Source organism: Dama dama, chromosome 11, assembly GCF_033118175.1.
Source record: "Dama dama isolate Ldn47 chromosome 11, ASM3311817v1, whole genome shotgun sequence".
Lineage (NCBI taxonomy): Eukaryota > Metazoa > Chordata > Mammalia > Artiodactyla > Cervidae > Dama > Dama dama.
Window position 1 is genome coordinate 102,801,114 of NC_083691.1, and position 72,089 is coordinate 102,873,202.

Consider the following 72,089-nt stretch of genomic DNA (forward strand, 5'->3'; position numbering starts at 1 on the left):
TTTGTAGGTGACTGGGCTACGGAGAACATTCTGGGAACAGACAGCTGCGTAGATCTGTCTCTCTCCTCTTGAGTCCCCCCTTTTCTCCTCCTGTTCATCTCTATCTCCCTCCTCCCTCTCCTCTTCTTCATGTGACTCTGTGAACCTCTCTGGGTGTCCCTAACGGGGGAGAATCTTTTAGCCATTAACCTAGAAGTTTTCTTATCAGGGCTGTATAGTTGGAGAAGTCCTGAGACTACAGGAAGAATAAAACTGAAATCCAGAGGCAGGAGACTTAAGCCCAAAACCTGAGAACACCAGAAAACTCCTGACTACAAGGAACTTTAAGTAATAAGTGACTGTCCAAAAGCCTCCATACCTACACTGAAACCAACCACCACACAAGAGTCAATAAGTTTTAGAGCAAGACATACCACGCAAATTCTCCAGCAACGCAGGAACATAGCCCTGAACATCAACATACAGGCTGCCCAAGGTCACACCTAACACATAGACCCATCTCAAAACTCATTACTGGGCACTCCATTGCTCTCCAAAGAGAAGAAATCAAGTTCCACGCACCAGAACACTGACGCAAGCCTCCCTAACCAGGAAATCTCGACAAGCCAATCGTCTAACCCCACCCACTGGGTTAATCCTCCACAACAAAAAGGAACCACAGACCTCCAGAATACAGAAAGCCCACTCCAGATACAGCAATCTAAACAAGATGAAAAGGCAAAGAAATACCCAACAGGTAAAGGAACATGAAAAATGCCCACCAAGTCAAACAAAAGAGGAGGAGATAGGGAATCTACCTGAAAAAGAATTTAGAATAATGATAATAAAAATGATCCAAAATCTTGAAAACAAAATGGAGTTACAGATAAATAGCCTGGAAACAAAGATTGAAAAGATTCAAGACTGTTTAATAAAGACCTAGAAGAAATAAAAAAGAGTCAATTACAAATGAATAATGCAATGAATGAGATCAAAAACACTTTGGAGGGAACCAAGAGTAGAATAACGGAGGCAGAAGATAGGATAAGTGAGGTAGAAGATAAAATGGTGGAAATAAATGAAGCAGAGAGGAAAAAAGAAAAAAGGATCAAAAGAAATGAGGACAACCTCAGGGACCTCTGGGACACTGTGAAACGCCCCAACATTCGAATCATAGGAGTTCCAGAAGAAGAAGACAAAAAGAAAGGCCATGAGAAAATACTCGAGGAGATAATAGCTGAAAACTTCCCTAAAATGGGGAAGGAAATAACCACCCAAATCCAAGAAACCCAGAGAGTCCCAAACAGGATAAACCCAAGGCGAAACACCCCAAGACACATATTAATCAAATTAACAAAGATCAAACACAAAGAACAAATATTAAAAGCAGCAAGGGAGAAACAACAAATAACACACAAAGGGATGCCCATAAGGATAACAGCTGATCTATCAATAGAAACCCTCCAGGCCAGAAGGGAATGGCAGGACGTACTGAAAGTAATGAAAGACAATAACCTACAACCTAGATTACTGTATCCAGCAAGGATCTCATTCAGATATGAAGGAGAATTCAAAAGCTTTACAGACAAGCAAAACCTGAGAGAATTCAGCACCACCAAACCAGCTCTTCAACAAATGCTAAAGGATCTTCTCTAGACAGGAAATGCAGAAAGGTTGTATAAACGTGAACCCAAAACAACAAAGTAAATGGCAACGGGACCACACCTATCAATAATTACCCTAAATGTAAATGGGTTGAATGCCCCAACCAAAAGACAAAGATTGGCTGAATGGATACAAAAACAAGACCCCTATATATTGCTGTCTACAAGAGACCCACCTCAAAACAAGAGACACATACAGACTAAAAGTGAAGGGCTGGAAAAAAATATTTCATGCAAACGGAGACCAAAAGAAAGCAGGAGTCGCAATACTCATATCAGATAAAATAGACTTTCAAATAAAGGAAGTGAAAAGAGACAAAGAAGGACACTACATAATGATCAAAGGATCAATCAAAAAAGAAGATATAACAATTATAAATATATATGCACCCAACATAGGAGCACCGCAATATGTACGGCAAACGCTAACGAGTATGAAAGAGGAAATTAATAGTAACACAGTAATAGTGGGCGACTTTAATACCCCACTCACAACTATGGATAGGTCAACTAAACAGAAAATTAACAAGGAAACACAAACCTTAAATGACACAATGGACCAGCTAGACCTAATTGATATCTATAGGACATTTCACCCCAAAACAATCAACTTCACCTTTTTCTCAAGTGCACACGGAACATTCTCCAGAATAGATCACATCCTGGGCCATAAATCTGGTCTTGGAAAATTCAAAAAAATTGAAATCATTCCAGTCATCTTTTCTGACCACAGTGCAGTAAGATTAGATCTCAATTACAGGGAAAAAATTGTTAAAACTTCAAACATATGGAGGCTAAATAACACGCTTCTGAATAACCAACAAATCATAGAAGAAATCAAAAAAGAAATCAAAATATGTATAGAAATGAATGAAAATGAAAACACAACAACCCAAAACCTATGGGACACTGTAAAAGCAGTGCTAAGGGGAAGGTTCATAGCATTACAGGCTTACATCAAGAAACAGGAAAAAAACCAATTAAATAACCTAACTCTACACCTAAAGCAACTAGAGAAGGAAGAAATGAAGAACCCCAGAGTTAGCAGAAGGAAAGAAATCTTAAGAATCAGGGCGGAAATAAATGCAAAAGAAACTAAAGAGACTATAGCAAAAATCAACAAAGCTAAAAGCTGGTTTTTTGAAAAAATAAACAAAATTGACAAACCATTAGCAAGACTCCTTAAGAAACAAAGAGAGAAAAACCAAATTAACAAAATTAGAAATGAAAATGGAGAGATCACAACAGACAACACTGAAATACAAAGGATCATAAGAGACTACTACCAGCAGCTCTATGCCAATAAAATGGACAACTTGGATGAAATGGACAAATTCTTAGAAAAGTATAACTTTCCAAAACTGAACCAGGAAGAAATAGAAGATCTTAACAGACCCATCACAAGCAAGGAAATCAAAACTGTCATCAAAAATCTTCCAGCAAACAAAAGCCCAGGACCAGATGGCTTCACAGCTGAATTCTACCAAAAATTTAGAGAAGAGCTGACACCTATCTTACTCAAACTCTTCCAGAAAATTGCAGAAGAAGGTAAGCTTCCAAACTCATTCTATGAGGCCACCATCACCCTAATTCCAAAACCAGACAAAGATGCCACAAAAAAAGAAAACTACAGGCCAATATCACTGATGAACATAGATGCAAAAATCCTTAACAAAATTCTAGCAAACAGAATCCAACAACATATTAAAAAAATCATACACCATGACCAAGTGGGCTTTATCCCAGGAATGCAAGGATTCTTTAATATCCACAAATCAATCAATGTAATACACCACATTAACAAATTGAAAGATAAAAACCATATGATTATCTCAATAGATGCAGAGAAAGCCTTTGACAAAATTCAACACTCATTTATGATTAAAACTCTCCAAAAAGCAGGAATAGAAGGAACATACCTCAACATAATAAAAGCTATATATGACAAACCCACAGCAAGCATCACCCTCAATGGTGAAAAATTGAAGGCATTTCCCCTGAAATCAGGAACAAGACAAGGGTGCCCACTCTCACCACTACTATTCAACATAGTGTTGGAAGTTCTGGCCACAGCAATCAGAGCAGAAAAAGAAGTAAAAGGAATCCAGATAGGAAAAGAAGAAGTAAAACTCTCACTGTTTGCAGATGACATGATCCTCTACATAGAAAACCCTAAAGACTCTACCAGAAAATTACTAGAGCTAATCAATGAATATAGTAAAGTTGCAGGATATAAAATTAACACACAGAAATCCCTTGCATTCCTATATACTAACAATGAAAAAACAGACAGAGAAATTAAGGAAACAATACCATTCACCATTGCAACAAAAAGAATAAAATACTTAGGAGTGTACCTACCTAAAGAAACAAAGGACCTATACATAGAAAACTATAAAACACTGATGAAAGAAATCAAAGAGGACACAAACAGATGGAGAAACATACCGTGTTCATGGATTGGAAGAATTAATATTGTCAAAATGGCTATTCTACCCAAAGCAGTCTATAGATTCAATGCAATCCCTATCAAGCTACCAACGGTATTTTTCACAGAACTAGACCAAAGAATTTCACAATTTGTATGGAAATACAAAAAACCTCGAATAGCCAAAGTAATCTTGAGAAAGAAGAATGGAGCTGGAGGAATCAACCTGCCTGACTTCAGACTCTACTACAAAGCCACAGTCATCAAGACAGTATGGTACTGGCACAAAGACAGAAATATAGATCAATGGAACAGAATAGAAAGCCCAGAGATAAATCCACGAACCTATGGACACCTTATCTTTGACAAAGGAGGCAAGGATATACAATGGAAAAAAGACAACCTCTTTAACAAGTGGTGCTGGGAAAACTGGTCAACCACTTGTAAAAGAATGAAACTAGAACACTTTCTAACACCATACACAAAAATAAACTCAAAATGGATTAAAGATCTAAATGTTAAGACCAGAAACTATAAAACTCCTAGAGGAGAACATAGGCAAAACACTCTCCGACATAAATCAAAGCAAGATCCTCTATGACCCACCTCCCAGAATATTGGAAATAAAAGCAAAACTAAACAAATGGGACCTAATGAAACTTAAAAGCTTTTGCACTACAAAGGAAACTATAAGTAAGGTGAAAAGACAGCCCTCAGATTGGGAGAAAATAATAGCAAACAAAGCAACAGACAAAGGATTAATCTCAAAAATATACAAGGAACTCCTGCAGCTCAATTCCAGAAAAATAAATGACCCAATCAAAAAATGGGCCAAAGAACTAAACAGACATTTCTCCAAAGAAGACATACAGATGGCTAACAAACACATGAAAAGATGCTCAACATCACTCATTATTAGAGAAATGCAAATCAAAACCACAATGAGGTACCATTACACGCCAGTCAGAGTGGCTGCTATCCAAAAGTCTACAAGCAATAAATGCTGGAGAGGGTGTGGAGAAAAGGGAACCCTCTTACACTGTTGGTGGGAATGCAAACTAGTACAGCCGCTATGGAAAACAGTGTGGAGATTCCTTAAAAAACTGGAAATAGAACTGCCATATGACCCAGCAATCCCACTTCTGGGCATACACACTGAGGAAACCAGATCTGAAAGAGACACGTGCACCCCAATGTTCATCACAGCACTGTTTATAATAGCCAGGACATGGAAGCAACCTAGATGCCCATCAGCAGATGAATGGATAAGGAAGCTGTGGTACATATACACCATGGAATATTACTCAGCCATTAAAAAGAATTCATTTGAACCAGTCCTAATGAGATGGATGAAGCTGGAGCCCCTTATACAGAGTGAAGTAAGCCAGAAAGATAAAGAACATTACAGCATACTGACACATGTATATGGAATTTAGAAAGGTGATAACGATAACCCTATATGCAGAACAGAAAAAGAGACACAGAAATACAGAACAGACTTTTGAACTTTGTGGGAGAATGTGAGGGTGGGATATTTCAAAAGAACAGCATGTATACTCTCTATGGTGAAACAGATCACCAGCCCAGGTGGGATGCACGAGACAAGTGCTCCGGCCTGGTGCACTGGGAAGACCCAGAGGAATCGGGTGGAGAGGGAGGTGGGAGGGGGGATCGGGATTGGGAATACATGTAAATCCATGGCTGATTCATATCAATGTATGACAAAACCCACTGGGGGAAAAAAAAAAAAACCATCCTGAAAAAAAAATAAAAAAAAAAAATAAATAAATACACAGACCTAATTTTGTACTATTTTTGTGAGATACAGGGATGATAACAAAAAGCACTGGGAACATATCAGGCATTCTATTTCTTAAAATGAAATGATACTTAGAATTTCCATAGTTTCTTATTTAGGTGAATCACTTTTGAATTTGGATGCTAACTGCAAAGGTATAATTGGATGGATATTGTATCACAGGAAATTAAAAGAATCATGCAATGTTTTCAGTTTCGGTTTGACTACAAGTACTTTGAGTGACAGAGGATGAGATGGTTGGATGACATCACCGAATCAATGGACAGACATGCCTGCTTGTGTGCATGCCAAGTCGCTTCAGTTGTGTCCAGATGTTTGCTATCCTATGGACTATAGCCTGCCAGGCTCTTCTGTCCATGGGATTCTCCAGTCAAGAGTACTGAAGTGGGTTACCATTTCCTTCTCCAGGGGATCTTCCAGACCCAAGGATTGAACCCACATCTCTCTCTCTCTCTCTTTTTTTTCACTTTGATGTTTATTTATTTACTTATTTTTTCCATTTATTTTTATCAGTTGGAGGCTAATTACTTTACAATATTGTAGTGGTTTTTGCCATACACTGACATCAGTCAGCCATGGATTTACATGCATTTCCCATCCCGATCCCCGCCCCCAACCTCCCTCTCCATCCGATCCCTCTGGGTCTTCCCAGTGCACCAGCCCCGAGCACTTGTCTCATGTGCCAGGGTCCAGCCTCGGCAGGATCCAGGGGATACCCTCAGGATGAAAGGCGTCTGCGAGAGAGAGAGAGAGAGAGAGAGAGAGAGAGAGAGAGAGAGAGAGAGAGAGAGAGGACATGTGAGACCAGCCTTGATAGGGCCAAGTCTGCGAGGGGGAGAGAGAGAGAGAGAGAGAGAGAGAGAGAGAGAGAGAATGACCAGACAGGGGTGTTTGCAGGGTCTGGCAGAGTCTGGCAATGCTTTATTTTTTACCATGGCTTTTATACCCTAAATTAGTACATTTCTAAGAGGGAGATAGTTTAACATTACATCAGTTTGTTCTTCACGAAACCAGGGTGTTTTCTGCATACTTCTTTGTTTATGAGGGTCTTGTACATTATCTTCTGGCCTTGGGGCCTATTGACATTTTATGACCTAGGTGAATGCAAAGCTGTTTTCCGTAATCTATTCTTTAATGAACACAAAGTTCAGTCCTTTTGCAGAAGTTATCAGTTAAATTTATCTAAAAGGTTTACCACACAAAGACTCTGCAGCTCCAGTGAGGCAGCCCCTGTTTAGCATTCCTGGTTAAAATTAACAATTTTATTTTATTTTATTTTTTTTAAATTTCCATTGCTGGATCATCCTCTGTGGACACAGCCGAAGCCGCCTCGCCGTCTTTTCTCTTCGGCCTCCGAGCCCGCAGCGGCCGGGCACGAGCGCGCGCGCGCGCGGTCGTCACGTGACCCAAAATTAACAATTTTAAACTCTTATTTTTCTAAATCTTTAACTATAACCACTTTTAGAATAATATTTTTATGTTTTCTAATAGGGCTTCCTCACCCCCGAAGGGCTCTGTGCCTATTAGGGCCTTAATGTGATCAGGTTCTTTATGCTGTTTTATGATTAGGGTATGATAAGCAATCATGCATATTAGTACCAAGGGCATAAACACATTTGCCAAACAAACTAAAATACCAGCAAAGGAGTTTAAGTTAAAACACTCCTTTCATCCTGGATAATCTCATAAAATACCACCACCCAGGAAACTTATTGGTTAACGTTCTAAATTGATTCTTATTTGGAAAGAGATCGGGGAAGGCCTTCTGCCTGTGTCACAGAAATTAGGGAGTAGTCTATTGAAGCAAGCATCAGAAAGACAGATATCATCTTTAAGGTGAGCGCCGGGGGGCAGCTTTTTGGAATCCCTGAAAACCTGATCCGCCTTGCCCGTCAGGTTTTCTCCCTCATGACCTTGTCATGGGTGGGATCTCGTGTGCTGGCTCCTGGCACTCATGAATCCAACCTGGGGTGGTGATCTGTTTCACTCTTGATAATATACATGTTTCGATGCTGTTCTCTTGAAACGTCCCACCCTCGCCTTCTCCCACAGAGTCCAAAAGTCTGTTCTGTACATCTGTGTCTCTTTTTCTGTTTTGCATATAGGGTTATCGTTACCATCTTTCTGAATTCCATATATATGTGTTAGTATACTGTATTGGTCTTTATCTTTCTGGCTTACTTCACTCTGTATAATGGGCTCCAGTTTCATCCATCTCATTAGAACTGATTCAAATGAATTCTTTTTAATGGCTGAGTAATATTCCATGGTGTATATGTACCACAGCTTCTTTACCATTTGTCTGCTGATGGGCATCTAGGTTGCTTCCATGTCCTGGCTATTATAAACAGTGCTGCAATGAACATAGGGAACCCACGTCTCTTATGTCTCCTGCATTGGCAAGCAAGTTCTTTACCACTAGTGACCCCTGGGAAGGCCCAGTGGACATGAGTTTGAACAAACTCTGGGAGATAGTAAAGGACAGGGAAGCCCGGTGTGCTGCAGTCCAGAGGGTCACAAAGAGTTGGACACGACTTAGTGACGGAACAACTTTGAGCCACATAAAACCTTCTAAGTATTTTTTCATGTTTAACTTCTGTATAACCTATTCCATTAACTTACTTCACATTTCCAACAAGCTATTAGCTTGTTTTGTTTTCTTTTATAACTGCTACCTTCATTCATTCATTCCTGGAATCCAAATCGTCTTAAACCCTTGTATAGTGGTGTGTGTATTTGTGTGTGTTCATGCTGGTGTTATGGAGGTGTAGATAAAATTGGTTTTATGAGGGAATCACAAAATTTCCATTCATACACACACACACACACATACACACACACACACACACTCACATGTATCTCCTTCCTCAAGCATGACATGTAAACACTGAACTTTGTAATTTCCTAGAAATTAAAATAAATGAGAACAAAAAAACTCATTTCATTTTATTAATTTATTTCAAAATAAACTTTACAAGGGGATAGGGGTTAGAACTGATAGATCTGGAGGACTAGCCACAACTCTAGGACCAAATGAGATTGTCACTACAGTAGTGATTACTGCAGTGTTTGTGTAATGATCTTCTGGTTGATGAACTCATGGAGGTGCTGGGATCATTGCACCCGGAAAGGGCATAGAAGTTCCACACCTTCTCTCTACACCATCCCTAAATATCTCTTTTATCTGGCACTTCTAGACTTCCATATACTATACTTCTATCAATCAAATTTATTTGAGGAGAGCTGCCCAGATGGGAGTAAAGGGATCCTCAAAAATTCACCTCCTCTCACAAAAACATCAAAATCATAAGTAATTGCAGAGCAAACTGGAACCTATCATATATCACATCTCAGCAACAAGACCTGGCCCCACCCAACAGCCAATAGCCTCCATTGCTGGGACACCCCAGGCCGAAAAACAAACTGAGTGTAAGACACAGCAGACAAGCTGTCTAAAGACTTTATGAGCCCACAGCCACCTCTAGACTTTCTCTCTAGACATAGTCCTGCCCATCAGAGGTCCAAGTCCTACTTTGACCCACCAGTCATCAAACACCTGCTCCTCCCACCAGGAAACCTGCAGAAGCGTCTAGACCAGACTCAAGCAGTCTGGTGTAACAGTCCAACAGTCCCGAGACCACTGGCTTCTAGCCATTGGGAGTGAGATGAGAGTCCACTGCTGGGACACAGAGGACATCTTCTACAGAGGACATCTCCTCCAAGGTTAAGAATCCTCACTAGCCTACTACTTACATAAAAATATAAACAGAAATTTAGACAAGATGAGGTGATGGAAGAATATGTTTCCGACAAAAGCATAAGGTAAAACCTCAGAAGAACAACAAAGTGATGTGGAAATAGGAAACCCACCGATGAAAGAGATCAGGGTAATGACAGTAAAGATAAAGAACTTGGGAGGAAAACAAATGTACAGAGTGAGAAATCATAAATTTTTAACAAACAATGATAAAATATAAAGACCAGTCAAGCAGAATTAAAGAATGCTATAAAGGAAATGAAAAATACACTAGAAGCATAAAGACTAGACTGAATGAGACAAAAGAATGAATCAGTGGGTCAGAAGAAAGAGAGGTAGAAATCACTGCAGCCAAACAGAAAACAAACAAGCAAAAAAGAATGAAAAGAGATGAGGAGAGTTTAAGAGTCCTCTGAGACAATATCAAGCATGCTAATATTCATATTATAGGGGTCCCAGGAGAAGAAGAGTGAGAGAAATGGCCTGAGAAAATATCTGTCATCAAAATGTTCTTTTTATTGAAATCACAACTCTTACTGATGGCTTTTTGAGTCTAAGTTTGTGATATGAACAATGGAGAATGATACTTAATATTCAAAGAAAATTTATAAATAATGTAGTACTTGTCATTTACCTTTAGAGGTTAAATGACTTATTGTTTTTCATTTTAAAGTAGTTTCTTACCATAGTGTTATTGTCAGTTACCACCTTATCACCAACAATGTGTACAAATTTGTAGAGTATTTAATTAAAAAAAATAGAATTTAGTTATGTGTAATGAACACATATGGACTTCTCAGGTGGCTCAGTGGTAAAGAATCTGCTTACCAATGCAAGAGATGTTGGTTCATCCCTGGGTGGGGAAGATACCTTGGAGAAGGAAATGGCAATCCACTCCAGTATTCTTGCCTGGAAAATCCCATGGACAGTGGAGCCTGGTGGGCTACAGTTCATGGGGTTGCAAGAGTCAGACATGACTTAGCGACTAAACCACCACCATGCATAATAAAATAGTGTGTGCATATCTATCTATCTATCTATACTATTGTATATATAACTAATGTATATATGCCAATTTATCTTAAAATAGCATATATGTGTATATAGACAGAAAGATGGATATATAGTCACTCACAGTCCCTGTCTCAATAAATGGTAACTGGTATAATTATTCCACCTTTCTATCATCATTGCCTGGCCATAGATTACAGCAGTTAAGAACATGATCTGGAAACAAACAAACAAACATGGCCTGAGAGGTCAGTTAGATTCCAGTTACAGGTTTTTCATTATATTTCTGTTTTGGAACATAGTCCTTTCTATTTGCTTACACACCTGTAAAATGGGGATGATAGCAGTGTCTACCTCTTTATATTGTTATAGAGATTACAGCTGAATATTAATATAATATTTTTATTGTGATGAAAGCTTATGAATCCATATACAATAATGAAGCCAGTAAAACTAGAATCCAGTTTGGCAGAACTTTCCAAATATGCAAACATTAGTCCCAGGTTAGGTTTGTTTCTCCTTACCTAAAACCATTTCTTATCTTCACCTTGCAGAATGTTTGATTTGTAGGTTTTTGTTTTTGTTTTTTCTTAAATCTCATAGGTATTCTTAGCCTAAGTTGCAAACAATATCCTTTTGATCCTTGCATCAGATGAATGGATGTTGGGTTTCTCACACATCATTTTTTTTCTTTACTATTTGTGTTTAGATTTTTATTTTTTTTTATTTTTTATTTTTTTATATATCAATAATTACTTTATTATTTTTTTTCAGTGGGTTTTGTCATACATTGATATGAATCGGCCATAGATTTACACGTATTCCCGATCCCGATTCCCCCTCCCACCTCCCTCTCCACCTGATTCCTCTGGGTCTTCCCAGTGCACCAGGCCCGAGTACTTGTTTCATGCGTCCCACCTGGGCTGGTGATCTGTTTCACCATAGAGAGTATACATGCTGTTCTTTTGAAATATCCCACCCTCACCTTCTCCCACAGAGTTCAAAAGTCTGTTCTGTATTTCTGTGTCTCTTTTTCTGTTTTGCATATAGGGTTATCGTTACCATCTTTCTAAATTCCATATATATGTGTTAGTATGCTGTAATGTTCTTTATCTTTCTGGCTTACTTCACTCTGTATAAGGGGCTCCAGTTTCATCCATCTCATTAGGACTGGTTCAAATGAATTCTTTTTAACGGCTGAGTAATATTCCATGGTGTATATGTACCACAGCTTCCTTATCCATTCATCTGCTGATGGGCATCTAGGTTGCTTCCATGTCCTGGCTATTATAAACAGTGCTGCGATGAACATTGGGGTGCACATGTCTCTTTCAGGTCTGGTTTCCTCAGTGTGTATGCCCAGAGGTGGGATTGCTGGGTCATATGGCAGTTCTATTTCCAGTTTTTTAAGAAATCTCCACACTGTTTTCCATAGCGGCTGTACTAGTTTGCATTCCCACCAACAGTGTAAGAGGGTTCCCTTTTCTCCACACCCTCTCCAGGATTTATTGCTTGTAGACTTTTGGATAGCAGCCATCCTGACTGGCGTGTAATGGTACCTCATTGTGGTTTTGATTTGCATTTCTCTGATAATGAGTGATGTTGAACATCTTTTCATGTGTTTGTTAGCCATCTGTATGTCTTCTTTGGAGAAATGTCTGTTTAATTCTTTGGCCCATTTTTTGATTGGGTCATTTATTTTTCTGGAATTGAGCTGCAGGAGTTGCTTGTATATTTTTGAGATTAATCCTTTGTCTGTTTCTTCATTTGCTATTATTTTCTCCCAATCTGAGGGCTGTGTTTTCACCTTACTTATAGTTTCCTTTGTAGTGCAAAAACTTTTAAGTTTCATTAGGTCCCATTTGTTTAGTTTTGCTTTTATTTCCAATATTCTGGGAGGTGGGTCATAGAGGATCTTGCTGTGATTTATGTCGGACAGTGTTTTGCCTATGTTCTCCTCTAGGAGTTTTATAGTTTCTGGTCTTACATTTAGATCTTTAATCCATTTTGAGTTTATTTTTGTGTATGGTGTTAGAAAGTGTTCTAGTTTCATTCTTTCACAAGTGGTTGACCAGCTTTCCCAGCACCACTTGTTAAAGAGGTTGTCTGTTTTCCATTGTATATCCTTGCCTCCTTTGTCAAAGATAAGGTGTCCATAGGTTCGTGGATTTATCTCTGGGCTTTCTATTCTGTTCCATTGATCTATATTTCTGTCTTTGTGCCAGTACCATACTGTCTTGATGACTGTGGCTTTGTAGTAGAGTCTGAAGTCAGGCAGGTGGATTCCTCCAGTTCCATTCTTCTTTCTCAAGATTACTTTGGCTATTCGAGGTTTTTTGTATTTCCATACAAATTGTGAAATTCTTTGGTCTAGTTCTGTGAAAAATACCGTTGGTAGCTTGATAGGGATTGCATTGAATCTATAGATTGCTTTGGGTAGAATAGCCATTTTGACAATATTGATTCTTCCAATCCATGAACACGGTATGTTTCTCCATCTGTTTGTGTCCTCTTTGATTTCTTTCATCAGTGTTTTATAGTTTTCTATGTATAGGTCTTTTGTTTCTTTAGGTAGATATACTCCTAAGTATTTTATTCTTTTTGTTGCAATTGTGAATGGTATTGTTTCCTTAATTTCTCTTTCTGTTTTTTCATTGTTAGTATATAGGAATGCAAGGGATTTCTGTGTGTTAATTTTATATCCTACAACTTTACTATATTCATTGATTAGCTCTAGTAATTTTCTGGAAGAGTCTTTAGGGTTTTCTATGTAGAGGATCATGTCATCTGCAAACAGTGAGAGTTTCACTTCTTCTTTTCCTATCTGGATTCCTTTTACTTCTTTTTCTGCTCTGATTGCTGTGGCCAAAACTTCCAACACTATGTTGAATAGTAGTGGTGAGAGTGGGCATCCTTGTCTTGTTCCTGATTTCAGGGGAAATGTTTTCAATTTTTCACCATTGAGGGTGATGCTTGCTGTGGGTTTGTCATATATAGCTTTTATTATGTTGAGGTATGTTCCTTCTATTCCTGCTTTTTGGAGAGTTTTAATCATAAATGAATGTGGATTTTGTCAAAGGCTTTCTCTGCATCTATTGAGATAATCATATGGTTTTTATCTTTCAATTTGTTAATGTGGTATATTACATTGATTGATTTGCAGATATTAAAGAATCCTTGCATTCCTGGGATAAAGCCCACTTGGTCATGGTGTATGATTTTTTTAATATGTTGTTGGATTCTGTTTGCTAGAATTTTGTTAAGGATTTTTGCATCTATGTTCATCAGTGATATTGGCCTGTAGATTTCTTTTTTTGTGGCATCTTTGTCTGGTTTTGGAATTAGGGTGATGGTGGCCTCACAGAATGAGTTTGGAAGCTTACCTTCATCTTCAATTTTCTGGAAGAGTTTGAGTAAGATAGGTGTTAGCTCTTCTCTAAATTTTTGGTAGAATTCAGCTGTGAAGCCATCTGGTCCTGGGCTTTTGTTTGCTGGACGATTTTTGATTACAGTTTCGATTTCCTTGCTTGTGATGGGTCTGTTAAGATCTTCTATTTCTTCCTGGTTCAGTTTTGGGAAGTTATACTTTTCTAAGAATTTGTCCATTTCATCCAAGTTGTCCGTTTTATTGGCATAGAGCTGCTGGTAGTAGTCTCTTATGATCCTTTGTATTTCAGTGTTGTCTGTTGTGATCTCTCCATTTTCATTTCTAATTTTGTTAATTTGGTTCTTCTCTCTGTTTCTTAATGAGTCTTGCTAATGGTTTGTCAATTTTGTTTATTTTTTCAAAAAACCAGCTTTTAGATTTGTTGATTTTTGCTATGGTCTCTTTAGTTTTTTTTGCATTTATTTCTGCCCTGATTTTTAAGATTTCTTTCCTTCTGCTAACCCTGGGGTTCTTCATTTCTTCCTTCTCTCATTGCTTTAGGTGTATAGAATTAGGTTATTTATTTGGTTTTTTTCTTGTTTCTTGATGTAAGCCTGTAATGCTATGAACCTTCCCCTTAGCACTGCTTTTACAGTGTCCCATAGGTTTTGGGTTGCTCTGTTTTCATTTTCATTCATTTCTACACATATTTTGATTTCTTTTTTGATTTCCTCTATGATTTCTTGGTTATTCAGAAGCGTGTTATTTAGCCTCCATATGTTTGAATTTTTAATAATTTTTTTCCTGTAATTGAGATCTAATCTTACTGCACTGTGGTCAGAAAAGATGACTGGAATGATTTCAATTTTTTTGCATTTTCCAAGACCAGATTTATGGCCCAGGATGTATTCTATTCTGGAGAAGGTTCCGTGTGCACTTGAGAAAAAGGTGAAGTTGATTGTTTTGGGGTGAAATGTCCTATAGATATCAATTAGGTCTAGCTGGTCCATTGTGTCATTTAAGGTTTGTGTTTCCTTGTTAATTTTCTGTTTAGTTGATCTATCTATAGTTGTGAGTGGGGTATTAAAGTCTCCCACTATTATTGTGTTACTATTAATTTCCTCTTTCATACTCGTTAGTGTTTGCCGTACATATTGCGGTGCTCCTATGTTGGGTGCATATATATTTATAATTGTTATATCTTCTTTTTTGATTGATCCTTTGTTCATTATGTAGTGTCCTTCTTTGTCTCTTTTCACAGCCTTTATTTGAAAGTCTATTTTATCTGATATGAGTATTGCAACTCCTGTTTTCTTTTGGTCTCCGTTTGCGTGAAATATTTTTTTCCAGCCCTTCACTTTTAGTCTGTATGTGTCTCTTGTTTTGAGGTGGGTCTCTTGTAGACAGCATATATAGGGGTCTTGTTTTTGTATCCATTCAGCCAATCTTTGTCTTTTGGTTGGGGGATTCAACCCATTTACATTTAGGGTAATTATTGATAGGTGTGGTCCCGTTGCCATTTACTTTGTTTTGGGTTCACGTTTATACAACCTTTCTGTGTTTCCTGTCTAGAGAAGATCCTTTAGCATTTGTTGAAGAGCTGGTTTGGTGGTGCTGAATTCTCTCAGCTTTTGCTTATCTGTAAAGCTTTTGAATTCTCCTTCATATCTGAATGAGATCCTTGCTGGATACAGTAATCTAGGTTTTAGGTTATTCTCTTTCATTACTTTCAGTACGTCCTGCCATTCCCTTCTGGCCTGGAGGGTTTCTATTGATAGATCAGCTGTTATCCTTATGGGAATCCCTTTGTGTGTTATTTGTTGTTTTTCCCTTGCTGCTTTTAATATTTGTTCTTTGTGTTTGATCTTTGTTAATTTGATTAATATGTGTCTTGGTGTGTTTTGCCTTGGGTTTATCCTGTTTGGGACTCTCTGGGTTTCTTGGACTTGGGTGGCTATTTCCTTCCCCATTTTAGGGAAGTTTTCAGCTATTATCTCCTCGAGTATTTTCTCATGGCCTTTCTTTTTGTCTTCTTCTTCTGGAACTCCTATGATTCGAATGTTGGGTTGTTTCACATTGTCCCAGAGGTCCCTGTGGTTGTCCTCATTTCTTTTGATCCTTTTTTCTTTTTTCCTCTCTGCTTCATTTATTTCCACCATTTTATCTTCTACTTCACTTATCCTATCTTCTGCCTCCGTTATTCTACTCTTGGTTCCCTCCAAAGTGTTTTTGATCTCATTCATTGCATTATTCACTTTTAATTGACTCTTTTTTATTTCTTCTAGGTCTTTATTAAACATTTCTTGCATCTTTTCAATCTTTGTCTCCAGGCTATTTATCTGTAACTCCATTTTGTTTTCAAGATTTTGGATCATTTTTATTATCATTATTCTAAATTCTTTTTCAGGTAGATTCCCTATCTCCTCCTCTTTTGTTTGCCTTGGTGGGCATTTTTCATGTTCCTTTACCTATTGGGTCTTTCTTTGCCTTTTCATCTTGTTTAGATTGCTGTGTCTGGAGTGGGCTTTCTGCATACTGGAGGTCTGTGGTTCCTTTTTATTGTGGAGGATTTACCCAGTGGGTGGGGTTAGACGATTGGCTTGTCAAGGTTTCCTGGTTAGGGAAGCTTGCGTCAGTGTTATGGTGTGTGGAACTTGATTTCTTCTGTTTGGAGAGCAATGGAGTGCCCAGTAATAAGTTTTGAGATGGGTCTATATGTTAGGTGTGACCTTGGGCAGCCTGTATGTTGACGTTCAGGGCTATGTTCCTGCATTGCTGGAGAACTTGCGTGGTGTGCCTTGCTCTAAAACTTATTGGCTCTTGGGTGGTGGTTGGTTTCAGTGTAGGTATGGAGGCTTTTGGACGGTCACTTATTACTTAAAGTTCCATGTAGTCAGGAGTTTTCTGGTGTTCTCAGGTTTTGGGTGTAAGTCTCCTACCTCTGGATTTCAGTTTTATTCTTCCTGTAGTCTCAGGACTTCTCCAACTATACAGCCCTGATAAGAAAACTTCTAGGTTAATGGCAAAAAGATACTCCCCCGTTAGGGACACCCAGAGAGTTTCACAGAGTTACATGAAGAAGAGCAGAGGGAGGAGGGAGATAGAGATGAGCAGGAGGAGAAAAAAGGGGACTCAAGAGGAGAGAGACAGATCTACGCAGCTGTCTGTTCCCAGCGTGTTCTCCGTAGCACAGTCACCTACAAAGATTCACAGAATTGGATTGGGAAGAGAAGGGGAAAGGAGGAAATAGAGGTGTTCTGAGGTAGAAAACAGAGAGTCAAGATTGGGAGAGAATAATCTTCGGTTTAAAAATAGGGCTTCTCTTTTTTTTTTTTTGTAAGGTTATAGTGTATTGAAAATTAAAATTAAGGAGTAGTAGAGGAGTACTAGAGGACTTTAAAAGAAATAAGAGAAAAAGAAAAATAGAAAATAGAAGAGAAAAAGGAAAGAAAAAAAGAAAAAAGAAAAAAAAAGAAAAAGAAAAAAAAAAGAAAGAAAGAAAAAAAAAATTTTTTTTCCCCTAATTAAAAAAATTGTAAAAATCTATGGAAATGAAAGTTAAGGAGTAATGGGGGAGTAATAGGGGATTTTAAAGGAAAATAAAAGAGAAAGAATAAAAAATAAAAAAGAAAAAAAGAAAAAAAAGAAAAAAAAAAGAGAAAAAAGTAAAATTATATCTATGAGATTCTCTGGAGCTGTTGCAGTCAGTGTGGGTTTGGCTCAGTTTCAGATAGCTCCTCGTTCCAGTTTACACTTCTCGATATCTACAGGACCCTTCTGGTGTAGTCAATGTTTCCTAGAGGGATTTTAATCTGTTGCACCAGTCTCTTCTGAAGCGGTTCCCTTTGTTTATTTGGCTTCTGTTTGGCGGTCTCTTCAGAGCCTCATTTCCGCCCTGACACAGGCGGGCGGAGGTGGACTCTTATTCAGGTAGCTAGTTCCGTCGCTCCGCGGGGCGGGGCCGGCGCCGCGGGGAGAGGCTGGCGCTGCGGGGAGGGGCTGACGCTGCTCTCCCCGTTTGCGCTGCTCAGGCTCCCGGCTGCTCTATATGGAGCGCGCCCCGCGCTGCGCGAGGTTCCAGCCCTCGGGTGTTCCACAAAAGCGCGGAAGGAAAAGCTGCGCCTGCTCTCTGTGCCTTCCCCGTCAGAGCGGTCCAGGCAGCCAGGGGCTTGGTGGGCGCTCTCTCCCCAGGTGTGGCGCGCCCCCTCCCTTCCGTGGACCCAGTCTCAGTTTCCGCTGGCGCCAGTCGGGTGCGCGCGCCTTCTGCCCTCCGCGTCCCCAGCCCCAGTCCCCGCCCGCGCCGGTCGGGTGCCTGCGCCCTGTGTCTCGCCGCGACCTTCCCCTCCCCCCTGCCTCCTGCCTCCGGCGGGGCTGGGCCGGTCCGCGGCCTGCGAGCTCTTCTCTGGATTTTCTCGGTCTCTTTGTTCTGCGAACGGCCGGCAGTGTGTTCGGGCCGGTTAATTTACTCTCTCTCTTTTGGTCTCCCACAGTTCAAGTTGGCAACTCACAGAAGCTCCCTCCGATTGTCCTCAGGGCACTCAGGCCCGGACCCTACCCCAAACAATGCCGCCTAAGACTCCCTTCCCAGACGGATCTCCGTCCTTAGCTCTTTTGTCTCACTTTTTATCTTTTATATTTTGTCCTACCTCCTTTCGAAGACAATGGGCTGCTTTTCTGGGCGCCTGATGACCTCAGCTAGCGATCAGAAGTTGTTTTGCGAAGTTTGCTCTGCGTTCAGGTATTCTTTTGATGAATTTGTAGGAGAGAAAGTGGTCTGCCCGTCCTACTCCTCCGCCATCTTGGCTCCTCCCCTTCTCACACATCTTATTGATCACCTGAAATCACTTTCCTACTACACAATTTCCTAATGGCATTTTTCATCTGGTCATTTCTCAAAGTATAGATTAAGGGACTTAAAATGGGCATCAACATAGTGTAGAATACTGCTTTATCAATAGATAAGCTAGTTTCTGGTCTCAGGTACTCAAATATGCAGGGTAAAAAGAAAAATATGACTGCTGTGATATGGGAGACACAGGTGGAGAGAGCTTTTTGCCAAGTTTCCACACTCTGGGTTTTTGAGGAGTGCAGAATGACTGCATAGGAGCCAGTCAAGAGAAGAAAGTTTAGCAGGCAGATGAAACCACTGTTGGCAGCAACAAAGAGTCCTAGAGTGGCTATCAGTGCAGGCAAGATCAAGCAAAGGGTTCAGATCACACATAAAGTGGTCTATGACATTAGGGCCACAGAAGGGTAATTTGATGATGAGAATCTGTATGGTTGCATGAAGAAAGCCTCCCACCCATGACACTCCTACTAAAAGGCCACAAACCTTCCAGTTCATGATAGTAGTATAATTCAAGGGCTTACAGATGGCCACATAGCAGTCATATGCCATTGCAGTAAGCAGAATGATGTCAGCACCTGCAAATAAACGTTCCCCAAAGATCTGCATCATGCATTCATAGAAAGGACTCATTTTCTTCTCATAGAGTGAATCTATGATCACTTTAGGGGTATTGACACAGGAATAGCAGGCATCGATGAACCAGAGATGAGCCAGGAAACAGTACATGGGGGACTCCAATAATGAACTGGTTTTGTTGGTGACCATAGTGAGCACATTCCCACAATAGAGACAATGTAGACAATCAAAAACACAACAAATAATGATTTTCTGTATCTTTGGATTCTGTGAGAGCCCCAATAGAACAAACTCTGTCACATTGCTTCTATTCTCCATGTATCTCAGATTAAGATTAATTCATGTTACTTGAAAAAGTCACATTTCATTAGCTCAACCTTGAATTCATTGTCTGTCAATGTTATAAATAGTAAATGCCTAAATTCTATGGAGTTCTGAATGCTTATGATTTTCTTTTTTTTTTAGATAGAAAAACTGGTCTGATCTCTTGAAGATTACTCAAAGTCTCTCCTGGGCAATGGGATTTTTATAGTATAGACATAAAGATCTTGATGCGGAGGCAGGAGTTGATCTGTGGACACTTAATTATGCAAGATGACTCTGAGCATAACGTGAAACAGTAGATCTTATACATAGTGGGAAACTAAAAAGAGGGGTAGAAAATATGTGTAAGGCTATGCATGCAAAGCTAAGGAATTTTCCATTTATTTTTAGGAAAGGGGAAATCAGAAATGGTAATTGATAATATGACTATAAAACCAAAGAGGGACTGAAAAAGTGGAAATCACCAATATAACTCTAGAGAAGATGTTCATGTGACTGAATGAAGTGGGCTGAGATTCTGTTTGGAGACAGAAACCAGAGAAAGCAATCCTAGTATCATACTCTTTATGTGTTGACATAAAGTGTAATAGGTTATTGCTGTGTGTATGTGTGTGTGCTTAGATGCTTCAGTTGTCCGGATCTTTGTGACCCTATGGACCATAGCCTGCCAGGCTCCTCTGTCCATGGGATTCTCCAGGCAAGAATACTGGAGAGGATTGCCATGTCCTCCTCCAGCGAATTTTCCTGACCCAGGGATTGAACCTATGTTTCCTGCATAGCAGGTGGATTCTTGACCACTGAACCACTGGAGAAGTCAGGGTATTGCTGATGGGAAAGTAATGAGAGGATACAGGAGCTACTGCAATAGATTTGATGAAGTATTTTGCCTAAACCCAACAAGTTTGTAAGAGCTAATATAATTTTAATGATAGATTGTTATATTCATAGCATGGCAGAAACCTGTATGGGTGATATTGAAAGGGTAACAGGCAGGAAGGCCAGGGGTCTCCAAACGGAGGAAATAGGCTGCAAGTGCCAGACATTTTTATCTCTCTTAAGCAGCAGGAGGAAAGAAACCAGCGATATTTTTTTTTCTTCTCTATACATATTTAAAAGGAGGTTTCTCTTAAAATGCTGTGTTGCCATGACACCTGGTTTCACCTGAAGCTAACTATTCTCAAACCTTGAGTTAATCAATACATTTCTTTTTCTTATGGAAATGTTTGTCTTAAACTATGTTAATGTGCTATGCATTTACCCCAGACTCTAAGTTCCTTGCCAAATGGCCTAACCTACTTACTCAGATATTGTTCCCCTAATCTATGTAAACGAAACTATTTGTTGGTAATCTGCCCTTCTACAAGATTCAAGTCAATCATTTTATGGCCAGGGATGAATTATCTGGTGCCATTCTAAATTCTAAGACATTCCTTTCTTTTCATTAACAGACTGTGAGTGACTATATAACATACAGCTAAAGACTAGAAGGGGGGTATTCTTTCTGCCCCCTTCTGATGCCTATATCAGAAACTTTCTCTATCTCCTTTATACTTTAATAAAACTTTATTACACAAAAGCTCTGAACGATCCAGCCTCATCTCTGGCCCCGGATTGAATTCGTCTCCTCCGGAGGCCAAGACTCCTGGTGTCTTATCATTCAGCAACAACCTTTCAATATTATTTCACAGTTTTGCAAATGAGAAGCAATCTGAGACAATCATGATGATAATAATAATAATTGAAACTTACTGAGCAGTTACTGTGTTTTCAGTTTTTGAAGATGTTGAGTGTTTAATTCTTATAACAAACTTCTTAGACAGTTACTACTCTCATTTTATGCTCATTTTACACATTAAGAAATAGAAGCATAGAGAACTTAAGGATCTTGCCCAAGATCAAGCAAATAATAAAGATTTAACCATGATTAGATCTTTTTCCCCCCCACATTCTTAACCCATGTTCTGTATTATTATGTCATAATAAACAAGATTTAACTAGTGAACTAAATTTTATATGACCATATTGACTAATTGCTTTAATAAAATTTCAGGGGCAAGTATCTAGGAAGCAAATTCATCAACAGAGTCACAAATACTCATACACATGCACACACACAGCATAATATTTAGCCTCAACTGTTAATAACCATGCAGTGTTGCTTTTGTGGTAGGTCCATTTTATTTCTGTATTCCTTCACCTCATTTATTCTATCTCCAGTTCCCCTCCAAAGCATGATCCTACAAACTTTTCTGCAAAATATGAAGAATGACAATCTCAGTGCTGAAGTGTGTTGTTTTGTGAATCACAAAGGCCAGATGAGAATCTTGCTTTTACCCACTTTCAACTTCTTGTATCTAAGATGTGTTTCTTGGCACTTTACATCCTTGTTTTGTCTAAAATAAAGTGAGCACGGTATCCACCTCACTGGCTATAATGAGAACTGACTGAGGAAACATATCTCCCACACTGGTGAGGGCAGACAAAGGAACTTCACTTATTTTTATGACTATTTATTCACTCAGGAATAATTGACATTCTGATCAATAATACAGAGAAACATCTAACTATGCAAGAAACTAAGGAAAAATCATCTTCAATTTTACTTTTCACCTAGCTGTGTCCAACAGTTTGTGACCCTGTGGACAGTAGCCCACAAGGCTCTGTAGGATTCTCCAGGCAGAATACTGGAGTGAGTGGATTGCTATGCCCCCTTCCAGGGGATCTTCCCAACCCAGGGATCAAATCCAGGTCTGCCACATTGCAGGCAGATCCTTTACCTTCTGAGCCACCAGGGAAGCCCCAAAGAAGCCACAGAGATGCATATTGTTTACAGCAGTTGATCTCAAGAAAAGTTCTTCATGTTTGGGTTTCGAATAAACAGGTTATGATTTCTGTCATTTAGTATTCACATTATATATTTTTGTGTGTGAAAATATTTTTTGTATTTACATGCTTTTGATTCTGCTAATTGGTTTCAGTTACTAAAGGAAGTATCTTATGATGAAAGAAAGGTATATGGTGTTAGGGAGCTGGATTTTATAAATTTCTTCATCTCTATGAGCCCCAACATTTTCATTTGTCAAATTAGTTTATGTACATTTACCAACAATTTCTTGAAGGTAAAATGCTCTATTAGTATATTTGAGAAGTGTGGAAACGTAATGCTAACTCTGTATGAAAACTGACAATCTTTTGTAGTCATCAATACTATTGAAAATCTTACCTTTTAGTGGTAGAACTTATGGATAATTGTGAGTGCTCAAATATAATCCCATCTTCAAGCTGACCTCCTCTTGAGACAAGTAACTTGCAGTATTTAGACAGTTCAGTTCAGTTGCTTAGTTGTGTCTGACTCTTTGCAACCCCATGGACTGCAGCACACCAGGCTTCCCAGTCCATCACCAATGCCTGGAGTCATCTAAAGATATTTAGATAATCTCATATCAAATCAACATTTGAAAAATGTCTTTTTGTGGGTTTAAATATTTTCTTCTAGCCCAAAGCCTCAAAAATTTTTTACAGAAAACCCTGGACTTGCATTTAGAATGGGCTTATTTGGAACACTGAGGAGAAATGATCTTCCATAGATGACTCTGGACCCATGGGCAGGAGGTAGTATGTGTGGTGAAAACACCTTCAAATGGATCACTCCATCTGTGATGAATCTCTCTCTATAGATGTAAACAGTCAAACAAACAAACAAACAAAAAACAAAAAAACATTTTAACCTGCAATGCATAGATATTTAAAGAAATTCCATTAAGGTTCAAGAACCTTGTCTTGTAGCTTCTATTTTCCCTCCCAGGAATAAATTATATCCTTTGATGCAATGGCTTTGTCTTAGAAGCTAGTATTCTGGAGAGACATACTTGAAAAACATTCATTCTTGAGTGGGGAATTGTATTCCCTGCACTTGCAACCAAAATGTGTGAGTCCCCTTTCTCTATCTGAACCAGGCTTTCCAAGAAGGCTGAATGTTATGTGAAAAGTAATTATGGCATAATTACAGCATGGGGACCTGTGATATAGTTAAACTGTGCACTCATGTCAGAGAGATAACTTCTGTCTTATCCATATTAGAGACTAGTATCTACTACCTGACAGCCATAGCAGTGAGGGCATAAAATTAATGGCATTGGTTTTGTTTCTTTAATTTACTTTTAATTGGAGTAGTTGCTTTACAACATCATGTTACTTTCTGCTATACAGTAAAGTGAATTGGGTATGCATATACATATATCCCCTCTTTATTTATTTATTTGTTTTTAAATTTCCTTTCCACTTAATATAGATATGTCAGTCTGAATTTCCCAATTCATCCCACCATCCCCTCCCCCCTTGGTATCTATATGTTTGTTTTCCATGTCTGTATGTCAATTTCAGCTTTGCAAATAAGTTCATCTGTATTATTTTCCTAGATTACACTCATAAGCAATATTATATGATATTAGTGTTTCTCTTTCTGACATACTTCATCCTATGTGACAGTTTCTAGTCCCGTCCATGTCTCTGAAAATGGCACAAGTTTATTCCTTTTTATGGCTGAATAATATTCCATTGTAGATATGTACCACATCTTGTTTTTCATTCTTCTTTTGATGGGCTTCCATGTCCTGAGTATTGTAAATAGTGCTGCAAGAACATTGGAGTGTGTGTCTTTCAGAATTACGGTTTTCTCTGGGTATAGGCCCAAGAGTACGATTACTATGGTAGTCCTATTTTCAGATTTTTATGGAACCAGTACACTATTCTTCATGGTGGCTGCATCAGTTTACATTCCCACCACATCCTCTCCAACACTTATTTTTTGTAGATTTTTAGGTGATGGCCATTCTGACTAGTATGAGGTGAGAACTCATTGTAGTTTTGATTTGCATTTCTCTAATAATTAGTGCCGTTGAGCAACCTCTCATGTGTGTGTTGGCCATTTGTATGTCTTCTTGGGAAAAATATATATTTAATTTTTCTGCCCATTTTTTTGATAGAGTTGTTTGTTTCTTTGATATTGAGTTGCATGAGATCTTTGTGTATTTTGGAGATTAATCCTTTGACAGGTGCTTCATTTGCAAACATTTTCTCCCATTTTGAGAGATTTTATCCTTTCATCTTATTTATGATTTCCATTGTTGTGCAAAAACTGAAGTTTAATTAGATTGCATTTTTTTGTTTGTTTGTTTGCTTTGTTTTCATTTCCATTAATCTTGGCGGGGGGGGGGGGGGGAGGGTGTCAAAAAATATCTTGCTGTGATTTTTGTCAAACAATGTTTTGCCTATATTTTCCTCAGAGAGTTTTATAGTGTTTAGCTTTACATTTAGGTATTTGATCTACTTTGAGTTTATCTTTGTGTATGGTGTTAAGAAGTGTTCTGATTTCATTCTTTTACATGAAGTTCCTCAGTTTTAGCACCACTTAATGAAGAGATTCTCTTTTCTCTGTTGTGCATATTCTTGCCTGCTTTTATCGTAGAGTGACTGTGGTTGTGTGGGTTTAACTCTCTATAGATCTATATTTCTTCCTTGTACCGGTACATGCTGTCTTGATTACTGTAGCTTTGTAGTGTAGTCTGAAGTCAGGCAGCATGATTCTTCTAGCTCTGCTTTTCTTTCTCAGGTTTGCTTTGGTTGCTCAAGGCATTTTGTGTTTCCAGACACATTGAAAATTTATTTTTTTTCTAATTCTGTGAAAAATGACATTGGTAATTTGATAGAGATTGCATTGAATCTGAAAATTCCTTTGGGTGGTATAGCTATTTTCACAATACTAATTCTTCCAATCCAAGAACATGGTGTATCTCCCCATCTGTTTGTGAATCTTGATTGCTTTTATCAATATATTATACTTTACTGAGTATAGTTTTTTGCCTCCTTAGGTATTTTTATTCCTAGCTATTTCATTCATTTTGTTGCAGTAGTAAGTGGGATTGTTTCCTTAATTTCCCTTTCTGATCTTTTGTTGTTACTGTATAAGGATGCAAGAGACTTCTGTGAATTAATTTTGTACCCTTCAACTTTACCAAATGTATTGATTAGTTCTAATAGTTTTCTCTTGGCATCTTGTAGATTTTCTATGTACAGTGTCAAATCATCTGCAAACAGTCATGGTTTTTCTTTTTTTTTCCATTTGGATATCTTTTATTCCTTTTCTCTTTGATTGTCATGGCTAGGACTACCAAAACTATGTTGAATAATAGTGTGAGAGTGGACATCCTTGTCTTGTTAATGATCTGAGAAGAAATGTTTTCAGTTTTTCATCACTGAGAATGCTGTTTACTGTGTTTTGTTTGTTTGTTTTTTGTATAAGGCCTTCATTATGTTGAGGTATATTCACTCTATGACCATTTTCAGGAGATTTTTTTAATTGTAAATGATTGTTGAATTTTGTCCAAAGGTCTTTTCCTGCATTTTTGGAGATGACCATATGTTTTTTATTCTTCAATTACTTTATATGCTATATCACATTGATTGATTTCCATACATTGAAGAATTCTTGCATTCCTCAGATAAATCCCACTTGATCATGATATATAATCCTTTTAATGTGTTTTTGGATTTAATTAATGAGTATTTTGTTGAGGCTTTATTTAAAATTTAACAACTGGAATATAGAGTACAATGCAAAAGAGAATTTAGAGGGGGAGACTTGTCTTATTTCCAGTCTTAGAATTAACTTTTAACTATAATGATGGCCTTAGGTTTTAAACAGATGCTCTTTATCAGACTGAGTAATTTTCCCTTTCCCCACTTGGTATGGTTTTTTTTTTTTTTATTCATAAATCTAAATAGAACTACAGTAACTAGTAAATATCTATTGAAATTATCTTGCTATTCTTCTTCTTTATTTTACTAGTTTAGTGAATATAAAGTGGTAAAGAATCCACCTACTAATGTGGGAGATACAAGAGAGGCGGGTTCAATCCCTGGGTCAGGAAGATCCCCTGAAGAAGGAGATGGCAACTCACTCCAGTATTCTTGCCTGGAAAGCTCAGTGGACAAAGGAGCCTGGAGGGCTAGAGTCCAAGGGATCTCAAAGAGTTGGACACCACTGAGCACACATGCACACACACACAGAGTGAATATATTTGATTATTTTTTTCTTTTTATTTTCAGCAATGGTTTATTTTTGGTATAACCTATTTGGCTTCCCTGGTGGTTCATATGGTAAAGAATCTGCCTGCAATGCAGGACACTCAAGTTTAATCCCTGCATCAGGAAGATTCCCTGGAGAAAGGCATGGCAATCCACTCCAGTAGTCTTGCCTGGAGAGTTCCATGGACAGAGGAGCCTATAGTTCATGGGGTTGCAAAGATTTGGACATGATTGAGTGACTAACACTTTCAATTACTTTTCACACATGGTCATGGTGAATTATTATTAAATAAATTAACAAATTTCATTTAACATGTTTAATATAGTTGTGCCTATGTTCATAAGAGATAATTGTCATTTTCTTTCTTTTAATGTGATCTGACATTTAGGCAATGTTGCTGCATGAAATGATGTGCTTACTATTTCCTATTTTCAAAACAATTTATGTAGAATTTATATTTTTTATTTAAAAAAATTTTGTGAATGCAGAATTTGTATTTTTGGGCCTAGAATTATTTTTTAGAAGAATTTTAAGTACAAATTTAATTTCTTCAGCTAGTATAAGACTATTTATTTTTATTTTATTATATATAATATATATATTATATATATTCATAAATATATATATATATATATATTTATGACAGAATGCCACTGATGTATGGCAGAGGCCACCACAACATTGTAAAGCAATTATTCTCCAGTAAAAAAAGAGCTTGCCTTAACAAAACATAATTTGGAGTAATTAAAAAAAGAAAATGTTGGCTATATTCCTCGTGTTGTACAATTCTTCATTAAATCTATTTTACACCCAATAGTTTGTACAATCCACACCCTCACTTCTATACCCCCCCCCCCCCCACTGATAACCACTAGCTTGTTTCCTGCAAGTCTGCTGCTTTTTCGCTATTATATTCATTAGTTTGTTTTATTTCTTAGATTCCACATCTGTGTTATCATGCATCATTTATCATTCTCTGTCTGAAATTCACTGAGTGTAGTCTTCCAAATACATCCATCTTCTTACAAATGGCAATTTTTTTTCCTTATTTAGAGCTGACCCATACTCTGTTGTGTGTGTGTATTTATATAAATATAAACATATATTTATGTATGTGTGTATGTATTTGTGTGTGTGTGTGTGTGTGTGTGTATGGACACTTAAGCTCTTTTACATCTTGACAATTATATATAATGCTGTTTTGAACATTTGGATTTGGAGTGCTTGTATCATTTCATTTTAGTGTTTTGTTCTTTTCAAGTTCATGTACCTAGGGACAGAATTGCTAGGCCACGTGGTAGTTCCATTTTGAGTTTTTTGAGAAATCTCTCTAATATTTCTAGGTGGCTGAATGAAATTACATTCTCACCAACAGTGTACAAGTGTTGGGCAATTCAGTTTTTTTTTTTTAATTCCTTCTTTAATTGGATTCTACAGTATTTTTGCAATGAGTTGGTTTGTAAATTGTTAAATCTCCTGGCTCAGATATGTTCATGATATTTCTTATTATCTGATTAATGTCTATAGAATCTGAATCTCTACTGCCATATGTGTTTTCTTTCTTGATATGGAAAATGTGTCTCTTCTCTTTTGGTTTCTCTCTTCTTTTATTCCTCCTACTCTCACTTCCCTTTATTTTTCTTGCTAAGGCTGTATCAGATTTATCGATGTTTTGAGACAACTTTTTTTTTTCATTTTCATTTTCTCTTATTATTTTCTCATTGTTTTCTGTCTTTGACTTAATTTCAGTTTAATTTTCCTATTTAATTTTTCTCTATAAGTCGAAACCTTTGATAATTGATTTTGGACTTTATTTTCTACCATACATGTGTACTAGATGAATATATCACATGCAATATGTATTATGTACTGAATATTATATATATCAGATAACATTTTTCATATGTATGAGATATGTGTGTGTATATATCTGTATGTGTGCTCACTCAGTCACTCAGTCATGTTCAATTCTTTGCGACCCCATGGACTGTTTTTTGCCAGGCTCCTCTGCCTGTGGGATGATCCCAGCAGGAAAACCAGAGTGGGTTGCCATATCCTACTCCAAGGGATCCTCCTGAGCCAGGGATAGAATCTGTGTCTTGAGTCTCCTGTATTGGCAGGAGGATTTTTTACTGCCGAGCCACCTGGGAAGCCCCATATATATATATGTATATATATAATTTTTTCCTGCATGGATTATACTGATTTCCAGAACTTCAGATATGTTATTCTTTTATGCTAAAATTTTTATTTGTTATTTTTTTAAATAAGGTATAACTCATATAACATAAAATTCTTCATTGAAATCATTTAAAAATGTACAATGCATTGACTTTTGATACATTAACAATGTTGTGTAAACATTATAACTTTCTAATTGCTGAATATTTTTGTCAACTTGTCAATTAATTGTAGAATATTTTTGTCACCTCTTGTCAATCAATTACTGCATTACCATTTCTTTCTCACCCCAGGAACCAGAAACAACTAATCAGTTTTCCATTTCTTTGAATTTGCTTATTCTGGACATTTCATATACACAAAACCAAACAATGTACATTGTTCTTTCAGTTAGCATGTTGTCAAACTTTATGTTAGAACATGTATTAGTACTTCATTTTTTAAAAATAATTGAATGATAGTCTATTATATTGGTATACAACATTTTCATTATTTATTCATCAATTATTAGAAATGTGGATTGTTATGGCCATTATAAATAGTGCTACTATGAACATTTCCACACATTTATTTGGAATGATCTTTGTAATTCTCTTGAGTATTTATCTAGGTGAGGAATTGCTGGATCATGTGGCAATTCTATATTTTACTTTTGAGAAATATCAACTGTGTCCTCGCTACTTATCAGTATTTTATATTCCCACCATCAATATTTTCCACTTTCCTGATTGTGTTCTTTGATGCACAAGAATTTTTAATTTTGATGGGATTTGATTCTTCTATTTAAGTTTTGCTGCTTGTGGTCTTGTTACCATTTTTAAGAAACCACTGATTAATCCAACACCATGAAGATTTCTCCCTAAGTTTTCCACTAAGAGTTTTTAGTTGTACATTTGGTCCCTGATATATTTTTAGTGAATTAACACATATGGTGTAAAGTACAGTGCTGAGTTCTTTTTTTTTTTTTTTTTTTGTATTTGGATACCAGTTTCTCAGCACTACTTGTTGAAGAGACTGTTCAATTCCCATTGAGTGGTACTGGCAACCTTGTGAAATCACAGTTGACAGTCGATGTACGTGTTTACTCCTGGGCCTTGAATTCTTTTTATTTCTGTCTTCTCATTCTAGTACTGTTTTAACTGTAGCAGTTAATAATTTCAGATAGAGAAGTCTGAGTCCTCTCATTTTTTTCCTTTATTTTTCAAGACTGCTTAGCTCTATGGGGTTCCTTGGAGTGTCTTACAAATTTTAAGACTGGCTTTTTCTTTCTGCCAAAAAATACTATTAGTGTCTTGATAGGAATTGCACTGAACCTGCAATTCATTTACTGGAGTATTGTCATCTTAGTTATACTAATTGTTTAATCCATGCATCTGAGATATGTTTCTATTTATAGGTCTTTTTTAATTTCCTTAAAATAATCTTTTATAACTCTCAGTATAAAGGGCAAATTTTGAGAGATAAAGGGAGAGGTAGTTGTTGGTGATTTTTCTCTCTGAAAGTATTTATAGCTTTGCCTGGAACTCTTCGCTTGGGAGCAAGCATATTCCCTAACTTCACATTTTTCTTAGAAGGAAGGAAGAAATTTTTTCTGTTTGCCTTGCCTCCTGTGCTGGCTCTTTTTTCACTGAATGTTCTCGAGTTCTGCCTGTTATGCCTTCCTTCATATGACCAAGTTCTTTCTGATTGAATTCCCAAGTAACATTACCATTTTATGCTCCCTAATTTCTTTATTCCTGATTTTTTTTTTTAATTCTCAACAATTTTGTGTAGTTCTGAACTTCCCCCTCCAGAAGATAATTTATATGATAAGTTTGTGAGATAGCATGTATAATGGTTCAGCTTTTCCATTGCTGCTGCTGCTAAGTCACTTCAGTCGTGTCTGACTCTGTGCAACCCTATAGACGGCAGTCCACCAGGCTCCCCCGTCCCTGGGATTCTCCAGGCAAGAACACTGGAGTGGGTTGCCATTTCCTTCTCCAATGCATGAAAGTGAAAAGTGAGAGTTAAGTTGCTCAGTCGTGTCCGACTCTTCGCGACCCCATGGACTGCAGCCCACCAGGCTCCTCCATCCATGGGATTTTCCAGGCAAGAGCACTGGAGTGGGTTGCCATTGCCTTCTCCTCAGCTTTTCCACAGTCACTCCTAAATCCTAAGTATGGGCAGAACACAATATATTTTACTTAAAGTTGTTTTCTTCCAACTGCAAATAATTTGTTACTGTATTCAGACTTTCCTGAAAGTGCCTTCTTTTCTTACAAGTAGCTCTTTTTAAAGCTACTTCTTATTCCCCATGCATAAATGCTTTCTTCAGGTTCTCCCTCCAATTCTTCCATGTAAACGTATAATTTAATTAAATTTAGAATCCATCTTGAAAGGTTTCACTACAAAATCCTTGGGCCCATTGCAAATAGGCTTCTGGCATATTCTTTGTTTGTTTTTTGCTTTGGTTGTTGTTCTGTCACTAAATTGTGTCTGAATCTTTGTGACCCCATGGACTACAACACCCCAGGCTTCCCTGTCCTTCACTACCTCCTGGAGTTTGCTCAATCTCATATCCAGTATCTAACCATCTCATTCTCTGTCAACCCCTTCTTTTCCTGCTCTCAATCTTTCCCATCATCAGGGTCTTTTCCAATAGGTTAGCTCTTCAGATCAGGTGGCCAAAGTATTGGCCAACTTCAGCATCAGAACTTTCAGTGAGTATTCAGGGTTGATTTCCTTTAGGATTGACTGGTTTGATCACCTTGCAGTCCATAGGACTCTTGAGATTCTTCTCCAGCACCACAGTTTGAAAGCATCAGTACTTTGACACTCAGCCTTCTTTATGGTGCAATTCTCACATTCTTATGTGACTAGTAGAAAAACCATAGCTTTGACTATACAGAACTTTGTTGGCAAAGTATTGTCTCTGGTACATTGTACTCCGTTAATTCCTGATCTGTTCATTTTCCTGAGATTATTTCTCATCAAAGTGTTACACATGTCCCATCTAAGGAGTTATAAATGACTGGATTTTGACAAAGAGTTTCTGGGTTTTGACCAAATTTGTTTTCACTAACCTCTCAACTATGTTCCTTCCAGGTCCCTAAGCATCCAGACAAATATTTGGTCAAAACCCATGATTCAGTGTGCATTACACATCTGAATGTACCTACTTTCAAGCAAAGTGAGCAACTAGGTGAACTGCCTGAACCTGTACCTGTTGGGAGGATTACCATCCTTCCTGACCTTCAGGGACTTTTCATAATGAGGCTGTAGTCCGACAGCTCCCTGCTTTTAGGTTATGCCTGCTTAGCACTGCAGGATTCTCCATATACAAGTCCTGAGGCTTCTTTATCAATTAATCATAGTTAATGAATCCATAAGTCCAGGCAGGGAGAGAGAAGCCAGAGCAATGAGAGTGGGGACTATGAACATTTTGTACTTTTCCATGGAAATTTCCTTCAGGTGCTACTTGGACCAGATCCATGTGTAGAACTCCCATGTGAGGATGGAGTACTGCTGTGTACACCCAGTATCATGGCTTTGATGGGTCAGATACCAGCAAGTTAATGATGGACAGCTCAGCTTGCCTAGTACTTAGTGGGTTTTGGTTAAATGTTCAATTCCTAGTAAGGTCCACTAGCAGGTCAAGAGTTATCTCTCAAAAGGAGAGTAGTTATCTAAAAAGAATGGCAACATTTTGCTGCAAAATCCTAAGTGCCTGCACTGCAGTTCACATGTGGAGGCCTGCCAAAGACTCCAACATCCCCTGCTGCCACTGACACATCAAGCACCATGGATCTACTGGATCATTTGTCCAGAATGGCAGAGAAGCTTACAGATGGCATGACCCTATTGTAAAGCCTTTTCTTTTTCTGGGCCCCACTCAAAGCTGGCAGTTTTGTGAGTCAGCTGATGAATGCACCAAAGAAAATTACTGAAATGAAAAATATACTGTCTCCAAATCCCAATGAGGCCCATTGGATATTGTGTGACTTCTTTGGTTATTATTTATTTATTTTTTTTTACTTCTTTGGTTATAAGAGGGGACAGACATAAGATGTATTTTTCACCCTAAAAGGGATAGTTTCACCTGCCCTGTACAACTGTGTTGTAATTTTCTACTCTGAGTGTCTCTCAGTGGATCAATTCAGTTCAGTTCAGTCACTCAGTCATGTCCAACCATTTGCGATCCCCTGGACTGTGGCACGCCAGGTCTCCCTGTCCATCACCAATTCCCAGAGTTTACTCAACACATGTCCATTGAATCAGTGATGCCATCCAACCATCTCATCCTCTGTCATCCCCCTCTCCTCCTGCCTTCAACCTTTCCCAGCATAAGGATCTTTTTCAATGAGTCAGTTCTTCACATCAGGTGGCCAAATTATTGGAGTTTCAGCTTTAGCTCAGTCCTTCCAATGAACACCCAGGACTGATCTCTTTTAGGATGAACTGGGTGGATCTCCTTGCAGTCCAAGGGACACTCAAGAGTTTTCTCCAACACCCAGTTCAAAAGCATTAATTCTTCCGTGCTCAGCTTTCTTTAGAGTCCAACTGTCACATCCATACATGACTACTGGAAAAACCTGACTACACAGAAATTTTTTGGCAAGGTAATGTCTTGGCTTTTTAATATACTATCTAGTTTGGTCATAAATTTTCTTCCAAAGAAAGTCTTTTAATTTCATGGCTGCTGTCACCGTCTGCAGTGATTTTGGAGCCCAAGAAAATAAAGTCTGTTACTGTTTCTCCATGTATTTGCCAGGAAGTGATGGGACCACATGCCATGATCTTAGTTTTCTGAATGTTGAGCTTTAAGCCAACTTTTTCACTCTCCTTTTTCACTTTCATCAAGAGATTCTTTAGTTTTTCTTCTCTTTCTGCCATACGGGTGGTGTCATCTGCATGTCTGAGCTGACTGCTATTTCTCCTGGCAATCTTGACTACAGCTTGTTTTTCATCCAGCCCAGCATTTTTCATGATGTATCCTGTGTGTAAGTTAAACAGGCAGGTTGACAATACACAGCCTTGACGTACTCCTTTTCCTATTTGAAACCAGTCTGTTGTTCCATGCCCAGTTCTAACTGTTGTTTCCTGACCTGCATAGAGATTTCTCAAGAGGCAGTTTAGGTAGTCACATATCCCCACCTCTTTAAGGATTCTCCACATTTTGTGGTGATCCACACAGTCAAAGGCTTTGGCATAGTCAATAAAGGAGAAATAGATGTTTTTTTCCTGCAACTCTTTTGCTTTTTCAATGATCCAGCAGATGTTCCTCTGCCTTTTCTAAATCCAGTTTGAACATCTAGAAGTTTATGGTTCACGTACTGTTGAAGCCTGGCTTGGAGAACTTTGAGCATTAGTTTACTAGCGTGTGAGATGAGTGCAATTGCACAGTAGTTTGAGCATTCTTTGACATCGCCTTTCTTTGGGATTGGAATGAAAACTGACCTTTTCCAGTCCCGTGGCCACTGCTGAGTTTTCCAAATTTACTGGCATATTGAGTGCAGCACTTTCACAGCATCAACTTTTAGGATTTGAAATAGCTCAACTGGAATTCCATCACCTCCACTTGCTTTGTTCATAGTGTTGATTCTTAAGGCCCACTTGCCTTTGCATTCCAGGAATTTCTGGCTCTAAGTGAGTGATCACACCATTGTGATTATCTGGGTCATGAAGATCTTTTTTGTACAGTTCTTCTGTATATTCTTTCCATATCTTCTGCTTCTGTTAGGTCCATACCATTTCTGCCCTTTATTGAGCTCATGTTTGCATGAAATGTTCGCTTGGTATATCTAATTTTCTGGAAGAAATCTCTAGTCTTTCCCACTCTATTGCTTTCCTCTATTTCTTTGCAGTGATCACTGAGGAAGGCTTTCTTATCTCTCCTTGCTATTTTTTGTAACTCTGCATTCAAATTGATATATCATTCCTTTTCTCCTTTGCCTTCCTCTTCTCCTCTTTTCACAGCTATTTGTAAGGCCTCCTCTGACAACCATTGTGCCTTTTTGCATTTCCTTTTCTTGGAGATGGTCTTGATCTCTGCCTCCTGTACAATGTCATGAACCTCTGTCCATAGTTCTTTCAGCACTCTGTCTATCAGATCTCAGTGGATCAGAACACATCTTTTGGATTTCTCTTTATTCATCACTAAACCCTCAGCAACTATCTATGTATCTGTTACATTTCTTTGGTTCAAAAATGCTTGTTATTTAATGAATGAAGAACAAACAAGATGAATGGATTATATTTAGAATAAAATCGCCTTTTGTAAGACAAAGCTACATACTTTTCACACTGCTTTTCATAAGAGCTATGTATTACATGAAAGTGAGAGGGTTAACAGGCAGGAAGGCTAGGGGTCTCCAAACTGAGGAAACAGTCTGCGAGTGTCAGACGCTTTTCTCTCTCTCTTAAGTGGCAGAAGGAGACAAACTACAAGTGTCAGATTTTCTTCCCTTCTCTATACAAAATTAAAAGGAGGTTTCTCTTAAAATTCTGTTGCCATAATGACACCTGGCTCCACCTAAACTTAACTTTTCTCAAACTTTGAGCTAATCAATGCCTTTTTCTTATGGAAATGTTTTTCATTAGTTATGTTAATGAACTATGTGTTTACCCTAGACTCTGTCTTTCTTCAAGTTGTTTCAGCTTAAGACTCAGTACAGATAAGGGTTCAACAAACCTGTATGTTTCACTGCTGCATTGTTCTCCTAATCTATGTTAATGAAACTATATATTTACTTGGAAACCTGCCTTTCTTGAAGATTTATGTCCATCATTTTATGGCCTGGGATGACTCACCTGGTGCCAATGTTATCTCAAAATGCATACTGTGGGTGAGGGGCCTGGTGCCACTCTGAGCTTTGAGACATCTCCTTTCTCTAATTAACAGCTTTCTGATAGGTATATAACATACTGCTAAAGGCTGGCAGGGGGACACTCTTTTCCCCCATTCTGATGTCTATGTCAGAAGTTTTATCTCTTTTATACTTTAATAAAACTTTATTACACAAAAGCTCTGAGCAACCAAGCCTTGTCGCTGGCCCTGGATTGAATTTCTCTCCTCCGGAGGCCAAGAATCCTGGTGTCTTTCATGGCTCAGCAGCAGCCTTTCAAAAGCAAACTTCCTAAAGGAAAAAAAAAAATAGTTCATAGGATGATGAAGTCTTCCTAAGAACAGGGAAACTATCAAGGTAAAATATTTGCTCATATGATGACATACTAGGTTTCAATTTTTTTTTTTTTATTCCTAGAATAAGCAGAAGTAAAACAAATTGTGGTTTCCAAAAGAAAAAAACATTTGTCTCTGATTCTTTAAAAGATAAGGTAGAAAAAATTTCCAAGTCTCCACTCATAGTTTTTTCTGTATTTTAGTGAAAGTTTTCATTTTCATTTATGCTTATATTTATCATGAACTCGACCTCGTGCTATTTGCAGAATTTATCATGAAGTCAAGTGCTCAATGGAATATGACCATGGAATTAATACAATGAATATCCTACCTGACATTAAAACATTCTTTTATTTGAAACATCACTCTTTCTGTTGGTTTATGAGCCTAAGTTGGTGACGTGACCTTTACAGAATGATTTTTAATGCTGAAGGGAGTTTGTAAATGGTGTTACATTTGTTATTTACCCCTTAGTGGTTAAATACTTCATTATTTTTATATTCCTATGGTAATTACATACACAGTATTACAGTCAACATATTCCCAGTGACTGTGATACATAAAGGGCTTTCCAGGTGGCACTAGTGTGAAGAACCTGCATGCCAATGCAGGAAACATGAGACTTCAGTTCAAGCCCTGTGTCTGGAAGATCCTCTGGAGGAGGGCACAGCAACCCACTCCAGTATATTCTTGCCTGGAGAATCCCATGGACAGAAGAGGCAAGTAGGCTACAGTCCATAGGGTGCAGAGTCAGACACAACTGAAGTGATTGAGCATGCACGCAAACATGATGTATAAAAATTAGCAGGTTTTTAATTCAAATCACTAAAATTTAGTTATATATAATTAAGCATATATGCATATAAGTAGCATATGTATTAATACTAATTGATTTCATACTGGAGTGGGTAGTGTTTCCCTTCTGCAGGAGATCTTCCCAACCCAGGAATTGAACTGGTGTCTCCTGCATTGCAGGTGGATTCTTTACCAACTGAGCTATCAGGGAAGCCTTAATGAAAATCACTAGAATTTACTTATATATAATAAAACATATATGCACATAAGTAGCATATATATTAATACTAATATATAATTAATTTAGTATATAATATTGATAATATATATTGCATATGTATAAATATATATACATATATGTATGTACATTTGTATGTATATGGACAGAAAGATACACAAATAGTTAAGAACAATCCCTGTATTAATAAATAGTAACTGGTATAATTTTGCTACACTTCTATCACCATCTCCTGGCTATATATATCACAGCCATTAATAACATGGTTAGAGAGGTCAGATACTTTCTAGTTACTGGTTCTTCAATGTTACTGCTTGGGAACAAACTCTTTACTGCTTGTTTTCCGACATGCAAAATGGGGATGATAGTAGTGCTTACCTTTCCATATTGTTAAAAAGCTTACTGCTAAGTATCACTGTATCTTAACATTTATTTTATTTTGTTTTATTATGATGAAAGCTTATGAATCCTTATACAATAATGGAGACAGTAAAACTAGACTCTAATTTGGCAGAGCTTTTAAAATATGCAAACAGCAGTCCAAGGCTATGTTTTTCCTCTCTTTTGTTGACTCCATTTCTTCTCCTCTTTTTGCAGAATCAATCATTTGCAGTTTTATTCTTCTTTATCTCATAGGTATTCTCGGCTGAGGTCATCAATAATGTCCTTTGGATTTTACATAAGTTGAATGAATGCTGGGTTCCATGCACATTTTATGCATCACCTGAAATCACTTTCCTACTACACAATTTCCTAATGGCATTTTTCATGTGGTCATTTCTCAAAGTATAGATGAAAGGATTTAACATGGGAGTTATCAGTGTAGAATACAGAAACTGCTTTATCAACAGGTAAAGCAACTGTTGGTCTCAGGTACACAAATAAGCAGGGCACAAGAAACAGGATGACTGCTGTGATGTGGGAGACACAGGTGGAGAGGGCCTTACGTCTAGCCTCTAAGCTATGGGCCCTTAGGGAGCACAGAATGATCACATAGGAGCCGATCAAGAGGAGAAAGTTTGAAAGACAGATTAAACCGGTGTTGGCAGGAACAAAGAATCCTAGAATGTGAGTGTCTGTGCAGGCAAGATCGAGCAAAGGGTTGAGATCACACATAAAGTGATCTATGATGTTAGGGCCACAGAAGGGTAAACTGAGGATGAAGAGGATCTGTGTGGTTGAATGAATAACACCCTCCACCCATGCCATTTCCACTAGCACGTGACACAACCGCCAATTCATGATGGTCGTATAGTGCCAGGGCTTACAGATGGCCACGTATCGGTCATAGGCCATCACAGTGAGCAGGATGACATCAACACCTGCAAACAGCTGTTCCCTGAAGACTTGGGTCATGCATTCATTGAAAGGGCTGGTTTTCTTTTCATAGAAGGAATCTATGATCACTTTAGGGGTACTGACACAGGCATATCAGGCATCAATGAATGAGAGATGAGCCAGGAAATGGTACATGGGGTACCCCCGTAATGGGCTGGTGATGATAGTGACCATTGTGAGCACATTTCCTACCACAGAGACAATGAAGACAACAGATATGATTTTCTGCATCTTTGGATTCTGTGAGTCCCAGTAGAATAAACTCCATCACGTTGTTTCCATTATCCATGTATCTTAGGTTATTATTAATTATGTTACCTGAAAAAAATTACAATTTATTAGCTCAATCTTGAATTAAGAGTGTCAGTGTAAAAAATAATAAATGCCCAGATTCTATTGAGTTCTGATATTTAATAATATGTTTTAAGACAGAAAAAAAAAGTCCTGATCTTTTGAAGATTATTAAAATTCTCTCCTGAGTGAAGGTGATTTTTAATATATAGACATGAAAACCCCTATGCAGACAGAAGCAGGAGATGATCTGTAGGCCATTAATCATGTGAGATGGTTCATAACCTAATGTGATTCAGTAGATTTCATGTAGAGTGGCAACAAAGGCTGAAAAGAGGGACAGAAAACACATGCAAAGCCTATGAATTCAAAGCTGAGGAATTTCACTCTTACTGTTAGGAAATGGGAAGCCAGCACAAGTAATTGAGAATATGAGTGTAAGAGAGAGAGGGATTCAAAAAGAGGGATTCTTGGGTATAACTCTAGTAAAGGTGTTTGTATGTCTTGAATGAAGGGCCTTGAGGTTCAGTTTGGAGATAGAAGCCAGAGAAAAGAACTCCTGGCAACCGATTAGTTGTAATTGTTGACATAAAGTATAACAGTGTATTGCTCATGGGAAAGTAATGAAAAGATACAAGAGCTACTGAAATACATTTAAGAAAGCATATCGCCCAAATCTGGGCTTCTCCAGTGGTTCAGTGATAAAGATTCTGCCTGCAATGCAGGAGATGCATCTAGATTCGGGTTCGATCCCTGAGTCAGGAAGATCCCCGGAGCAGGGCATGACAACCCACTCCAGTATTCTTGCCTGGAGAATCCCTTGGACAGAGGAGCTTGGTGGACTACTGTCTGTAGGGTCACAAAGAGTTTGAACTCATTCACAACTGAGCAAGCATGCATCACTTAAATCCAACAGCTTTTTAATAGCTAATTACATACTTTTAATGATTGACTTCCATATGCATGGCATGGCAGCAACCTGTGTGGATGTTATTATTTCATTAGTTTTGCAGATGAGAAAAATCTCAGAAAACCATGTTAATAATAATAATAATGACAGTAATAATAAAAATCTTATTACCGTAAACTTCCTGAACACTTACTTTACTCTCAGGTATTTTGTAGGCATTTGTTTTTTTAATTCTTATTAAAAACTTATGAGATGATTGCTACCCTCATTTTATGCTTATTTCACACATTAAGAAATATGAAGCAAAGATAATTTAAGAATCCTAAGATCAACCAGATAATAGATAACAGAAGCATGATTGGATTTTTTCCTCCACATCCTTAACCCATAATAAACAATGCCTACTAAACTCCTTTTGATATGGTCATAATAACTATAATTATTTCAATTCAACATAAGAGACAAGTATATGTGAAGGAAATTGATCATCAAACACAGATACACATACACACACAAACACTAGATACACACACAGTATAATTTATTGATGGTGGTGGTTTATTCACTAGGTCATGTCCAACTCTTGCGACCCCATGGACTGTAACCTGCCAGGCTCCTCTGCCCAGGAGATTCTCCAGATAAGCTTGCTGGAATGGTTTGCCATTTCCTTCTCCAGGGGATCTTCCGGACCCAGGAATCTAGCTTGGGTCTCTTGCATTGAAGGCAGCTTCTTTACTGACTGAGCTATGAGGTAAGCCTCTACTATTGATAGCCATGTGGCATTTATTTCATTGAAGGTCTACTTTATCCTCTTCTCTTCAATTCCAATTCTCTTCTCTCTCCAATTAAATAAAAAACATAATCCCACAGACTCTCTTGTAATGTATGGACAATGACAATCCCAGTGGTAAAAACAAATTATTTTAATAATCAGAAAGACAAGGTAAGAATCTTGTTTTTCCCCACTTGCAACTTCATGATCTGGGGTATATTTCTTGGCACCTTACAGTTTGTTTCCTCTAAAATCAAGTGAGAACATTAATTACCACCTCACAGGCTGTTATGAGAAGTGATTGAGGAAACATTTATGAACATATCTATCACACAGTTCAGGACACACAAAGGAACTTGACTTTTTTTTTTTTTTTGCCTGTGCACCCAGGAATAGGAAAAAAATCAACATTTTGAGCAATAATACAGAGAAATATTTAACCATGCTTTAAACTTAAGAAGAATCATCTTCAACATTACTTTTAAAGAAGCCATAGAGACCCATATTAGGCACAGTGATTTATCCCAGGAAGAGTTCTTCATGTTTGTGTTTGAAATAAACAGATTATGATTTAATATTCACATTATATCTTTGTGTGTGTAAAGTGTTTTTAAATTTTGTTTGCATTGTCATAATCAGTCTTAGTTATTAAATAAGTATCTCATGGCAAATGAAGAGTATCTGGTATTAGTGAGCTGGATCTTGTAAATTTCTTTATCTCTGTAAGCCTCAAATGTTTTCATCTGCAATTTAGATTAATGATACTTACCAATTAATTACCTTTTGAAGAAAGGGGTGAAGATAATATGCTCTATTACTCTATTTAAATAGAGTTGAAATATGATGATTACTGTATATGGTAAGTAACAATCTTTAATAAGCATCAGCTCTATTGAAAAGCTTACCTTCTGGTCTTAAATTATTTAATGATATTTGAGGGTGTTCAGAAATAATCCTGTCTTCAAATTGACCTCCTCTTGGGCTAAGTAACTTTCAACATGAAAAATATGATGCATTCAAAACGGAATATTCAGTCTCACAGTCGATAAGTCTTTTAATGAGTCTAAAACTTTCCTTCTAGCCTACAGCCTCAAAAAAATTTCACAGAAAACCTGGAAGTTGAATTTAGAATGGATTCGCTCAGAACACTATGGAGAATGATCATCTGTAGATGGCTCTGGTCCCATAGGCAGAAGGCAGAATGCGTGGTGGAAACACATTCAAAAGGGTCACTCCAACCTCGATGAATCTTGCTCTGGAGAATGTAAATAACAAAAAAAGACATTTTCGCCTGTGATACAAGGATATTTAAAGCAGTTTCCACAAAAGTCCAAGGACTTTTCTTGTAGATTCTGTCTTCTCTCCCAGGAATTAATTATCTCTTTTGATAGAAAGGCTTTGCCTTGGAAGCAGCTGTTCTGGAGAGACAGACCTGAGAAACACTCATTCTTGAGTGGGGAATTGTATTCACTGCAGTTCATTTCAGTTTTGTCACTCAGTCGTGTCCGACTCTTTGAGACCCCATGGACTGCAGCACACCAGATCTCCCTGTCCATCACCAACTCCCAGAGTTTACACAAACTCATGTCCATTGAGTCGGTGAAGCCATCCAATCATCTCATCCTCTGTCATCCCTTTCTCCTCCCACCTTCAATCTTTCCCAGCGTCAGAGTCTTTTCAAATAAGTCAGTTGAAAAGAGTCAGTATTCCCTGCACTTGCAACCAAAATGCGCAGGTCCCCTTTCTCTGTCCGAACCTGGATTTCTAAGAAAACTTAATGACATGTGGCTAGAAAAGATGGCTTACTTCCAGCGTGGGGACCTGTGACATAACATATGCCCTCATGTTGGAAAGAGAACTTCTATTTTCTTATAAATATTAAATCTTTTTTGAAAACCTAGTACTGATTTCTCGAGAGTTAGGTAAGTGAGGGCATAATATTATTGGAAGCCATTTCAAAGTGCCTGAAATAAAAACCTTTTTAATTTCCCTTACATTCTTCTGAGGGCAATGGAAGTAAACAGAAAGTCTAATAGAATGCAGATAATTGATCTCTGGGATCCATATGGTGGTCAGTATTGAACACTAGGCAATACTAAGCAAACATTTGGAGAGATAGCCAAAGCATAAGAAGGGAGCCATAAATCAAACTACAAATAGTTTTCCACAAAATGGCCACTTTGTATTACTTTTTTTAGTTATTCTAGGAGGTATGCAATGGTAAATTATTGAAGTTTTACTTTGTATTCCCTGATGGCCAATGATGTTGAGCATTTTTAAAAAGGTTGCCATGAGTGTATCTTCTTTATGGAGGAGGGGTATCTTGTCAAGTTTTTTCATACAATTTAAAAATTGAATTCTGGGTTCTTATTTTTTGCTATAAGTGATATTTATATAGTCTGGGTATATGTATTTTGTCATTTGTATTATACATATAAGATTTGTATATAAAATGTTATGCAAATATATGTAATTAAATATATATACAATTTTTTTTTTTTTTATTCTCCTGGTCTTTGGCTTTCCTTTTATTTTTTAAAAGGGGTGACATCTGATGAGCAGGAAAGCAACAGTATTTTTCTTTTAATTTTTTATAGTTCATATTTATTGTATTGTACCTCATAAATACTATTTTACCTCAAGGTCAAAAACATTTCTTCTAGAATTTTTAAGTTTAGATTTCACATCCAGTTCTCGGACTCATTTTATATGAATTTTTATGTATAGTGTGAAGTAGTAATTGAGGTTCTTTATTTTTCTTTGTATATGAATATCCAATTAATCCAATATTGTTTGAAAAAACTATATATATATCTTTGCATTGAGTTACTTCAATAGCTTTGTTAGAAAATTTATATATTTAGATCTGTTTATGAACATTCTGTTTCAATAGCACACAGCTTGGTTTGTGGGAATTTTATAGTATGTCTTGAATTTAGGTAGAATAATTTCTTTTATGGAGAATTATTTTGTATTTCAGATTTTTAAAAATAATATATTTCTATATAAATTTCAAAATAGAATTGTCAGTTTCTTCAAATAGTCTGTGGACATATATCCCCCTTTACTTATACTTTTATTGAAGTATAGTTGGCTTATAATTTTCTGTTAGGTTTAAGTGTAAAACAAAATGATACAATTATATTGGGTTGGTCAAACTGTTTAGTCAGATTTCTCCAACAACTTTTGGAAAGAGTAGAATCAACTTTTTGGCTACCCTATATATATATTTTAAAATGTATACCTCAACTTTACTGTTTTTACTAGCATTTTACATAGCATTTCATCTTCAATTTCAGTTTCTAATTGCTATTTTTGCAGAAATAAATTTTGATATTTTGTGTTGACATTGTATGTTATGACATTGCTAAATTAACTGAGTAGGCATATTTGATTGTTTTTAGAGTCCTGAATATATATACCTTTCTAATAATTCTATCTACCTTGATATATTTTTTAATTGTTGCCTCTTCTCACCTTTATGTCCTGTATTTCATTTTCTTACCTTTGAAATATCTGGAATCTAGGTTACATTGCAGAAGAGAAATTCAGACTGGCCTAACTTGTTCGTTTACAATCTTAGAGACAATTCACCATTTAGTATGATGGTAGCTGTAGTTTGTATACAGACACTCTTTATCAGGCTGGACAAATTATTTTCTATTCTTCATTTTCTAAAATATTTTTATTTATAAATCTGAACTGAAATCTATTAACTCGTATTAATTTCAAGTAGGGAAAGGAGTGCGTCAATGTTGTATATTGTCACACTGCTTATTTAACTTATATACAGAGGATATCATGTGGAATGCCAGGATGGATGAAGCACAAGCTGGAATCAATATTGCCAGGAGAAATATCAATAATCTCAGATATGCAGATGACACCACCCTTATGGCAGAAAGTGAAGAAGAACTAAAGAGCCTCTTGATGAAAGTGAAAGAGGAGGGTGAAAAAGTTGGCTTAAAACTCAACATTCAAAAAATTAAGATCATGGCATGTGGTCCCATCATTTCATGGCAAATAGGTAGGGAATCAATGGAAACAGTGGCAGACTTTATTTTATTTTTTGAGTTTCAAAATCACTGCAGATGATTACTGTAGTCATGAAATTAAAAGACACTTGCTCCTTGGAAGTAAAGCTATGACCAACCTATACAGCATATTAAAAAGTAGAAACATTACTTTGCCAACAAAGTTCTATCTAGTCAAAATTGTGGTTTTTCCAGTATCATGTATGGATGTGAGAGTTGGACTATAAAGAAATCAGAGTGCCAGAAAATTGATGCTTTTGAACTGTGGTGTTGGAGAAGACTCTTGAGAGTCCCTTGGACTGCAAGGAGAGTCAACCAGTCAATCCTCAAGGAAATCAGCCCTGAATATTCATTGGAAGGACTGAAGCTGAAGCTCAAATACTTTGGCCACCTGATGTGAAGAACTGACTCATTGGAAAAGATCCTCATGCTGGGAAAGATTGAAGGCAGGAGAAAAAGGGGATGACAGAGGATGAGATGATTGTGATGGCATCATGGACTCAATGTCCATGAGTTTGAGCAAGCTCCAAGAGTTGGTGATGGACAGGGAAGCCTGGCATCCTGCAGTCCATGGGGCTGCAAAGAGTCGGGCATGACTGAGTGACTGAAATGAGCTGAATGAATTCGTATGTATCTATTGAAGTGGCATTATAAGTCTTCACCTTTAGTCTTTTATTTTAATGAATATTTTTGAATGTTAAAGGCTTTTAATTCTGATAAAAACTAAAATGCATGCATATTTCATATATGGGTATGTTTCTTAATATCTTTTTGCATATTTTGATAGGAGATATTTGTCATTTTCTTTCTTGTAATGCAATTTGTTACTTAAGAAATCCTGCCTGCATGAAATGATATGCTTACTATTCTCTATTTTTTGAAAAACTTTGTGTAGAAATTGCTTTATTTATTTTTAACATATTTTATGGAATTTAGAAATTGAATTTTTTGTACCTGGAGTTATTTTTGACTATGCTCTGAAGTACAAATTCAATCTCTTTCACTAATATAGGACTGTTCAGGTTTATAATTACATCTTTAATTATATTTTTACAGTAAAGTGGCTTTTAAGTTGTCAAATATTCTGGCTCAAATTTGTTCATGATATTTCTTACCTTTCTACTAATATCTGTAGAATCTGAATCTGTAATTCTGTGTTTTCATTCTTGAAGTGAGAAATATGTCTTTTCTTTCTCTCTTGTTCTCTTTCACCTTTTCTCCTTCTACTCCCACTTCTACTTTTAATAAGGGCTTATCAGTTTTATTGATATTTTCAAATAATCTGATTTATCTTTAATTGATTTTGGTATTATTCTTCATTTTATATTTCACCGATTTTTTCTTATCCTTATCATTTCCTATAGTCAACCTACTTTCTGCTTAATTTTCTCCAATTCTCTCATTTTTATGACTCTATAAGTAGTAATATTTAGTCATTGATATTGAACATTATTTTCTAACATATTTGCATTAATATCATGGTAATAATACATAATGTATCATCTGCCTATCTATCCACCTCTCTACCTGGTCATCTATATGATATAATATATGCATTTATTGATCTAGGATGGGTATCCTATTTCCCTCATGGTCCACCATGTGGGGAATGACTGCAGCAGCTGATGGCTGACATATCCCCAAGATCCTTTGTCTATTAACATGACAGACAACATTCTTTGTCCACAGTACCTCTCTTTGGTCATAAATTCAAATCAGCATTTGGTTAGCATTTTATAATCAATTTTCTATCTGGTACTAGGAAGCCACATCCTTGTGGCTGAGGATTGTGCTGAGAAGCCACTCAAACTACTAATTTTTGGAGTAGGCAATGTTGATAACTTAAAACTCTCTGAATTGCCTATTTTACTAGTCTATTATTATCTAAGAAGTACTTTCCTTTCTGATTATTCTCATATCTAGAGTTGCACTATTACCATCTTCTATATATATAAGATATATATATATATATCTTATTATATCTATCTATATATATATGATATATATATATATATGATATATATATATAATGAACCACCTCAAGATATTTAGCCATTATTAATTTTGCCAGAGGCTTGGTTACACACCGAATAATGTAAGAGATAATTATCTTACAAAACAGACAGGATATAAGAAATAAAGCTAGTAACACTAATAAAGAAATAAGTAGAGATTTACACCATGTACTTTCAGAACCAAAACAAGTCTCTAAAAGACCAGCAAGACCAAAAAGTGGGTCACTTGAGCCAGAAATCTGATTTTGTGTGTGGGTCAATAAATGCTTAATGTAGGATTCATCCGGTATTAAAAGCAAAAACAGCATTCAATTTGAATTACAGCACAGGTGCCCCCTTGAAATGCTATATGGTTATTGAGGGCCACATGATTTTGTAATATAGTTTTCCTCATAATTTCAACTCCAGAATTTAGTACTTTTCTAGCCTAGTTACTGTCATTTAAGGCCTTCTGGGTGAATTCTGTCAAGATTTCTGTGTGTACAATTGCATCTTCCAATCCCACTGAAGGCACAAAACTAGCTGTTAAGTCATTATACCAGTGAAATACAGGCGTCTTGGTTCATTGGTCTCATACTGATGACAAATTTCCTGAAGTAGTAACTAAATTAGCACACAAGATGCTATGACCACAAGGGAATCACGAAGTATATCTTCCTATCTTTCCTGGCAGAAGCCAGGGGCACAGATCAGTGCATCAAAACCATTGAGTTCCATTAGATGCAACCAAGTATCATATTTCTAGAAGCGTGACTCATGGGTTTCCCTTGTGGCTCAGCTGGTAAAGAACCCCCCTGAAATGGGGAAGACCTGGGTTCAATCCCTGGATTGGGAAGATCCCCTGGAGAAAGGAAAGGCTACCCACTCCAGTATTCTGGCCTGGAGAATTCCGTGGACTAGTCCATGGGGTCAAAAAGAGTCAGACACGACTGAGTGACTTTCACTTTCAGTATGACTCAGTCTGTCCCATACCAATCACTGTCTTTCAGAGACATTATATATTAAAATTTTTCACAAGGCATGTAGCCTAATTACCTAGTTCACTAAGTGGTGTCCTACTTTTTGTCATCCACTGTTCTCCACTATCTCCCAGAATTAACTCAAACTCATGTCTGTTGAATCGGTGATGCCATCTAACCATCTCATTCTCTGTTGTCCCCTTCTCTTCTTACCTTCAATCTTTCCCAGCATCAGGGTCTTTTCCAGTGAGTCAGCTCTTCACATCAGGTGGCCAAAGTATCGGAGTTTCATCTTCAGCATCAGTCCTTCCAATGAATATTCAGGGTTGATTTCCTTTAGGATTGACTGGTTTAATCTCCTTGCAGTCCAAGTGATGCTCAACAGTCATTGATTATATTTAGTATACTGATTGAGTATATTTATTATACTGATTATATCTATATGTATATGTGTGTATATGTATATATATATATATATTCCCTGCATGAGTGGAGGGGTTAAATGTAAATGACCATAGCCAGCTCTTAGCTATATATATATTGGATTTATTTAATCCAATAACTGAGAGAGGGACACTTGTAATCATTGGGAAGTTATAATTTTGCCTGAAATTGGCTCATGAGTCTTATTGAGTTTGAATAACACTAAAGGAAAACTCTTATTTATGGCCAGAGTCAGAATAAGTACTCTGGTTGACTATCTACTAATAGCAGTAGTGGCCTAGACAAAAATATAACTTTTTCCTACAAAATAAATTTTTGAAAGAACCATCTATTCAGAGCCTTGGAAACAAACAAACAAACAAACAAACAAACAAAACCATGAAAGCAAACCAGAAGTACTGGAAGTACGTAATTGACCACAAAGCCAACAATTTGGTTTCTAAAATTTACACAGGGTTGTGACTAAGATACAGAAACCTTAGATTCATGAACAAAAGTCCAAGAAGTCAGGAAAACATTTAACATAATTACATAGATCAGGTCTAGAATTTGGAGATAGCTATCTACTTCTGATATCCTCTATTTTTAATCCTGATGTGTGTTTCTTTTCTATTAGAGCATTATTTTAAGGTGAGTTTGAGGTCATCAGTTTGCTGTCTAGACTGGTCTGGTACAAGGGAACTTGGTTCAAGAGAACTTGGTTCAAGTGGTCCAAGAAAACCCATTTGATCATGGCATATGTTCCTTTTAATGTATTGTTGGATTCTATTTGCTAGTGATAGTATTTTGTTGAGAATTTTTGCATCTATATCTATCAGTGATATTGGTCTGTAATCTTTTTCCCTGATATCTTTGTTGGCATAAGGATGATGGTGACCTCATAGAAAGAGTTTGTGAGTGTGCCTCCCTTGTTTGGAAGAGTTTGAGAAGGATATGCATTAGCTCTTCTCTAAATAATTGATAGAGTTTGCCTGTGAAGCCATCTGGCCTTGAGCTTTCTTTGTTGGAAGATTTTTAATCATAGTTTTAAATTCAGTGCTTATAATAGGTCTGTTTGTGTTTTCTATTTCTTCCTTGTTCAGTCTTAAAAGGTTGTACTTTCCTGAGAATGTGTACATTTCTAAGTTGTCCCCTTTATTGGCGTATAATTATTGGTAGTAGTCTCTTATGATCCTTTGTATCTCTGCAGTATCTGTTGTAACTTTTCCATTTTCATTTCTAATTTTGTTGTTTTCAGTCTTCTTCATGCCCCCCCCCCCCCCCCTTGATGTGTCTGGTAATTCTCACCCAACAACAGCAACAAATTATAGTCTAAATAAAAATATCACCAGTAATTACAAGTTAATAATTTTAGTGTTTTGTAAGTATGAAAAGGAGCAAGAGTCTGGGTTTATTGAAGTCACACTCTGATATGCATCTTTATTATCCACAACCAGTATCCTATTTTTCTCTATCCTGAATTCCCTTAGGGCACACCTTTGGGTCACTGCAGTGATGAGTGACTTAGCAACATCCTTTGTTTATTTAAATGGCATGAGGCATTCTTTGTTCACAAATGATAATTAAGCTATAATTTGTTTGGAGGGTATTTTCTTTTTCTGACTTATGAGACATAATCAGTGTGCTATTTGGTTATGAAAAGTATTATAACTCCCATAGTGAAACTATGTCACATGAAATGTTGAGAAATAATATCTCAGTCTCTGCAAAAATTGCCTTCCCTAAAACAAAATGTCCATTGCAGATGAAATTCTGGCTCTTTAGATTTCCCATTTTGCCTTAAAGTGTTTGTTTGCTCACTCTAAAATGGGTATATAATCTCATTAAGGCCAAGTGCAATTCATGTCTCCATAATTGAGCTTAATTTCTTCATCTCTTCTTTGACATTTATTGTAAACAATATCAGGTGCTCTAATTCTGAGAGACATATGCTCATTTTATTATTTTCTTCTAAGACTATTTAAATTCTGTATCTGCTCCTTTAATTGAAGATATATTGGGGAAAGTCATTCAAATTTATGGTATCATAAATCACTACCTAGAAGTAAATTGTCAGATCATAAGCCATGGCCACTTTAGTGTGTATTGTCAAAAAAAGTTTCAAAATGTATTTATAAATCTACACTACTTACAGTTATATAAAATATTTTGTTCTTCATATTGGTAGCTTTATTGTTTTATCTCTCTTCTCTTGATTGATTTCTTTAAATTAATTAATTTATTTTAAATGAAGTTTAGTTACTTTACAATATTGTAGTGGTTTTTGCCATACATTGACATGAATCAGCCATGGGTGTAAATGGGTTTCTGACTTTTATTAATCCTTTCAACAAAAAGACTTTTGACTTTTGTCTTGTTTTCTACTTAGGGGTTTTTAGCTATGTATTTGATTTCATTTGCTAGATTTATAGTATCATATATCAATATTTTTAGATTTATTTTGTTTTCAAATTTTCAGGTTTTGGTAACTAGGTGACTTAGGTCATTTATTATCAAAATATTTTATTTCTTAATGGTAGAGGTTCACTTGCAATACTTTATGTCATTTTATAAGGACAATAAGGGCATGTTATGAACACACTAAGACCAATAAATACAACTTATATAAAATGAGAAATTCCAAGAATTATATAAAATAATGAAACATATTAAAACAAATAATAGACAAAATCAGTATCTCTATGTGTTTTAAAGAAATTGAATTTCCAATTTCCAGTCTTCATAAACAAATTTACTGTACATATACTTTCATTAAAATTCTAAAAGAAATTTAAAAAGAAATAGCATCTATTCTAAACAAAACTAGACAAAAATGGAACATAAAAGATTACATCTGAATTCACTCTTTGAGTTCAGTATTTCTCTTATACTTATCCACTTTTGTAGTTTTTCTACAAAATCTGCATATTCTTTAAATTTTTCAACAGAGACAGTCATATCATCTGTGAATAAAGATCATTTTGTTTTATTTTCTAGTCTGGGTGATTTTTTTTTTAAGTCCATTTCTTGTTGCTATTCAGTCATTAAGTTGTGTCTGACTCTTTGTGACTGAAAGACCCCATGGACTGTACAGGACAGGCTTCCCTGTGCTTCACTATATCCCAGAGTTTGCTCAAACTCAAGTTCATTGAGTCTAACTATAGAAAGGCAAAAATTGAATTTGGTAAGATTTCAACTTATGAAATCAATATAAAAAATACTTTTATACCAGTAATAATCAACAATACATTATTTTAAATGTCATATGTAGTGAAATCAACTATATGAATTACTTAGGAATAAATTTCCCCAAAAACATGTAGTAAATGTACATTAATTCAGAGAATTTTTTTTTATAATAAGTATAGAAGATGTAAATACTAGAGAGCTCCATGTTATATATCAAAAGACTAGATCTCACTTAAAAAAATCTATCTTCCTTCAATTACCCTGAAAGAAACCCCCTTCAAGAAATCAGAACAGAACCTATGTGTATGAGAGAAATTCAAAAGAATATTTTAATTATAATATTGAAATAGAGGGGATATAGTCTAGCCCACATTACCTTATTAAAAAATATTTGAAGAACTTACACTACCTAATTTAAATGGTTATTATAAATCTACAGTGGTCTAGTTGCAATTTTTTTATAAGTATAGACAAGTAGATCAATGTAAGAGGTTGTCTGAAGTATATTCAGAGGAAACTTTTAGAATATAGACTTGTGTATCATGGAGAGGAATTGGTAAACATTTTCACTGAGCCTACGTAACCTATAAAACTGAAGTGTCATAAAAGAAAAATAAAGGATTTTTATTTTAAAAATGAAAATTAAAACTGAATAAAAGTTCCAATGTACATTTAGTGCTGATTTCTTCTGATATTTTCATTAGATTCTGAGCTTATGATATATTGTTTCTGCCTTAAATTGTGTATGGATATCTATTCTTTTATCATTCCTTTCTATACTCTACTTCCCAACAATCAGTTCCATCAATTTTAATCTCTGAAAATGAATAAACTTGTTCTTACCCTGATATTGCAGCTTATTGATCTACCTACTCTATTTATGACAGTTACTTTCTATATAATCTGTATTTGAATGGTAGCTGTCTTCTGTTTGTTCTCTTTGTCCTCCCTAATCCTAGGTTTTCCAAAAACCAATGTATTTGCTTTCATAAAAATTTAAAAATTCTTTAATACTGCAGTCTGATCATCCATTTTTCATCTCTGGTGATTAATGGATATTTAAGTTTCACACCACTTGTAAAACCTAAGCTTATATAACTATTCTAAGATTTATTGAGATTTTTGCTTTTATTTTCTTTCCTATAGGAGACAGATGAAAAAGAAAAGTTGCTACAATTGATGTCAAAGAACATTCTGCCTATGTTTTTCATCTAGAATTTTTATAGTATTTAATCTTACATTTAGGTCTTTAATTCATTTTGGTATTACTTTTGTATATGATGTTAGAGAATGTCCTAACTTTTTTCTTTTCCATGTAGCTATCCAGTTTTCCCTGAACTATTTAATTAAGTGACTGTCCTTAAAAAAAAAATTTTATATTGGGGCATACTTGATTAACAATGTTATGTTAGTTTCAGGTATGACGTCTTTTCTCCATTGGTGTTCTTGCCTCCTTTATCAAAGATTAATTGACCATGTGTGTGAGTTTATTTCTGGGTTCTCTGTTGGGTTTGATTCTGCTTTTTTATGGTTTCTTTTGCTTATGAAAATTTGTAAGTTTGGTTAGATCCCACTTGCTTATTTTTGCTTTTATTTTATTTATTTATTTATTTTTACATTGGGAGTCTGACCTAAGAAAACATTGGCACACTTTATGTCAGAGAATGTTATGCTTACATTCTCTTCTAGAAGTTTTATGGTGACATGTCTTATATTTCAGTCTTTAGCCATTTTGAGTTTATTTTTGTATATAGTGTGAAATTATGTTCTAATTTCATTGATTTTTTGGCTGCACTGAGTCTTAGTTGTGTCATCTGAGATCTAGATCCCTGACCAGGGATTGAACCCAGGGCCCCAGAATTTCACTGATTTACACATGGCTTTCCAAATTTCTCAATACTGATTGCTAAAGAGACTGTCTATTCTCTAATGTATATTATTGCCTCTTATGTTAATGTATAATTTAAGATTAATAGACTATAAGTGTGTAGGTTTATTTGTGAGATCTCTCTTCTATTCAGTGTATAAATTTGTGTATATATTATATATATGTGGGTTTCCCTTGTGGCTCAGTTGTAAAGAATCTGCCTGCAATGTGGGAGACCTGGGTTAGATCACTGGGTTGAGAAGATCCCGTGGAGAAGGAACAGCTACCCACTCCAGAATTATGGCCTGGAGAATTCCATGGACTGTATAGTTCATGGGGTAACAGAGTCGGACACGACTGAGTCACTTTCACTTACGTATATGTATGTGTGCATACATTCTTTTTCTCATAGCCTGTGGATTTCCTTTTCATTTAAAAGAGACAAAATATGACTAGCAGAAGATTTAAGTTATTAACAAATTTTAATTTTTCAGTTTTTCTTATGGCTTGGGCTATGGTGTCATGTCGAAATTTTTGATCTAATTCAAGCTCAAATGTATTTCTTTTAGACTTTAATATCTAGACCTCTGACTCATTTTGTATTAGTTTCAATGTACAGTGTGAGGCAGTGGTTGAGGTTCATTTTTGTTGTTGTTGTTGTTATATATGTGTATCAAATAGAACCAGAATTTGTTGAAAAATTTGTTTTTCCTGCATTGAATGGCCTTGATATCTTTTTAAGATCTTACATTTACTTTTATTTATGAACATTCTATTATGTTTCAGTACTATACAGCATGGTTTATGGGAGTCTTATAGTAAGTCTTGAGTAAGGGTAGAATCAATCCTCTGTGTTTTGCTTTGCTTTTTTCCTCAGAGTGATTTTCTACAGCAGGTTCATGTAAAATTGTACATTTCCATATATTAATACATTGTACATTTCCATATATTAATACATTTTAAAATATGGTTGTCAGTTTCTTAAATATCCTGTGATATATTTACTGGAATTACATTGAAATAGAAAAATTGATAAGGTGAATATATTCAGTCTCTTAATCTATCAACAGAGTATATTTCTACCTTTACTTATTAGTTTTTCAACATTATTTTCTGTTTTTCATATACAAATATTAAAAATATTTGAAAAATATATCCATTGAATTTTGTGTTTAATAGTGTTTTACATAATGCATTGTTTGTAATTTCAGTGTTAATTGTTTTTATAGAAACTCATTTGATATTTGTGTTAACATTGTATCCTGTAAACATGTTAATTTAATAGTTTAAGTATATTTCTCTTTTTGTACAGTCCTTAATATTTTATACCTATATGTTGATATTATCTGGCATAAATATATGTGTAAAATTTTGCCTGTTTATTTTCTCATCTGTAACTCTTTTATTTTATTTATTTTTTGTTGTTGTTGTTGCAATGGCTGGTACAATTGCAACAGTACAATCCAGAACAGAATTTGCATGGGAAAGTCTTGTATTGTTTCCAACTCAGAGGAAAAGCACCATTAAGTATGGCTATAGGTTTATGCTAGATGCTCTTTTATCAGGTTGAGTAAGTTAATTTTCATTCCTTATTTGGTAACTTTTTTTATTCATAAATCTAAATAGTAATGCATGCATTTGTATGCATTTATTGAAATGGTAATTTTCTCTTTTATTCTGTTAAGTTAGTGAATATAATAGATCGTGTTTCTAATTTTAAACAGTATTGTATTCTGGGTGTAACCTACGTACATCATCAGTTCAGTTCAGTTGCCCAGTTGTATCTGACCCTTTGTGACCCCATGGACCACATAGACCCTATGGAACCCATGCAAGCCAGGCTTCCCAGCCCATTGCCAATCCCAGTTTGCTCAAACTCACGTCCATCAGGTCGGTGATGCCATGCAAACATCACATCTGCTGTTGTCCCCTTCTCCTACTGCTTTCAATCTTTCCAAGTATCAGGGTCTTTTCAAATGAGTCAGTTCTTGGCATCAGGTGGCCAAAGTACTGGAGTTTCACCTTCAACATCAGTCCTTCCAATGAATATTCGGGACTGATTTACATTAGTATGGACTGGTTGGATCTCTTGCAGTCCAAGGGGCTCTCAAGAATCTTCTCCAACACCACAGTTAAAAGGCATCAATTCTTCAGCACTCAGCATTCTTTATAGTGCAACTCTCCCATCCATGCATGACTACTGGAAAAATGATAGCTTTGACTAGATGGACTTTTGTTGGGAAATGATGTCTCTACTTTTTAATATGTTGTCTAGGTTGGTCATAGCTTCTCTTTCAAGGAGCAAGCGTCTTTTAATTTCATGGTTACAGCCACCATCTGCAGTTATTTTGGAGCCCCCCACAATAAAGTCAGCCACTATTTCCACAGTTTCCTCATCTATTTGCCAGGAAGTGATGGGACAAAATGCCATGATCTCAGTTTTCTGAAAGTTGAGCTTTAAGCCAACTTTTTCACTCTCCTCTTTCACTTTCATTAAGAGGCTCTTTAGTTCTTCTTCACTTTCTGCCATAAGGGTGGTGTCATCTCCATATCTGAGGTTATTGGTATTTCTCCTGCCAATCTTGATTCCAGCTTGTCTTCCTCCAGCCCAGCATTTCTCATGATGTACTCTGCATATAAGTTAAATAAGCAGGGTGACAATATACAGCCTTGATGCTCTCCTTTTCCTACTTGGAACCAGTCTGTTGTTCCATGTCTGGTTCAAACTGTTGCTTCCTTACCTGCATACAGGTTTCTCAAGTGGCAGCTCAGGTGGTCTGGCATTCCATCTCTTTCAGAATTTTCCACAGTTTATTGTGATCCAGACAGTCAAAGGCTTTGGCACAGTCAATAAAGCAGAAATAGATGTTTTTCTGGAACTCTCTTGTTTTTTTGATGATCCAGTGGATGTTGGCAATTTGATCTCTGGTTCCTCTGCCTTTTCTGAAACCAGCTTGAACATCTGGATGTTTGCAGTTCACGTATTTGCTGAAGCCTAGCTTGGGGAATTTTGAGCATTGCTTTGCTAGCGTGTGAGATGAGTGCAATTGTGTGGTAGTTTGCGCAGTCTTTGGCATTGCTTTTTTTTTTGGGACTGGAATGAATACTGACTTTTTCCAGTCCTGTGGCCACTGCTGAGTTTTCCAAATTTGCTGGCATATTGAGTGCAGTGCTTTCACAGCATCATTTTTTGGGATTTGAAATAGCTCAACTGGAATTTCATCACCTCCACTAGCTTGTTCGTAGTGATGCCTCCTAAGGCCCACTTGACTTCGCATTCCAGGATATCTGGCTCTAGGTGAGTGATCACATGATCATGATTATCTGGGTCATAATAACTTTGTACAGTTCTCCTGCATATTCTTGCCACCTCTTCTTAATATATTCTGCTTCGGTTATGTCCATACCATTTCTCTCATTTATTGAGCCCATCTTTGCATGAAATATTCCCTTGTTACCTCTAATTTTCTTGAAGAGATCTCTAGTCTTTCCCATTCCATTATTTTCCTCTATTTGTTTGCACTGATCACTGAAGAAGGCTTTCTTTTCTCTCCTTGCTAGTCTTTGGAACTCTGCATTCAAATGGGTATCTTTCCTTTTCTCCTGTGCTTTTCGCTTCTTTCTTTTCGCAGTTACTTGTAAGGCCTCTTCAGACAGCCATTTTGCTTTTTTGCATTTCTTTTTCTTGGGGATTGTCTTGCTCCCTGTCTCCTGCACAATGTCACAAACCTCTGTCCATTGTTCATCACGCATTCTGTCTATCAGATCTAGTCCCTTAAATCTATTTCTCTCTTCCACTGTATAATCATAAGGGATTTGCTTTAGGTCATACCTGAATGGTCTAGTGGTTATCCCTATTTTCTTCAATTTAAGTCTGAATTTGGCAATAGGGAATTCTTGATCTGAGCCACAGTCAGCTCCCAGTCTTCTTTTTCTGACTGTATAAGGCTTCTCCATCTTTGGCTGCAAAGAATGTAATCAATCTGACTTTGGTGTTTACCATCTGGTGATGTTCATGTGTAGAGTCTTCTCTTGTGCTGTTGGAAGAGGGTGTTTGCTATGACCAGTGCATGCTCTTGGCAAAACTCTATTAGCCTTTGTCCTGCTTCATTCTGTACTCTGAGGCCAAATTTTCCTGTTTCTCCAGGTGTTTCTTGACTTCCTACTTTTGACTTTCTAGTCCCCTATAATGAAAAGGACATCTTTTTTGGGTGTTAGTTCTAGAAGGTCTTGTAGGTCTTCATAGAACTGTTCAACTTCAGCTTCTTCAGCATTACTGGTCGGGGCATAGACTTGGATTACCATGATATTGAATGGTTTGCCTTAGAAATGAACAGAGATCATTCTGTTATTTTTGAGATTGCATTCCAAGTACTTCATTTTGGACCCTTTTGTTGACTATGATAGCTACTCCATTTCTTCTAAGGGATTCCTGCCCATGAGCAGACAAATGAAGACAATATTTTCAGCTTCAAAGCTGTAGCTTGACATGCCCCATGCATCTGCATTATAATTTTCTTCCCCCTTTGGGGATTTCTCAATGGATTTAAGTACTGTGAAAGCTTCATTTCTCTTTTTCATTATTCACAATTGGATCCCAGCAACTATTAATGTGCTGGATACATTTCTTGAATATAAATATATTTGCTTTTTAATGAATGAGGAATAAATAAGACTATTTGAATATATTTACACTGAATTTTCTTTCTTTCTTTTTAGACAGAGCTACTTTTAAAAACACTCTTCCTAAGAAAATGTTACCAGAAAGCAAACTTTTTAACAGGATAATATAACAAAAACCAACAGTATCTTTATGATGATGTAATCTTTCCAAGAGCAGATGGAATATCAAGGTAGAGGTTTTGTTCTTATAATGGTACCTTAATTTTCTTTTCTTTTTTTTTAATTCCTAGCTTATATGCTACATCACTTCAGTTATGTCCTAGTTTAAGCAGGAATAAAACAAATTGTGGTTTCCAAGAACAGAAACAGAATCCTCTGATTCTGAAAAAGGTTAAGTAGGAAAAGTTTCCAAGTCTGCATTGCTACTTTTTTTGTGTGTTTTAATGGATTTTTGTTTTCATCTATACATATATTTATGCATTCAGTATTTATCATGAACCATCATTGTGCTACTACAGAATGATTGTTATCAAGCAGGTAATTAGTTTATGGAGTATGACCATTTTTTGAGTAAATTGAACTTTCTGACATTAAAATATTCTTTTATTTGAATCATCACTCTTTCTGATGACTTATGAACCTAAGTTGGTGACACGAACAATACACAATGATTCTGATGCTAAAAGTAAATTTTGAATTGGTGTAATATCCTACCCCTTATAGGTTAAATGGCATATTGCCTTTATTGCCTAAAAACTAAATATCCCAGGGTTACAGTCAACATATCACAATCACCATCATCTCTAGTATGTTTAAAAGAGCAGAGTCATTAATAAAATTATTATAATTATTTGCATATGATGATATATAACTGATATATGTATTTAAAATAGTATATATACTAATACATATAACATTATATAAATATCATTAATATATATGTGAATGTATATATATGCGTGTATATATATATGTGTGTGTGTGTGTGTGTGTGTGTGTGTGTATATCCTGGAGGAGGTAATGGAACCCACTGCAGTATTCTTGCCTGGAGAACCCATGGACAGAGGAATCTGATGGGCTATACAGTCCATGGGGCCCCAGAGATTTGGACATGACTGACCACAGCACTGCGCACATATATGTATGTATATATGGATGCATATGAACAGAAAGGTAGATTTTCCAGCAGAGTCTCTGTATCAATAAGTGGTAGCTGATATAATTATGTAATTTTCTGTCATCATTGCCCAGTCATATTATCACAACAGTCAAGAACATGGTCTGAGATTTCAGTTAGATTCTGGTTACTTGTTCTTCAATATTTCTATTTTAAAACATACTTCTGTCTGTTTGTTTTCTCACCTAGAAAATGGGGATAATAGCAGTGCCTACCTCTTTGTACTGCTATAAGGATTGCTGCTATCACTATTTTTTTTTTTTTTTTTGGTTTATTAATTAACTAGTTTGGCTGCACGGGGTCTTCACTGCCTCGCGTCAGCTTTCTCTGATTAGAGAGAGTAGGGGCTACTCTCCACTGTGGTGCTCAGGCTTCTCACTGAGGTGGCCTCTCTTGTTTCAGAGCGCGAGCTCCAGGTGCTTGGGCTTCAGTAGTTGCAGCCTGTGGGCTTCAGAGCACAGGCTCAGCAGAGGTGACATATGGACTTATTTGTCCATTGGCCTGGGGGATCTTTCTGAACCCATGTCCCCTGTATTGGCAATTGGATTCTTAGCCACAGGACCACCAGAGATGCTCCTCACTGTATTTTTAAATTTCTTTAATTAATTTTATTGGGATTAAAGCTTGTGAATACATATACAATGGATGAAGCTAGTAAAACTCAGCTCCAATTTGGTAGAACTTTTCAAATATTCAAAGAATAGTCCTAGGCTAGGTTTTTGTCTCTTTTGTTGCATCCATCTCTTCTTTTCCCCTTTCAGAATCTATGATCATAAGGGTTATTATTTTTTTTTTCTATATCTCATAGGTATTCTTGCTGGAGGTCACCAACAATGATATTTTTGCATCAGTTGACTGAACTTGGGGCTTCACGGACATCTTATTGATCACCTGAAATCACTTTTTGGCTACACAATTTCCTAGTGGCATTTTTCATCTGGTCATTTCTCAAGGTAAAGTTTAAGGGATTTAACATGGGAGTTATCATACTGTAGAATACAGCAACTGATTTATCCGCAGGCAAAGTAACCGCTGGTCTCAGGTACACAAATTAGCAGGGCCCAAAGAACAGGATGACTGCTGTGATGTGGGAGACACAGGCAGAGAGGACCTTGCATCTGGCCTCCCAGCTATGGGTCCTCTGGGTACACAGAATGACCACATAGGAGCCAATCAAGAGAAGCAAATTTAACAGACAGAGGAAACCACTGTTGGCAGGAACAGAAAGTCCTAGAAGGTGAGTGTCAGTACAGGCCAGATCGAGCAAAAACATTAAGTCACACATAAAGTGATCTATGATGCTAGGGCCACAGAAACGTAATCTGATGATGAAGAGGAGCTGTATGGTTGAATGAATAAAGCCTCCCCCCCATGCCACTCCCACTAGCAGCCCACAAAGTCACCGATCCATGATGGTTGTATAGTGCAAGGGTTTGCAGATGGCCACGTAGTGGTCATAGGCCATCACAGTGAGCAGGATGACATCAACACCTGCAAACAGATGTTCCCCAAAGATCCGCATCATGCATTCGTTGAAAGGGCTGGTTTTCTCTTCATAGAGGGAATCTATGATCAGTTTAGGGGTAGTGGCACAGGAATAGCAGGCATCAACAAAAGAGAGATGGGCCAGGAAATAGTACATGGGGGACCTTAACAGTGGACTGGCTTTGATGATGACCATAGTGAGCACATTTCCTACCACAGACACGATGTAGATGACCAAAAACACAACAAACATGATTTTCTGCATCTTTGGATTCTGTGAGAGTCCCAGTAGAACAAACTCAGTCACATTGTTTCAGTTATCCATGTATCTCAGGTTATGATTAATTATGTTACCTGAAAAAGAGTCACAATTTATTAGTTCAACCTTGAATTAATTAATCTTGCCAATGTAATAATGAATGCCTAAATTCTATGGGTTTTGATTCTTATGATTTGTATGAGATAGAAAAAAAGACGGTAATCATTCAAGAAAAGACAGTGATTATTCAAATTCTCTGCTCAGGAAGGTGATTTTTTAAAGTACAGACATGAAAAATATGCAGATAGAAGCGAGAGATGATCTGTGCATGTGAGATGACTCACAGCTTAAGGTGAAGTGGTAAATCTCACACACAGTGGCAGCTAAACCTGAAGAGAGGTAGAAAATGCATGCAGAGGATACGCATTCAAAGCTAGGCAATTTCTCTTTTATTTTTAGGAAATGGCCAACCAGTAAATATAATTTAGAATATGAGTGTAAAGATAAAGAGAGGTTTGAAAAAGTGAGAATATTGGCTTTAACTCTAAACTCTAGTAAAGATCTTTGTGTGATCTTGATGAAGCTGGTTGAGGTTCTGTATGGAGATAGAAGCCAGAGAAAAGAAACCATGATACCAGATTTTTATAATTGTTGACCTAAACTTTAATATATATTGAATAGAAAGTAATGGCAGAATACCAGAGCTACCACAATATATTTGATAATGCATATCACCTAAATCCAATGACTTTATAATAACTAATGCATATACTTTTAATGATTGATTGTTATATGCATGGTACGGTAGCAACATGTGTGTGTATTATTATTTCATTCCTCTCGCAGATGAAAAACAATCTCAGGAAATTATGTTAGATGTAAATAATAGTAATACTAATATCGGCTAAAACTTCCTGAACACTTCCTCAGTGTTCTCAGTGCTCTAATTTTTCTTTGCAGAAATTGGTTGCAATTCTCATTGCAAATTTGTGATCTGATCACTACTGTCATTTTATACTTACTTTACACATTAAGGGATAGAAACCTAGAAAAGTTAAGGATTTCATGCAATGTTAGGCAGATATTTAATATCTGAATATTATTAGATTTTTTCTCTGTATGTTTAACCCATTGTCTAGATTGGTATACTAAAATAAACAATGTTTAACTAGTAAACTCCTTTTGATAAGATCATAATTACCATAGTTGCTTCAATATAACTTAGAAACATATCTATGAAGCAAATTCATCAACACACAAATACACATATAATCACACACACCACACTTACACAGGATAATATATTGAACTCTTTAATATCAATACTATGTGGCACTCCTTTCACTGCTGTTTCATTTCCTCTTATTTTCCTCACCTTAATTTCTCCTTCTTCAATTCCCCTGCAATGAATAGTCCTGCAGACTCTCCTGCACAATGAAAATGTTGGTGCAGCAGTGAAGCATGTTGTTTTGAGAATCAGAAAGGCCATATCATCAGGTGCTTCTCCACTTGCAACTTCTTGATCTGGAGTATATTTCTGGCACCTTACATCTTGTTTCCTCTACAATCAAGTGAGAAGATTGATGTCTTTTGTAACTGCTTAGAAGCAGTTATGAAAATTGGAGAAGAAACATATATGAACATATTCACCATACCATGGAGGACACACAAAGGGCCATCACTTATTTTTGACTGTCTGTGCACCTTGTTGTAGGAATAATAGACATTTTGAGCAACAATACAAAAGACATTTAGCCATGCAATAAACTGAAGAAAGGTCATCTCCAATTTTACTTTTAAAGAAGCCACAGAGACCCATATTATACACTGTGGTTGATCCCAAGAAGAGTTCTTCATATTCCTGTTGGTCTAAACAGATGATGATTTATATCACTTAATATTCATGTTACTTTTTTTCTGTGTAAAGGGTATTCAAATTTCCTTTTTATTCACATGATCAATCTTAAGTATCTCATGGCAAAAGGACTGTATCTTGTATTAGAGAGTTGTATCTTCTAAATTTTTTTTATCTCTATGAGCCTCAAAAGTTTCCATCTGTCAAGTTAGGTTAATGATATTTACCAACCATGTTGTGAACAAAACCTGAAGGTGAAATGCTCTATTACTCTATTTCACAATTTTGGAACATCAGGTTTGCTTTATATGGAAAGTAACAATTAAGAACAGCAGTATAACCATCTTTAATAAGCATTGGCACTATTGAAAGGCTTACCTTCTGGTCTTAGATCATCTTAGTGATATTTCAGGGTGTTCGGAAATAATCCTGTCTTCCGATTGACCCCTTCTTGGGATAAGTGACTTTTGATATGAAAAATATGGCACACTTAAAAGAGAATGTTCAGATAATTTGTATCAAATCAACAGGAGAGAAATAAGTCTTTTCATGAGTCTATTTTCTCCTAGCATAAACCTCTAAAACTTTCTACAGAAAACCCTGGACTTGAATTTAGAATCCATTCACTCATAACACGATGTAGAAATGATCTTCTATACATGGTTCTGGTTCCATAGGCAGAAGGCTGAATGCGTGGTGAATACACTTTCAAATGGTTTATCTACCCTTGACGAACTTTGCACTAGAGAGGAAAACAACAACAACAGCAAAAATTCATGAAAATGTCCATAAAATGCATGGATATTAAAAAGGTTTTCCCAAACATTCAAGGACCTTGTATTGCATGTCTTGTAAGGACACTTTCTCTCCCGGGAATTAATTACTTCTTTTGATGGAATGATTTTGTCTTAGAAACAGGCATTCTGGAGAGACATACTTGAGAAACATCCATTCTAGAGTGGAAAATCATTTTCCCTGCACCTGCAACCAAATCATGTGAGTCCACAATCTGTATATGAATCTGGGTTTCAAAGAAAATTTAATGGCATGTGATAGAAAGGGTGGCATATTTCTAGCATGGGTACCTGTGATGTATAGTTAAACTGTGGGCTCATCTCAAAGAGAAAACTTCTATTTTCTTATCAATATTAAACTTTTCTGGAAATCTAGGACTGATTACTTGTAAGTTAGAGCAGTGAGGGCATAAAATTAGTGGAAACCATTTAAAAGTGCCTGAAATCAAAACCTTTTATTCCCTGTTCATCAGAGAGTAATGGAAGTAAACAGAAACTCTAATAGGATCCAGATGATTAATATCTGGGACATGTATGATGGTCAGCATGAAACACATTAAACATCTGAAGAGATATCTAAAGCACAAGAAGGGATCACTATGTATTATTTTTCTATTTAGTTATGCTAAGAGTTATGAAGTGATAAATTACTAAAATTTTTGTTTGCGTTTCTTGATGACTAACGATTTTGAGCATTTTTAGAAACTATTTTTATGGGTATGTGCTTTCATTGGGAAATCTCTTTTCAGGTTATTTGTATAATTTAAAAATATGAGTTTTGTGTATCTTTTTGTCCAGTCCCCAAATCATGTTTGACTCTTTGCAACTACTGGGCTGTAACACACCAGTTTCCCTGTCCTTCACTGTCTCCCACAGTTCAGATTCATGTCCACTGAGTCAGTATTTTTAACTTAGTTGTTAATGGTTTTTATGTATTCCAGATATATGTGTTTTGTCATATTTATTATACATATACAAAGTATGAGGTATTTGTATACAAATGTTATGCAAGATTGATCTGTTGTACACAAACACATTTTTCTCCTAGTCTGTGAATTTTCTTTAATTTTTTAAAGTCTTTCTTTTTTTTTTTTTGGTAGTTTTATGGTTCATGCTTCTCATGTCATATCTAATAAATATTGATCAACCTCTAGATCTCTTTGCCTTTTCCTACTGTTCATGGGGTTCTCACAGCAAAAATACTGGAGTAATTAGACTTTCCCTCCTCCAGACTACCTTATCTGTCTTCTGATAAATCTGTATGCAGGTCAAGGAGCAACAGTTAGAATTGGACATGGAAGAACAGACTGGTTTAAAATTAGCAAAGGAGTATGTCGAGTCTGTATATTGCCAGCCTGCTGGTATAACTTATATGCAAGCACATCACGAGAAATCTGAGCTGACAAATCACAGACTGGAATCAAGATTGCTCAGAGAAAAAAAATCAACAAGCTCAGATATGCAGATGATACAACTCTAATGGCAGAAAGTGAAGAGGAGCTACAGTGACTGTTGAAGGTGAAAGAGGAGAGTGAAAAAGCTGGCTTAAAACTCACCATTCAAAAAACTATGATTATGGCATCTGGTCCCATCATTTCATGGCAAATAGATGGGTAAAAACGGAAACAGTGACAGATTTTATTTTCTTGGGTTCCAAAGTCATTGTGGTTGGTGACTTTAGCCATGAAAATAAAAGACACTTGCTCCTTGGAAAGAAAGCTATGATAAATCTAGTCAATGTAAAAAGCAGAGGCGTCACTTTGCCAACAAAAGTCCATATAGTCAAAGCTTTGGTTTTAAAGTACTCATGTTCAGATGTGATAGTTGGATCATAAAGTAGGCTGAAGGCCAAAGAGTCATTGCCTTCAAATTGTGGTGCTGGAGAAGACTCTTTAAAGTTCCTTGAACAGCAAGGAGATCAAACCAGTCAATCCTAAAAGAAATCAACCCTGAATATTTGTTGGAAGGACTGATGGGGAAGCTCTAATACTTTGGCCACCTGATGCGAGAATACAACTCATTGGAAAAAACCCTGATCCTGGGAAAGATTGAAGGCAAAAAGAGAAGGGGACAGCAGAGAATGAGATAGCTAGGCAGCATCACTGATTCAACAGAGGTGAAACTGAGCAAACCTCTGGAGTTTGTCCCACTAAGGACACGGGAGCCTAGCACGCTGCAGGCCATGGAGTCGCAAAGAGTCCAAGACTTACCAAATGAACAACGACCTCACGATAAAAATATTTCTTCTAGAATTTTTATGGTTTTAGATTTTACATCTAGTTCACTGACTTGTTTTGCATTAATATTAGTGTATAGAGTGAAGCATTGTTGAGGTTCACTTTTTTGCAAGTTGGTATCATATTGATCCAGCATTTGTTGAAAGATCCATTATTTCCACACTGAATTTCTTTGATATCTTTGTTGGGAAATTCATACATTTAGATTTTATGAACATTCTAATATGTTTAAATAGCACATTACTTGTTTTGTGGTAATTTTATACTATGTCTTGAATTTAGGTAGAATAAATCTTTTTTTGAAAATGATTTTCTACCATGAGCTTTCAGACCAAACCAAATCTCTAAAAAATCAACAAGACTAGGAAATGGATCACTTAACTCAGAAATCTGATTTTCTGTGTAGGTTGGTAAATGCTTTGTATTGTAGGATTCATCTGGTATAAAATACAGCATTGCGTTTGAATTATTTCACAAGTTCCCCCTGGATATGGCCATATGATTTCTGTAATTTAGTTTTCTTATCGTGTTCCTGTTGGTTTGCTCACTCAGTCAATTCAGAGTCTTTGTGACCGTGTGGACTGTAGCCCACCAGACCCCTCTGTCCATGGGATTTCCCAGGCAAGAGTACTGCAGTTTGTTGCCATTTCTTTCTCACAGAGATTCTAGAATTCAGTAAGTTTGTGGCTTGATTACTGTCATTCTAGGCCTTATATGTGAATTCTGAAAAAGTTTCCATATAGGCAATTACATCTTTCCATTCTCATGAAGGCATAAAAATAGCTGTTAAATACCAGTGAAATACTGATCTCTTTGTCCATCAGGCTCATATAATGGCAAGATTCCTGAGGTCATAACTAAATTAGTGCACAAATGGCCTTGAGCATAAGAGAATCCTAAAGTACTTCTTCCTATCCATCCAAGTAGAAGCCAGGGCCATACATTGCTATAACTAATCATGACCTGAGATACAGGTATAATAGAAACAACATGACATAATCTGTTCTACTGGGACTCTCACAAAATCCAAAGATGTAGAAAATACAAAATGCAAAAATACAAAAATACAAATTTGTTGTATTTTTGGTCATCTACATTGTCTCTATGTTAGGAAATGTGCTCACTATGGTCACCATTACCACCAGCTCTTTATTAGGTTAACCTATGTACTAGTTCCTGGCCCATCTCTCTTTTGTTGATGCCTGCTACTCTTATGTCACTATTCCCAAACTGATCATATATTCACTCTATGAAAACAAAATCAGCCCTTTCAATGAATGCATGATGCAGCTCTTTGGGGAACATGTACTTGCAGGTGCTGATGCTGTCCTGCTCACCGTGATGGCCTGTGACTGTATGTGGCCATCTGCAAGCCCTTGCTCACCGTGATGGCCTGTGACTCTGTGTGGCCATCTGCAAGCCCTTGCTCACCGTGGTGGCCTGTGACTCTGTGTGGCCATCTGCAAGCCCTTGCTCACCATGATGGCCTGTGACTCTGTGTGGCCATCTGCAAGCCCTTGCTCACCATGATGGCCTGTGACTCTGTGTGGCAATCTGCAAGCCCTTGCACTATACGACCATCATGAATTGGCGATTGGACTGCTAGTGGAAGCAACATGGATGGAAGGCTTTATTCATTCAACCATAGAGCTCCTCTTTATCACAAGATTACCCTTCTGTGGCCCTAATGTCATAAATCAAAAACAGTCTAGGACTACTCTTAAATATTTGATGCTTTATTAAAACCAAATGGGGGCCTAGTTTTACAAGCTTGATTACTGTATATGTACTCATAAGATTTCATCCCAGTAAAATGCATTAAAGAAATTTATTTTTATTTTTTCAATTATTTTTATTAGTTGGAGGCTAATTACTTTACAATATTGTAGTGGTTTTTGCCATACATTGACATGAATCAGCCATGGATTTACATGTATTCCCCATCCCGATCCCCCCTCCCACCTCCCACTCTACCCGATCCCTCTGGGTCTTCCCAGTGCACCAGGCCCAAGCACTTGTCTCATGCACCCAACCTGGGCTGGTGATCTGTTTCACCATAGATAATATACATGTTTTGATGCTGTTCTCTTGAAACATCCCACCCTCGCCTTTTCCCACAGAGTCCAAAAGTCTGTTCTTTAAAAATATAGTGATGAAGCTTCCCTGGTAGTCCAGTGGTTAAGAATGTGACTGCTAATGCAGGGGACAATATCTGACCCCAGTCCAGCAGGATTCCACATGCTGCAGAGCAACTAAGGCTGCTTGCCACACTATGGAGCCTACACACCACAACTACTGAAGCCTAAGTGCCTAGAGCCTGTGCTGCTCAACAAGAGAAACCATCACAGTGAGAAGCCCACACACTACCACAAAGAGTAGTCCTGGGCTACCACAACCAGAGAAAGTCCACACACAGCAATAAAGTTGCAAAGTAGCAAAGATTAATTAATCAAAAATAAATGCACAAAAGATAAGCAAAAAAAAAAAAAAAAAACCACCCAGTAATATTCATCAGTGATCTTTACAGCAATATGAAAAGGCAAGCACTTATATTATCTTTATTTTACAGGTGGGTAAACAAATGAATTTAAGGGACTAGATCTGATAGACAGAGAGCCTGATGAACTATGGACAGAGGTTCGTGACATTATCAGGAGACAGGGATCAAGACCATCCCCATGCAAAAGAAATGCCAAAAGGCAAAACAGTTGTCTGAGAAGGCTTTACAAATAGCTGTGAAAAGAAGAGAAGCAAAAAGCAAAGGAGAAAAGGAAACATATTCCCATTTGAATGCAGAGTTCCAAAGAATAGCCAGGAGAGATAAGAAACCCTTCCTCAGCGATCAATGTAAAGAAATAGAGGAAAACAACAAAATGGGAAAGACTAGAGATCTCTTCAAGAAAATTAGAGATACCAAGGGAATATTTCACACAAAGATGGGTTCGATAAAGGACAGAAAAGGTATGGACCTAACAGAAGCAGGAGATATTAAGAAGAGGAGGCAAGAATACACAGAAGAACTGTACAAAAAAGATCTTCATGACCCAGATAATCACAATGGTGTGATCACTCACCTAGAGCCAGACATCCTGGTATGTGAAGTCAGGTGGGCCTTAGAAAGCATCACTATGAACAAAGCTAGTGGATGTGATGGAATTCCAGTTGAGCTATTTCAAGTCCTGAAAGATGATGCTGTGAAAGTGCTACACTCTATATGCCAGCAAATTTGGAAAACTCAGCAGTGGCCACAGGACTGGAAAAGGTCAGTTTTCATTCCAATCCCTAAGAAAGGCAATGCCAAAGAATGCTCAAGCTACTGCAGAATTGCACTCATCTCACACGCTAGTAAAGTAATGCTCAAAATTCTCCAAGCCAGGCTTCAGCAATACGTGAACCATGAACTTCCAGATGTTCAAGTTGGTTTTAGAAAAGGCAGAGGAACCAGAGATCGAATTGCCAACATCAGCTGTATCATCAAAAAAGCAAGAGAGTTCCAGAAAAAAAAAAAAAAACAACAACATCTATTTCTGCTTTATTGACTATGCCAAAGCCTTTGACTGTGTGGATCACAATAAATTGGAAAATTCTGAAAGAGATGGGAATAACAGACCACCTGACCTGCCTCTTGAGAAACCTGTATGCAGGTCAGGAAGCAACAGTTAGAACTGGACATGGAACAACAGACTGGTTCCAAATAGGAAAAGGAGTATGTCAAGGCTGTATATTGTCACCCTGCTTATTTAACGAATATGCAGACTGCATCATGAGAAACGCTGGGTGGAAGAAGCACAAGCTGGAATCAAGATTGCCAGGAGAAATATCAATAACCTCAGATATGCAGATGATACCACCCTTATGGCAGAAAGTGAAAAGGACCTAAAAATCCTCTTGATAAAAGTGAAAGAGGAGAGTGAAAAAGTTGGCTTAAAGGTCAGCATTCAGAAAACTAAGATCATGGCATCTGGTCCCATCACTTCATGGGAAATAGATGGGGAGACAGTGAAAACAGTGTAAGACTTAATTTTGGTGGGCTCCAAAATCACTGCAGATGGTGATTGCAGCCATGAAATTAACAGATGCTTACTCCTTGGAAGGAAAGTTATGACCAACCTAGATAGCATATTGAAAAGCAGAGACATTCCTTTGCCAACAAAGGTCCATCTAGTCAAGGCTATGGTTTTTCCACTGGTCATGTATGGATGTGAGAGTTGGACTGTGAGGAAAGTTGAGCGCCGAAAAATTGATGCTTTTGAACTGTGGTGTTGGAGAAGACTCTTGAGAGTCCCTTGGACTGCAAGGAGATCCAACCAGTCCATCCTAAAGGAGATCAGTCCTGGGTGTTCATTGGAAGGACTGATGCTGAAGCTGAAATTCCAATACTTTGGCCACCTGATGTGAAGAGCTGACTCATTGGAAAAGACCCTGATGCTTAGGGGCAGGAGGAGAAGGGGATGACAGAGGATGAGATGGCTGGATGGCATCACCGACTCGATGGGCATGAGTTTGAGTAGACTCCGGGAGTTGGTTGACGACAGGGAGGCCTGGCATGCTGCGATTTATGGGGTCGCATAGAGTCGGATGCGACTGAACGACTGAACTGAACTGAACTGAAACAAACGATAGGAGTGCATTCCAAAACAGAAATATTGAAGAACATGTAACCGGAATCTAACTGACATCTCAGATCACACGCTTAAGTGCTGTGAGAGATGGCTAAGGCAATGATGATAGAAAGGCAGCATAATTATACTAATCAATATTTATTGATATAGGGACTTGATGGACTATCTATCCATTTCCCTGTCCATATACATATATACACACATATATATGTTGTATATGTATATATATTTTTACATGTGCACACATATAAATAATATTCACACATTTAATTAGTTATATAATGCACATATATGTTCATTAACTATAATTTTAACAATTATATGAAAAATATAATATATATATATACCCCAAATATATATATATATAAATATAAACTTGCAATTATTTTCTCTCATTCTAAGGGTTGTCTTTTCATTTTGTTTATGGGTTCCATTGTAGTGCAAAACCTTTAAAATTTAATGAGGTTTCAATCATTTATTTTTGTTTGTATATTCATTACTCTAGGAGGTGGATCCAAAAGAACTTTCTGTGATTTATGTCAAAGAGTTTTCTGGTTATGTTTTCCTCTAAGAGTTTTATAGTGTCTGGCCTTACATTCAAGTTTTTAATCCATTTTGAGTTTATTTGTGTGTATGGTGTTAGGAAGTGTTTTAATTTCATTGTTTTATATACAACTGTCCAGTTTTCCCAGCGCCACTTATTGAAGAGACTGTTTTTTCTCCATTATATATTCTAGCTTACTTCGTCATAAGTTAGGGGACCACAGGTGCATGGGTTTGTCTCTGTGTTTTCTATTCTTCTTTCACTGATCTCTGTTTAAATGCTGGAGAGGTTGTGAAGAAAATGGATCCCTCCAACACTGTTGACAGGAAGGTATATTTATGTAGCAGCTATGGAGAAGAGTATGAAATTTTCTTCAATTCAGTTCAGTCACTCAGTCATGTCCGACTGCTTGTGACCCCATGAACTGCAGCACTCCAGGCCTCCCTGGCCATCACAAACCCCCAGAGTCCACCCAAACCCATGTCCATCGAGTCAGTGATGCCATCCAACCATCTCATCTTCTGTCGTCCCCTTCTCCTCCTGCCCTCAATCTTACCCAGAAACAGGGTCTTTTCAAATGAGTCAGCTCTTCACATCAGGTGGCCACAGTATGGGAATTTCAGCTTCAACATCAGTCCATCCAATGAATATCCAGGGCTGATTTCCTTTAGGATGGACTGGTTAGATCTCCTTGCTGTCCAAGGGACTCTCAAGAGTCTTCTCCAACACCACAGTTCAAAAGCATCAATTCTTTAGTGCTCAGCTTTCTTTATAGCTCAACTCTCACATGCATACATGACTACTGGAAAAACCATTGTCTTGATTAGATGGACCATTGTTGACAAAGTAATGTCTCTGCTTTTTAATATGCTGTCTAGGTTGGTCATAACTTTCCTTCCAAGGAGTAAGTGTCTTTTAATGTCATGGCTGCAATCACCATCTGCAGTGATTTTGAAGCCCCCAAAATAAAGTCATCTACTGGTTCCACTGTGTCCCCATCTATTTGCCATGAAGTGATGGGACAAGATGCCATGATCTTAGTTTTCTGAATGTTGAGTTTTAAGCCAACTTTTTCACTCTCCTCTTTCACTTTCATCAAGAGGCTCTTTAGTTCTTCTTCACTTTCTGCCATAAGGGTGGTGTCATCTGCATATCTGAGGTTATTGATATTTCTCCCGGCAATCTTGATTCCAGCTTGTGCTTCCTCCAACTCAGAGTTTCTCATGATGTAAGCTAAAAATAGAACTACCACATGACCCATCAACCCCACACTTGTGCATACCTCTAGGAAAAAACAATTTGAAAACATACATGCACCACAATGCTCATTACAGCACTATTTATAATAGTCAGGACATGGAAGCAATCTAAATGCCCATCGATAGAGAAATGGATAAAAAAGTTGTACAAATATACAACGGAATGTCACTCAACCATGCTGTGCTGTGCTTAGCTGCTCAG

General features: G+C 36.9%; 3 pseudogenes; all 3 read right to left on the minus strand.

Annotated features, from left to right (window-relative positions):
* Positions 1-18,849: 18,849 nt before the first annotated feature.
* LOC133065371 (olfactory receptor 4C46-like) lies at positions 18,850-19,768 on the minus strand (annotated as a pseudogene).
* An 18,179-nt stretch (positions 19,769-37,947) lies between these two features.
* On the minus strand, positions 37,948-38,861 carry LOC133065372 (olfactory receptor 4C46-like; annotated as a pseudogene).
* Positions 38,862-59,712: 20,851 nt separating this feature from the next.
* On the minus strand, positions 59,713-60,642 carry LOC133065373 (olfactory receptor 4C13-like; annotated as a pseudogene).
* Between the last annotated feature and the right edge of the window lie 11,447 nt (positions 60,643-72,089).